The 72,089-nt window shown below is 35.4% G+C and overlaps 5 protein-coding genes and 1 long non-coding RNA gene across 6 annotated transcripts; 4 read left to right on the top strand and 2 right to left on the bottom strand.

The window, feature by feature from the left end:
- Positions 1-30,282: 30,282 nt before the first annotated feature.
- On the bottom strand, positions 30,283-34,640 carry LOC110896228 (probable sulfate transporter 3.5). The gene is made up of 12 exons (XM_035981042.1): positions 34,319-34,640; positions 33,242-33,449; positions 32,959-33,130; positions 32,690-32,755; positions 32,226-32,339; positions 31,867-31,983; positions 31,646-31,772; positions 31,272-31,558; positions 30,992-31,182; positions 30,811-30,893; positions 30,627-30,703; positions 30,283-30,536 (listed from the first exon to the last, which is right to left on the bottom strand). Exons 1-12 carry the CDS (start codon positions 34,638-34,640, stop codon positions 30,399-30,401), a joined length of 1,902 nt encoding a protein of 633 aa, XP_035836935.1. The 3' UTR covers positions 30,283-30,398.
- Positions 34,641-39,142: 4,502 nt separating this feature from the next.
- LOC110893782 (bifunctional UDP-glucose 4-epimerase and UDP-xylose 4-epimerase 3) lies at positions 39,143-42,335 on the top strand. Its single transcript, XM_022140912.2, has 9 exons — positions 39,143-39,443; positions 40,587-40,636; positions 40,791-40,926; positions 41,027-41,128; positions 41,214-41,441; positions 41,534-41,615; positions 41,705-41,787; positions 41,873-41,964; positions 42,054-42,335. The coding sequence occupies exons 1-9, from the start codon at positions 39,258-39,260 to the stop codon at positions 42,142-42,144; spliced, it is 1,050 nt and encodes a 349-aa protein (XP_021996604.1). The 5' UTR covers positions 39,143-39,257; the 3' UTR covers positions 42,145-42,335.
- A 1,784-nt stretch (positions 42,336-44,119) lies between these two features.
- LOC110893783 (probable sulfate transporter 3.5) lies at positions 44,120-51,207 on the bottom strand. Its single transcript, XM_022140913.2, has 12 exons — positions 50,844-51,207; positions 49,957-50,164; positions 49,579-49,750; positions 48,872-48,937; positions 47,899-48,012; positions 46,337-46,453; positions 45,655-45,781; positions 45,295-45,581; positions 44,959-45,149; positions 44,785-44,867; positions 44,495-44,571; positions 44,120-44,407 (listed from the first exon to the last, which is right to left on the bottom strand). Exons 1-12 carry the CDS (start codon positions 51,169-51,171, stop codon positions 44,243-44,245), a joined length of 1,935 nt encoding a protein of 644 aa, XP_021996605.1. The 5' UTR covers positions 51,172-51,207; the 3' UTR covers positions 44,120-44,242.
- Positions 51,208-57,383: 6,176 nt separating this feature from the next.
- On the top strand, positions 57,384-57,852 carry LOC110896278 (long chain acyl-CoA synthetase 6, peroxisomal-like). The gene is made up of 3 exons (XM_022143727.2): positions 57,384-57,453; positions 57,533-57,621; positions 57,693-57,852. Exons 1-3 carry the CDS (start codon positions 57,389-57,391, stop codon positions 57,824-57,826), a joined length of 288 nt encoding a protein of 95 aa, XP_021999419.1. The 5' UTR covers positions 57,384-57,388; the 3' UTR covers positions 57,827-57,852.
- Positions 57,853-60,467: 2,615 nt separating this feature from the next.
- On the top strand, positions 60,468-64,337 carry LOC110896229. The gene is made up of 2 exons (XM_022143693.1): positions 60,468-60,810; positions 61,153-64,337. The coding sequence occupies exons 1-2, from the start codon at positions 60,468-60,470 to the stop codon at positions 64,335-64,337; spliced, it is 3,528 nt and encodes a 1,175-aa protein (XP_021999385.1).
- Positions 64,338-67,360: 3,023 nt separating this feature from the next.
- Positions 67,361-68,334, top strand: LOC118484756. The gene is made up of 3 exons (XR_004874352.1): positions 67,361-67,416; positions 67,739-67,950; positions 68,165-68,334. It is a non-coding gene; the product is annotated as an uncharacterized LOC118484756 (long non-coding RNA).
- Positions 68,335-72,089: the final 3,755 nt, after the last annotated feature.

Raw genomic sequence — 72,089 nt, 5'->3', positions numbered from 1 at the left:
TCCTAAATTTATTAAACATGGTTTGCTCAAACTCTAACATATATGTTTCTAAAAACTGGGAAATAAGAAGATAAATAAAGGATAACAACACGAGATAAGCCAGAAAGATTAGAGTTATATTATTAACAAAAGGATCTTAAACCCTTTCAAAAAGTTGTCAAAATTGCCAACCCACATTTCTACCAGCAAAACGTGGCCCGTCCACATGGGTTGGCAAAGGGTGTCCATTGTCTATGCGGTCTTAGCAGGTGCAGGAAATTAAAAGCGGCAGGATCACAAAGGCTTCATCCCCCAAACAGAGGATCCCTCCACCTTTTGTAATCCTACCTATTGTCCAAAGGATCCATGATCCTTAACCCTAAAAACTATTGTTCAAGTTACAAACCATAATTGTTTCAAACATCACAACCACTACCAAACTCAAAAAATTGGGCTCCGGCCTAGTCTCGAAATATCCATCATCGCCCAATCCAGCAGCTCACACCTTTGCTGCTCCATCACCACCAGCTTCTCCACCCTGATCCTTGTCAGCATCACCGCCCTCCAGCATTGGGATCTCCTCTGCTTCGTCCTCATCCTCCAGCTCTGCCAATCTTGCTTTCCAACCCTCCACGTCCCATGAGCTCTTGTCAAAGGCAGGATCCTGAGCCTCCGCAGCCATTTGTAGTTGTATCTTGTACATAGCAGTTGCAGCAGAGACCTTGGCATCCTGGATGATCTCCTGCTTCTCGCCATCCATGTCAATTAGCCTTTGAGCAGCCTCATCCTTTGTAGCCCGGAGTTCCTTCTCAAGATCGGCTATCTTGAGATCCTTTAACACGCCCATTTGTTGGAGGTCGGCGATTTGGCTTTCCTGATCCTCGACATGGCCAAGGTAGGTCTCAATCTCAGCAAGTTTCTGCAAAAGAGAAAAAAAGGGTAAGTTCAGGATCAGGTGATCCTCAAAGAAACAGGATATACAAGCAGAATACACAAGCAGGATACTCGTGAAGGATAACCAACAGGGGCAATGATCCTTACCTCATTGACATAGTCGAGAAACTGTTGGCGGATCAGGGGAAATCCTTGGAGATCCTCAGAAGTCTTTCTCTTCTTCCCCTTACCCCTAACAGGTGCTTTAGAGGCCGAAGCAGAGGGACTGGCAACATAAGTCTTCTTTCTTGAAGACTTGACATTGGCAAGTTCATCAATCCCGAACTTGGAGGCAGATTTGGCAGACTTAGCAGATTTCCCAGCGCCTACACAATCAAAACAAGATAAGTTCCCTTACTAACTAAACAGTCTTACATATAACTTACTTTTTAATAAGGATACTTACTTGACATAGTGGCAGATGCGGAGGATACTTCTTGTGAATCTTGGACGGTGACTTGAAAACTTCTGATTTCAGGATCAAGCTTCTTGAAAGCTAAGACCCTCTCTCTGGCAGCAGGGGTTAACTTGAGATAAGCAATGGAGATAGCTGCACAATAAACAAAAAACAAAGAAAGACATTAGTGATCCTCATCATAAGAGACAAGTCTGATGGTGATCCTTCCAGGATCCTATATCCTACCATGGGTGGCCCACTCCTTGGGCAGATCCTTCCCATTAGGGAGGGTATCCCTCCTCACAAAGAAGAAACGACGCTTCCAGTTTGTATCATTTTTGGTAACCTTTAGAACAGGGTGATCCTCCCCGGCCTTCCGTTTCAGCAAGTATCGATGAGAACCAAACGTGGTAAGATCATAAAGCTCGGCCAGCTCTGCCATCCCTAAATCAATCCCCTCATGCTCGATGATCCTCTCGATGGTATACAAGACCCTCCAGATCATCGGCATAGCTTGGATATAAGATATGCCGGTCAAAGAAAAGAAAGATTGGGTGAAGGCCGGAAAAGGATACGAATATCCTATGGTAAACGGAGTTGCAGGAAAGACCACCTAGGCGTCTGAAACAAAGTCACTCAAAGCAGTGGATGTGAAGGATTTGAAAACAGCATTCGCCGGAAAGCAATGACGAATCCTATCTACATGAGCATCGGTAAAGCAGCATCTCTCCGTAGGAGAGTCCTTAATGATCCCTTGGCTTTTCAGGGGACTACTCTTCTCGTGATCCTTATGGGTAGAATTTCGGAGAAACATACTTGTGGCGAAACAAAAACAGAGCAAGAGCAAAAAAAAACAGGGCAGGAAAAGGAAGAAAGAAAGAGAATACCTGATCAATCTTCGGTGGAGATTATAAAGGGAGTATATTCTGAATTTAAATGCAAAACGATCCTTACCCTATCTCCTATTTATAATCATGATTTGCAGGGATGTCACTTCAGTGACGTAATGATCGCAACGGCTAGTCCGGTTATAACGGCTAGTTACCCGAGTTGTCCGTTGAAGATAAGATCAGAACAAAATATAACTCGTTAATTTACAATGAACTCCTTATATTTTGGGGGCAATTGTTAGGGCTGGATTTTTACAATACATGATCCTCACATGTGATCCTAACCAGTGATCCTTGTTTCTTTGGCAGATAGTGATCCTCAGCAGAGTTCCAGGATCAGGATCACGGACCATCATAGGATCCTCATGCTAACAGTTGCTTTCGTTGAATTTAATGTTGTTTTGCAGGACATCTAGCAGGATCCGCTCTTAAGCATCACAATTAAAGGACACGTCTTTACAACTATGGCATGTGCTTAATCGGAGATGGACGTTGTAAAGGATATGGAAACATGGCATGATTTAAGGGCGATAATTTAGGCTAGATTTACTTTTATTTCTAAAGGGGTAATGAGCTGATTATTAGTCTTTTTACCTAAAATAGGTCACCTACACTTGTATATATAACACTCTTCCTCATTCGGAAGAACACACAACACAACTCTCACACGCTTAGACACTCGAAACTATAGTGATCCTTGTACTCAGCTCATTATCATCCAAAGTTGTAACCATTTTTCCTATATTGAAGTTTGGTGATCGGTAGTTGCCATCACCCGAGGTTTTTTATGCCGGAGATCATACATTGATCAAGGGCTTTTTCCTCGTATAAATCATCGTGTCTTTGCATATTGCACATTGAAGTGATCCTTTACTTTTTCTACAAACCAAGCATCATACCCCATTTACATAAAGTTTGGTTGCATTATCCTTGTGTGATTTTTGACCAAAACACCATGGAAGGATGACCCATCAGAGATCTCGATAGGGTGGTTGGGAGTACCTCTTGCAGGTTCTATGGGATCCGTGTCCTCATCCATATCTACCGCATTATCTTCGGAGAAATGGTCTTCAGGTCCTAAAGGGTTATAACCTATTGGTTCTTGGACGTAATCAGTCGGGTTAAATCGGCCTTGAAAGAAAGGAGTAGGATCGCCATAGGAACGGTGCGAAGCAGATCGCTGGAGTGGTATAAACGAAGGTTGGGGGTTACTGGGATCGTTCTCCCACTTTGGTCCAAAAGAGTGACGGTATGAAGGTGTCGAACTGTGCGAGGTAGAACGTCTTGCAGGCTCAAAGAGGTTTCTTCTACGTCTCTGAGGTTCTTCACTCCTTGTACTGGAAGGAGCTCGCATGTTCGAAGGTCCGGCCTCGTGATCATTATGAGTAGTGATCGGCCCTTTGCCTCTTCCTCCTCTTCTAATTGCTCGTGGCATAATTCCTGCTTAAAAATCTTTAAATCACAATAAACAATAAAAGACAAACTGGAATAACAAATTCGAATTTGCCCTATGTTCTTATCTAGACTCAAGTATGTGCAATTGTGTAATTCAGATTAAACACATAAGGATAGTGTTTAATTCACTCAACGTTGGCTCTGATACCAACCTGTCACACCCCGATTTCCACGTGTATCACCGGTGGGCCCGGTGGGGGATTACGTGACGTAGTTGGCAACAATATAGTCAAACCACACAATATATGAATGCACAGCGGAAGCATAAAGATAAATATATTTCAACCATCGTTTGTAATATCAATGTATTACGAATAGTTGAAAGTATCCACAGGGGATCAAATAAAAATATAAGTATTCTCGTTTTTAAGTAAAAAGGGCGTTACGGTCAACTTTTAAGCATTTAACGGAAATGTGCTAAAGATTCGGACAAACAACGAACCGGTCACAGAGGGTTATACCATCATGTAACCTGGTCCTAAGAGAGTCCTAAGGCATATCTAAATCATACCATAACGGGTCAGAACTGAAGTCAAAGCAAAAGTCAAAGTTTTGCGACTTTCAGTTCCGAACCGGGTCAAAACAGAAAATGGTCGGATCAAACAAGCTTAGACTAGTTAGTATACTTATTATCATGTTTCATGAGTGTTAAAACAGGTTACACACCATCTACATTACTGATTATGCATAAGATCGCGAAATAGCATTTTGTTGACTTTTTCTAAGCAAGTTTGACTCAACATTCGGACTAGTTAGAGTGGGAATCAGAGGGTGCCCTTTTAGGGGGTTTAAAGCCCACATGATTACCAACATATAACAACCTTTGATTCGACAAACCACTGGACCATTTGTGATTTATCGTAAAGTCAATCGTTAATTACGACGGATTGACTTTTAAGCTAAACTATGCAAAAACTAAACCACAAAGGGTTAAGCAAACTTACAGAAGCTTGGTGCATGACCAGAGATGTTAGAAGAATGCTTTAGAGCTCCAGAAATGAGCAGATGAGTTGTTTGAAGGTGTAATGAACAATGGTGCACTACATTGCCTTTTATAGTGAAATTTTGGGCATAAGATCATTACAACTCAACCTATAATTGCTCATGGATGATCAGAAGCTGTCCCTGAGTGTTAGGGGACATGTACGGGGTGCCCATGCTTCAATTAATGCATCCAAGGTCGGTTACAAGCTCAAACATTGAATCTGTGTGAGTTTTCTGCTTCTGGGGGCTTGACGCGACCCGTATTAAGGTTCAGGCTAGGCTCACGCAGGCCGCCTGAATCCTTATGTCAGGAACCGTATCTTCATATGGCTCGCGGCCCGCCTGAACTTCCTTGTTTCTCTAATGCGGGCCGCCTGAGGCCTGTAAATCAAGATTTTCAAATCTTTTGCCATTATTAGCCTGACCTTTCGGTTTCGAAAGGGTAACTTTGCGATTTGGGCCTCGATTATTTACGAATAAGGGCCTCGTGACTTTTACCAGCGCCGTTAAGTCCCCGGTTAGTTTAATTACTATCCGAAAAGCCTTATCTTTCATTGTCGACGCTTCTAACCCCTTGCATACGGAATTGATCATAACTTTCTCGTTTTAACACGGAACTTCGTGAAATTTATAACATATATTCTAGTGAGCGTAATTTACTGTTACAAAGCCTCGGGTATGTTAAAGGGTCACTCAGAGGTATAACTTAAACATGTTGACACAATTAACCCCTGTAGTTTGTAATCCCTCAGTTTCTTCCGTATTTCGTTCCGTACGATCCATGATTTATCCGTTTGAAGGTACGAGCATCATTTCGGGTTACTGTACAATGTATTTATCCCTCGTTGACATTTTTAACCCTCGAATTTACATACTTTCCATGTTTGTCAACTTTAGTCCTTTATTCTGTATTTAATACCACGTGTAAACTCAAGACACGTGTCAATACATTATTGGACGCAAAATTTCGAGGTGTTACAGATGGCGGAATCATCGGGGCGCAACACTAGGCGAACCAGATTGCTCAAGAGAAACCATAACAACTATTAAATGCCAATATTTAAAAGGTTAACTGTCCCATACCAATCAACAAACATTCCACAAGTTTGCATAGCATATAGTAGAGTAAAGCGTTTACGCATAACCAACATGTATCACGTAACGGGCGAAGCAAGTAACTATCACACAATATAACAACCCTCGGTAAAACCGACACCCTAATATATCTTTAAATGTATTAATATGTCTTATATGCACCCCGTATGTGAAAACCGAGCCCCAAAATAGATTATGATATATAAAATAAATAAAAACAATAAAAATTAAGTTGAGGCGGGCCGCATGGGACCTCACCTCGACTTAACGCGGGCCGTGCGAGGATGAAACCAGACTTCGCTTAAATCATTAGTTGACGCGGGTCGCGTACAAGATTGCTTAAGTTCATGCGGGCCGCGAGTGTCCTGAATTGTGGCACGACCCTGAGCTGACACGTGTCAACACCGTGTCAAGTCTAGAGGGTGACCCAGCTAAGCTACGCCGTTGACCCAGGTTGACGCGGGCCGCGTAAGGGTTGGCCTGTTCTTTACGCGGGCCGCGTGGAGACGCGATTACAGCCCTATATAAGAAGGCAACGGGCTTTCAGTTTCCGTCGCTCACAACTTTCTTTCTTTCTTAATTTCTATAGTGGCGTTACTATACCCGGGCATTACACCCCCTAAAATAGCGAGGTTCTGCTACGATGTAAGTATTCTAACCCATGGAGACGTATTAGATACGCTGCCCGATTGATCTAGGGTTCCGTAACGGCTGTCGTGGTTCTGCCCGACGTAGTCGTTGGAATGCCGTCTCGGGGAGGGTATTACTAATGTTAAAATGGGTTATTATACTAACACACGTGCATTTGTGTAAATTATAGATTATTCCCAGGAAATCACTACTGAAAACCCTAAAAAAAGCAATGTGAGTAATCTCCTTTTTGTGTCAACTGTTTTATAAAACCTCAAATTGTTTATATCATATTACCAGTATGTGAGTCGTGTAATTCTTCAATTATCGCCGGTATTATGGGGTTTTGTATACATTACTTGATAACCTTCACAATTGGACGACGAGTAGCCAATGTGTGATATGACCATAGCCATAGATACGTCGAGTGGCAAGTACTGAATGGGTAATTGTGTAGATATAAACATTGTAATCGCCCTCAATACTGTGGTAATTGATAAAACTTGTTTTGATTAAATTAGGATTCACTCACCAGTATTTCCCGCTGATAAAATATTTTTAAAACATGTTTGAGGTAACGCAATGTGAAAGCCAACTGGGAAAAAGCCAGCTCGAGAGCACTGACGGCTTGGAAAATAAGTGGCTATAAAAGTTATCTAAAACAAGATGTTTTAAATTCAATAAAATAAGGTTTTGTCCTTATAAGTATATTGTAATAATAAACTTGGGTTTTGCCCATGTGTTAAATATCAAATATGGTGGTTTTACTCTGATAAAATATTTCCTAACTACGGTCCTGATGAAATTTCCGCTGCCAAATTGGATAAATAAACATGATACCACCGAAACTGGCTCACGGCCGCCCGTTCCCGGGAATTAGGGATCGGGGGTTGTGACAGAAGGGGAAAGAAGGTGGTATCAGAGCCTAGCCACTGGTTCAAGCCAAAGAAGTGTTCTGCTGACACTTAAAGTTATATTTTGTGTTAGGAAATAAATTATGGAAATACATGCATGATTATTATGATATGTTATTTGACTCTTTGTTAGTTTACAGTATGAGTAAGAGAAGAATTTCGGACATCTATTATAAATTAGATAGTTCACCCAAAGAAAAGGGAAGTTCATCCCAAACCAATTTCTCAGGATATTCAGCAGATATTGAGGAAGGAATATTTGTCCGTAAAGCACAGTATGAAAATCCACTTACCCCTAGTAAAAGAAGCCGGATCCTTAGAAAAAGCCAAAAGAACATGAAAAAGCTTCAGGAAACCCAGAAAATAGGCAGTAACCCACCTTTGAAAGATAAATTAGATGAAAAATGGGCAAATCTCTACATGTTAGCTACTGTAGCAGTAAATGCTAACTTATCACAAAACCAGTTTTAGCACCTACGACACCTACAAGCCAGAAACGTTAAACTATAAAATAAACTGTTAGTATAATTCGAAAGTTCAGTTGTAATCTAGCAATAGTGGTTTTAAAAAAAAAATTTAGAAAATTTTCAAATTTCTATTTTTGCGATTTTGTGATTTACAAAATTTTAATTTAGAATATTATGTGTTTCACCATAAATACAAGAACTTAGGACTTTTGGGGAGGAAATTTTCGAAAACAGTGAGAGAATGAAAAAAAAAATGAAAGAACGAATCATATGAAAATACGATGAGCATAATATGAAATTCTAAATAAATCTATATCTGTAAATGTGATGACAGAAACGATAATAGTAATAATAAAATAAAATAAATATGTGTACTGATGTCTATTATTATTTATTTCAGTCAGTATTGTAAATATTAATTTCAGTACTGGTATGTAATAAATGAATAGAGTAAAATCGCAATGATTGACGCTTTTGACTAAAATTTCGTACTATGTGATTTACTATATTATTCTATGATATTAATATTTGATAGATGTTTAAAATTTAGATGGCCGACCAAGAAAATCAAGTCAATTTGGATAATAACCCGGAAATCCAGAATGATAATATTCAGAATGATGATAATCTGAATAATGAGAACCCAAACAACAATAACAATGGAAACCAAGTGGATAATAGTGCTATCCAACACATAGTAGCACAGGGAATTATAAATGCTATGCCATTTATACTTCAAACTGTTAAGGATGCTGAGAATAAAAGTAAGCATAGCAGTAAGCGACCAAGTGAACCAGAAAACAGTGTAAACAATGGACCGGTACTTCAAATGCCTATTCCCAAAAGAAGAAGAACCATGCCTTATGGTTGTTCTTATAAAGAATTCTGGTCCTGCAAACCAACGGAATTCTCGGGCAACGAAGAGGCCATTGCAACCCTACGCTGGATAGAGAAAACTGAGGCAGTCTTAAGAATAAGCAAATGCGCAGAAGAAGATAAAATACTGTTTGCTTCTAATCTGTTTAAGGACTCAGCCTTAGAATGGTGGAACACTATCCTCCAAACTAAGGGAATTGATAAAACTTACAATATGGAATGGGAGGAGTTTAAGGACAAGGTGGAAAGGAAATTCTGCCCACCCAATGAAAAGGAACAGATTGCAAACAAATTCTTAAACCTTAGGATGACTGGTGTGGATAGCAAAGGGTACACTAAGTTATTCTTCGAATATGCTAGAATAGTACCAACTCTTGCTTCACCAGAACCAGTGTTAATCTCTCGTTATATTTGGGGTTTAATTGGAGAGATAAGACATGTAGTCAAGGCAGCTAGACCTCATACCATAGAAGAAATTGTAGAACTAACAAATACCTTGACTGATGAATTAGTCCGTACCCGAGAGGAGGATCAGAGAAGGAACCTAACCCAGAAACTTATACAAGAATTTCACTCTGGAAATTCTAATCATGAGAAAAATATAGGTTCTACCTCTACACCCTACTGTAGGTATTGCAAGAGAAAGCATTCTGGAAAATGCCCTATATACTGTAACTTCTGTAAAATATCGGGACATCAGGAGGAAGAATGCAGGAAGAAAAACAACAGGATATGCTATAACTGCGGAGAACAAGGTCATATCAAGCCAAATTGTCCAAAATTAGCTCCAGCCACAGACAACAAGAATACTAGAAATGCTAGAGCATTTGTTCTGACTACAGAAGAAGTCAAGATGATCCCAGACGTTATAGCTGGTATGTTTTAGTTAATGATATTTTGCTACAGTATTATTTAACTCCGGTGCAAACTAAAGTTTTATTAATACTTCGTTTTGCAAATCAGTCATTAACTAAACTACCACAAGTATGTCTAGTAGAGACAGCCAATGGAGAAACCATTAAGATTTCTGAAATCTTGCAGGGAGCAAGAATAGAAATTCTAAACCATAAGTTTATTACAATTCTTTACCCAATAAATCTAGTAGGATTTGATATTGTTTATAAGAATGGATTGGTTAATAACCAATAAAGCCAGTATATTATGTAATCAAAAGGCAATCCAAGTAAATTCACCAAAAAGTCAAAACGATCATTTACCTTTCATAAGAATTTTCTTAGTTATCACACAAGTAACAATGCTGCACCATTCGAAGCACTTTATGGACAAAAGTGCCAAACCCCAGTCTATTGGGTAGAAATTGAGGAAAAACAACTATCTGGACCTGAGATAGTGCAGGAAATAACTGACAATGTCATTCAAATCAAGAATCTCAAGCACAAGAAATTAGTTCTAGTCAAAATAATATGAGACTCCAAAAGAGGACCTGAATACACAAAAGAGCTTGAATTTGAAATGAAAAAGAAATATCTATAGTCATTTTAGTAGATCTCGAGGACGAGCTCTAAAATAAGGTGGGGAGGATATAACAACCCTCGGTAAAACCGACACCCTAATATACCTTTAAATGTATTAATATGTCTTATATGCACCCCGTATGTGAAAACCGAGCCCCAAAATAGATTATGATATATAAAATAAATAAAAACAATAAAAATTAAGTTGAGGCGGGCCGCATGGGACCTCACCTCGACTTAACGCGGGCCGCGCGAGGATGAAACCAGACTTCGCTTAAATCATTAGTTGACGCGGGTCGCGTACAAGATTGCTTAAGTTCATGCGGGCCGCGAGTGTCCTGAATTGTGGCACGACCCTGAGCTGACACGTGTCAACACCGTGTCAAGTCTAGAGGGTGACCCAGCTAAGCTACGCCGTTGACCCAGGTTGACGCGGGCCGCGTAAGGGTTGGCCTGTTCTTTACGCGGGCCGCGTGGAGACGCGATTACAGCCCTATATAAGAAGGCAACGGGCTTTCAGTTTCCGTCGCTCACAACTTTCTTTCTTTCTTAATTTCTATAGTGGCGTTACTATACCCGGGCATTAAACCCCCTAAAATAGCGAGGTTCTGCTACGATGTAAGTATTATAACCCCTGGAGACGTATTAGATACGCTGCCCGATTGATCTAGGGTTCCGTAACGGCTGTCGTGGTTCTGCCCGACGTAGTCGTTGGAATGCCGTCTCGGGGAGGGTATTACTAATGTTAAAATGGGTTATTATACTAACACACGTGCATTTGTGTAAATTATAGATTATTCCCAGGAAATCACTACTGAAAACCCTAAAAAAAAAAAGCAATGTGAGTAATCTCCTTTTTGTGTCAACTGTTTTATAAAACCTCAAATTGTTTATATCATATTACCAGTATGTGAGTCGTGTAATTCTTCAATTATCGCCGGTATTATGGGGTTTTGTATACATTACTTGATAACCTTCACAATTGGACGACGAGTAGCCAATGTGTGATATGACCATAGCCATAGATACGTCGAGTGGCAAGTACTGAATGGGTAATTGTGTAGATATAAACATTGTAATCGCCCTCAATACTGTGGTAATTGATAAAACTTGTTTTGATTAAATTAGGATTCACTCACCAGTATTTCCCGCTGATAAAATATTTTAAAACATGTTTCAGGTAACGCAATGTGAAAGCCAACTGGGAAAAAGCCAGCTCGAGAGCACTGACGGCTTGGAAAATAAGTGGCTATAAAAGTTATCTAAAACAAGATGTTTTAAATTCAATAAAATAAGGTTTTGTCCTTATAAGTATATTGTAATAATAAACTTGGGTTTTGCCCATGTGTTAAATATCAAATATGGTGGTTTTACTCTGATAAAATATTTCCTAACTACGGTCCTGATGAAATTTCCGCTGCCAAATTGGATAAATAAACGTGATACCACCGAAACTGGCTCACGGCCGCCCGTTCCCAGGAATTAGGGATCGGGGGTTGTGACACACAATGATTACAACTTAACCACGAGACTGTCTTGTAGAGTATGCGCGACACATGTTCAGCGAACACGTGAAGTAAAGTGATGTGATCCCTAGCAACCCCTGTCTACGACAGGTGCTGAGTCCAAACTATAGTACTATCGTTGCTAAAGGCGGTATAGTGTAACAGTGTATAAGCATAGTACAAGCATTCATAGATCACGTATAACATGCGGGGGCGGTTAGCGTTGTAAAGTATTTGCGTTGTGTGTTTTGATATAGAACGTATGTAACACCCAAAGTGCGTTAAATGAAAATGAGTTCAAGTATACTCACTGTGTGTGTTTAAACAAGTAAACACAGACTTGATTGGATTGAAGGGAGCGCGTTGAATTAGCCTGTAAACAGTAGTATAAGTCGTTGAGCAGAGTGTCGAACAATACGTAAACAAATTGTCGAATGGATGAGTATTCGAATGGTGATTCGAACGGATGGGTCTTCATTCGAGCGGATGGTCATCTGGACGGATGGTCATCCGGGCGGATGACCATTTGAACGGATGGCCATTCGAATAAGATGTGTTTGTTTGGAAAATTGTTAAAGTTTGAAGTTTAGTCAAATCGTTTAAACATTGGAAATTATAAAGGGGCGGGTCACCTGGTCGGATGGTCATTCGGACGGATGGTCATCCGGTCGGATGGGCATTCGAGTGAGTGATCTGTTATTTGAAAATTTTACAAGTTTTCCAATAAAAATTTGAAGTTTTAACAGAGACGGCGTGACGACGTGTCAAACAACGGAAAACACACCAAGTCCAGCTCATTCGATCGGATGGTCTTAGCCCATCCGATCAGACTCACTGTTCTTGATGAAGTTTCATGTCTGACCCGTTAATCGGTCATCTCTCAGGTGGAAATCCGTCTTCAAGCCGGCTCTCAACTAGGAAACGAGTAGAGAGTCTGAATAAGCTCCAGTTCCATCGGTTTTTTGTAGAGAAGTGAAGAAAAGTTGAAAACGATTGAAAAGTGTTGAAATCTTGTTGAGATTCAAGTTAAAAGTGTGGAAATCCTTCAGATTAGAACCATTCTCTATCAAATGGTGTTCCTTAACCGTTTGCCGGAGCAAAACAGGTGGAAACCACCTTCAAGAGGTCCAAATCAGTGATTTTAGAGAAAAGTAAGTGTTTGTGTGTGATTTTATTGAAGAAGATGATGTAGAAGTGATTAGTGATGAAGATTGTACAAGATTTGAGGGGAAATACTTACAAAATAGCCTTGAATCGCGATTAAAAGTGACTGAGAGCGACTTGAGTGCGTGTGGTCGGATGGAGGTGTCAAATCAGTGAAAGGGAGGTGTACGGGTAGTATTTATAGGGTGAGAGAAGGAGTTAAGTCGGTGCGCAATGTGGCGTTCGGTCGGATGGCCGTACGGTCGGATGGTCATCCGGACGGATGTCCATTCGATCGGATGTCCATTAGGACAGCCGCGTTGTGCGAGTTAGTTTTCCAACTTTCGTTTCGTGTGTTAAGCGTTGCGTTTAATCGAGTTGCGAGTGAGCATTCGAGCGTATAAGCGTTGCGTTGATAACCACATCACATTCAACAAATAATCACACAATTAACACACATAATAAAAATGCATAAAAGTAAATCCGCGTTTCGAGTTTGCGTTGAGTTTGCATTGTGATAGTGTTTAGTCTAAACAAACGATGCGATAAAATGCGTGTAAATAATATGCGTTGTAAGTAGTGTTAAATGCGATAATTACGTTTTGAATAAGCGTTGTAATATTCGTTTAAAATGTGTTTAAAATTGTTAACCCATAGCGATTATCGAAATCTCGGGAGTACAAGCGTTGTGAGAGGAAATGATGGTGTTAAGTAACGATCTGAAGAGTCGGGTTGTTACATTGTAGCTGTTTCCCAGGCGAGTTTCTAAACCCCTTTTTAGACTGTTGGGGGGGGGGGTGCATACTCGACAAATGCTTTGAAAGTAAAACACATGTTAAAGAAAGAAATGGATTTTACAAAGAAATAGTTTTTGGGCTTTTATCCGAAGCATGGTCATGGAGATTATCAGATGGACATCTAAAGTTAATGTTTCACATCTGAAGTTAAAGTTTTACTAAAGTGTAAACCTGACATGTGCAATGAATGTTAGAACTAAAGTTTAAAGGAAAATTCAATGTGTTACGTTTTTCTAAGTCAAGACATTGTCGAAATCTACTATATCCTGATCATGATGATGAATGGAAAATACGCTTTATGGGATCACATCATAAGTATGTTAAGGGGGCAGTGACTTTGTGGCTTTCTAAGTAATCGGTTGTAACTAGGTAAATGGATCCGGTAGTGTGACGCCTACCGATAAATGTTTGCAGATATTAGACACATGGGTGTTTGAGTTAATGCATGTTTATGTAAGAAAAGCTATACTGAAAATACTATGTTTCACGTTATGTTTATTCTTAAGCGACTTACATAACTAGATCTCACTCAGCGTAATTAACTTTTAGTATTCATATTAGGCAAATGATTAGTATTGCTCGTAGAGATGGATAACATGGACTTGAGGACGACCATATCCCGTGATTGACATCACGTTTGATTATATTTTGTTTCGAACCGTGATTTTTGTTTATTGGTGTTGTAATAGACTGGAACTTATATCTGAATATTTCCGTTGCATTTGAATAATTTCTAAGTTTACGAACTATATGCCAATGAGTAAATTCAACAAACAAGGACCTGAATTTAGGGCATTTCATTTTTTGTGTAGATTTAACACTTATTTAAATTAATGAAATATTGGAGAAAGATATAAAGTAACAATATGTTATTAAAAAGGTTAAAATATAGCCTAGTAACATTTTAGGGGGAGGGGGTGGGATAAGACTTAGGGACCATTAAGTCCTGGGCTCAATTCTCATAAGGGAGTTTTCCCAGATTTATTGGGTTTTATTCCTGAATTGGTGTATATGCGTTATAGCATAGTGTAGATGGATATGATCAGGTGGTTCCGCTGGTGGCATGATAATACTTTAGTGATCCGTTAATAATCCAAAGTTGTCGTTCAAAAAATACTTTCAGAAATTTTGATGTAGTGAAGTGTTCAATCACCGCTAGTTACAGCTTCGTTAAGTTGTTCAGGTAAGTAAGTATAAGAACTCGTTATCGTAAAACTCAATCCATCATCTTAATATGTGCTAACTAATGAAGCTAATTAGATAAAACGAAACTTTAACTTTAAGGAATTTGATACGTTTTTTGTGGTTTGGAAGAGTAGGATGATATAAAGATTGACGCGTCAATGAGGTGTCTTGTATATATTATCTAGAAGAAGAAATGCCATTTTTGATGATGAAATCTCTCTACACATCCTTTTTCTTGCCAGCTGCTTTGGACCACTCTAACCTCCTTTTTTTACCTCTTTATTTATTCTTATATATTACTTGCTCTTTAAAAAAATCCTTAATTTGTCATATATGCCTATTTAATAAATATATGTAAATTTACAAAAAAACAAAAACATTAAATACATAAACAGGACCTTGATACTATTTTTAAATATGTAAACTATATTAAAGATGCATTTCCCAAATCATTTATGCCCGACATTTATGTGCACACTAATATTGGTTATATGACTTAAATAAGAAACCCAACAAAAGTCAAGTAAATTGGTTGAGTTTTTATAAAAGCATCCCAATAGTTGATTTAAAGTGTATTTTTAGAAAATAGGGGATGGTGTGGAGAAGAGTGCATCGTGGGTGTTTTTGTGAAAAAAAAATGCTTAATAACGGGTTTTGTGACTTGTGAGTGAAGGTAGGAGAGGGAGAGGTGCGGTTTTTATAGTGTTTTTGGCTATTAAAGAGGAAATCCCGAGCAGGATAGACTGTTATGTGGAGCCGGTTTTTGAGCCTCATATTGTGGATGGTCTAGAAATAAGTGTTCGACTATACAAAAAGCATTTGTTTTAGGGATGTTCAGTCATTACATTATGTAATAACTAAAAGTCAAATCTACATATAAAAGCACACCGTTAATTACAAATTTGTAATTAACGTAGTTTAATTATTAAGGATGGAGGTAAAACATAGAAATTATTTTTTAACGGTAAACTAAACATACGTCTAAATTCAACATCACTTGTCTATGATAAGACTTAATTTAACATGTATACTTGAAGCCTCTTGCCAAAAGTTTTTGTTTTTGTTGTAAAGTCCTTAAAAAGGGGGCGCTTGTGAGAAAGTGACATTGTTGTTTTGTATCTTCATATAACACGAGTTAACGCAAACCCGCGCGTTGCGGCGGGACATTGATAATAGACTTCTTTGGTTTCAATATATCAGATGAAAAAATCGTTAGGTTTATTCAAAATCCTTATTGGAATTCACCGTGCATTGTGACGGGAATTCACTGTATGCAGAAATCAACAAATTTGTGTATCCTTACGACACCGAAAACTTAATCGTATCAATTCTTTAAAGGTATGGAATAATACTAAGATTCAAAACGATACAGAAGTTAGTAAAAATAATATCTAAGTTTTTTTTTATAACACCAAGTAACTAAATAAAAAAAAAACTTGATTTTTTCTTATTTTTAAAACACCAAATAACCAATTAAATATTTTGATGATGATATCAATTCACATTATCTTTTCCAAAAAGTGAATTAATTAAAAATTTAAATGGTATTACATTGTTCTACAAATCCATTTAACTGGTATTAAATGGTATTTCATCTGTTTTTTTTTTCTATTTTTCAAAAATCCACAAATTCTTACAAATCAAATTTGAAGAAAATGCAGTAACAACATCCATATCGTCTAACCAACCCGTGCATTCTGTGCAGACCATTGCCCACATCTCTCTCTTCTCTCTAAACCTGAAATCCTAAAGTTGGTCATGCAGTAACCGTTTCAAACGTTGGCGTTGTTCTCCGGCGAAACGGTTGGCGATGTTTGAGGAGGCGTCGGTGGTTCGTGGCTGCCGGAGATGTTTCTCGGATCCCATTTAGATTCCATTCAGATCTGGTAATGTGTGTAGGCAAAGTATGCGATGAATACATCTTTTTATTTCATCTTTGTGCGATTAGGTAGGCGTGTAAATTGTGTTTCGACAGTTTCCTTCCATGAAGATGATACCGATTCAGATGATGACTTTTGAAGGAGTATTAACGGAATTCGTCGAATTTTAATGATTCAAAATTTTTAATGAATCAAAATTTCGATTATATCTATTTTCCCACTTTCGAATTTTAATGATTCCAAATTACAGTCGCCGACTTCCATCGATTGCGATATGCATATGACAATTTTCAGAGGCCAATTTGATGTCGATTCACAGAGACCAATTGAAGGCGATTCGCTGACAAAAAATAATAGAAAACAAAACAGATTGCAAATGACAAATTATCGCTTGTATAACATAATATGAATATCAAACTGTTATTGCGTTCAAGCAAAAGACGGAAGAATATCTGCCCCATCATTATTTTTGGTAACCAATCTGATCTTTGCATAAACACAGGGGATCCAAAATCCGAAATGTACAAACCCTTGTTTATATTTTATTTTGCATTCAATCAAATTGTACATACCCCTGTTTATGTTCGCAAGTATTCATCACATTCAAATCCAAAACTCATGATTGAAATCAAGCAATAATTAATCTATACACATGGTTTAATCAAATCTGAAACGAAAATTAAACAATCATTATAGATCATTAAATTAAACAAAGTCATCGGATCCAAAATACCAATTTTACAATAAAAAAACAGAGGGACGAAGTTAGAAATTGTGGCTAAATCAAAATCGTAAATCTACATTCGTTAATCCAGAACGCATCAAAAGGAAAGATCTCGGTTTCATATTTTGTTGGAATCAAGGGTGTGAAGAGATCGAGTCGGCGTTTGTAAAAGAGGACGATATTGTAACAGACGGAAAATATGGATGGTGGAAATGGGCGGTAATGTGAAAGTTAAGTTGGTATTGACGACGTTAATGTTAAGTTAAGTTGCTTTTTGTATTAGTATATAATATAATTTATTTTTGTATACTTAAACTTTTCATATTAGGTGGAGCTATATATTTTTGTTAACCATGAGATTTCGTTATAGAAAACTCAAAAGATCCTACCAATAAGTTGTTAATCACCGAGACTTATGTATAATATTAGTTATTTTGAGTAGTTGAACTTTAAATAAACATTAGATCATTAAATTATGATATATGGTGTAAAGTTCAAATACAAATGAGTCTTAACATACAAAATATCCTTAACGTGAAAAGTGAAGAAGATTTTTTTTTATAATTTTTTTCCTATCTTATTAATCACGTATTTTAGTCCCAAAATAAAAAAAATCACGATTTTACACTAGTAGAGTAATTATGTAATTTTGTAAAGTAATTTAAATTACTCTAATTTTGTAGAGTAATTATACAATAATTACTCTACTACGATAAAACCATGAATTTTTTTTTTTTTATATTTTGCAATTAAACATTATTCTTAACTAGATGGGAAAAAAATTTCCTTCTTCACTTCTCACGTTAACGATTTTTTGTATGTTAAATACCATTTGTAGAGTAACTTAACTCATGATAGATCAACATTATGTGTTGAGTTGTATATGCATTTAAATTTAAAAGTAAATTGTCCATTGACCACATGCATAGCACCGTATGTATGTATATGCTTGTATATATGTGGGGTATAGTTGACTGGTACAAATAAAATAAAATAAAGGAAAGTAAAGACATAATAATGGAATCGAAGCATATCCGTGTATATGTAAGATAAAAATAAGGGCAGTTGCAACAAATCCATACGTTAAGTATATGCATTTCATTATAAATCCAGCCTGTCAATCATGGGCTTCTTAAACAAATTGGATTGGCTTTCCACCAAAAATCAATAATTTTATTATTATTTATTTCATAAAATATTACTTGTTAATTTCAAATGTGGAAAACCAACCCTAAAATCCTTAACGTAAAAATAAAAGCCCCACAAAACCAAAATTCTATAAGAACCTTCTTGTGATTATGAATTCTCAAATTCTTTAAGAACCTTCTTGTTTATGAATTCTCAAAGAAAAGAATATAAGAACCTTATTGTGATTATGAATTCTCAAAGAAAACAAACCAACTTTATGTATTATAACCGAATTGAACCGCTTCGGGTGAAACGAGCAGCTCCAAAACTACTAGATGAATCCAAATCAATCAACCAATCATTAAGTGACACCTCAACGCAACCCAAAAGTAGTCGAATGAACCCAATTCAGTTTTGGCTGATGAACCCGGACCCAATTTTCAACCCTTTTTAACTCCATGCTTTGGTACCACTCTTGGGTTCACGAGCCAAAAATATTGATCCCGAAAGCCAACCTGCAATGACTATGGTTGTATACCCGATGAACCCGATTCACTATCCAAAAGGCTCCCCTCACACCCTATTACCCTAATAGACTATGTCGTTTAGGATTTAACATTCAATTAAAATAAGTGAATGATTGTTAATGAATCAACTTTATGAGAGTAAAATAATTGTTAATGAATTATGTTTGCTTTCTAAAATATTTTGAAAATAATTATACCTTTTTAAAGAAAGCATAAACTAGAGAAATGAAAAATGTTAATAATCATCAATGTCTATTAAACCATTATCATACATAAATCTCCAATGTTTTACCAATGATAGCCCAAGTCTCTAATACGGCTTGGCCAACCGAACGTGGGAGGCAAGCATTGGGAATTTTTCACCAGTTTTATTTCGGTTTTAACTGGACCGCTAATTCGTTAAATAACGAGCACTTCATTTTCTCCCTAGTCCATTAGCTTGTAACCGGACTAACTGCAATCATGTGGGAGCACAAATTGGTCCGAAACCAAATGCATAAAAACTGGAAAAAAAAAACCAAACCGGCTAAAAAAAAAACTAAAACACACTACTTTACAAAAATGAAAATTTGAGAAACCAATCCTAGATCGCTTCTAACAACCAATTAGAAAAAAAAAATAATAAAAACTATACAAGATTTTACAAGTTCAGTTCATGTGTGATTTATTTGTTTAAGTAATATTTTGTTGCAAAAGGTGTTCATACTATACAACCAATAATATAATATAAGAACTGGAAACATAATATAAATTATGTAAATCAGTAACTGCATTGTATTAAATAATTCTTTTGACTCGTATAAATTATGTGGAAAAAAATGTAAACGGTGCAAGTGAGTAGAAAATACATAACGGACGAGTCAACTATAGAAAATATGCATGCCACCGAGTTGATGCTATTAAACACCAAATACTTCGAGAATTATACTGGCACTTAGATGGACGCCAAATTTGAACATTATATATTTATTATTTACGTAATTGTTGACGTTTGTTTTGTTGCTTCAAATATATTTTTAGTTTTCATAAAAACAAATAGAGGTATTTTATGTGAAACGATAAAAATATGACATGGATAACAATACAAATTACAATAAGTATAAAATCCGTGTTACATAAACATAAAAGAATTTAAGCTCGTATAGTGGCGAAGCTTGACAATGAAGACGAGGGGGTCGAAAACATATATACCAAAAAATTTCTATACGAAAACTACATATATAACACTACTGAGCGAAAAGTTCAGGCGGTCGGGCACCCCCCAGCCCCTCTTAAGCTACGCCCCTGAGCTAGTATATGCAATTGCACTAAACATATAATAGCCGTCTTCATAGACAACACGTTTGTTTTCTAGAACATAATAGCCGAAGCAGTAGTTGTACAACTAACGAGTCCGAGATATCATCAGATTTTCGGTTTTTGATTAGTTTTGAAAAGAATAAAGTGGTGAAGGATTATGTTTATGGACAAGAGATCTTGGTCTTTTAGGTTTGTTCAATCACAAGTAAATTCACCTCTCCGATTTTTTTCTGAACTATTTTTGTGTCGCAAAAATAATGAACGAGTTTATTTTTATAACTATTCTCGTAAAAAAACATATGATTTATCACCATTTATTTTGCTTCTATACATCCAAAGTATAAATATTTTCTATTTATAAATAAATCTCGTAACCAAAATACAATATTATTTTTTTTCATTATTTATTGTATATAGTGGTGGATGCAGTATTTTATTCTAATAAGTTCTTTTTGGTAAATTCTCTCTAATTCTCACTAATTTTTTCTAAATTCTACAAAGTGCTCACTAATTTTTTCCGTTTTTTTTTTCAAACGCACTGAGTTCCTGGGAACCCACAAATGTGGGTTGGATCCGCCCTGATTGTATAGAAAATAATACATATCTACTCAAAAAAGAAAAAAAAGAAAGAATACATATCTACTCAAAAAATGTTCGAAACTACATATATATTATAATACAATTTGGCTTATCGTTTACGTATACGCGGACAAATGATCACAAATCATTGTTCCAAATCCAACAAACTAAAAAAGTAATTGACATAAATAAACAAATAATAATAATAACTATGTTAAAAAACAAAAAACAAGAATCGCCAGCCTAAAAAGAAAACAACAAGAGAGAATACAAGTTTTTTTTATATATTTTTTCTAGTTAGTATTATTAAGGTTTGATTTCTCCGACCAACTTTTGTTGATTAATACAATTAATAAATGGTTTATTCCAATCATTGCTACAATATTCCTATTTTCAATTGGTTGTTTTTTTAACAAAAAGAAAAAGAGGTTTTACCAACCAAATAAGATTCTATATTTATAATACTAAAGCTAGAATATTTGTTAACTGTTAAGAATAGAGGGCATCTTTCTTTTTGGCCGTATGATCAAAGAATCGTTATCAAAGGGATGTGAACGCGGTAAAGTTTGGTTGTGGATTATCAAAACTATAAACCTATAATTATTGATTTAATTATCGATTTTTTGTTTCTATATTTTTATAACTATCGGTTTTGATTATAAACAGTTTGATTGATTTGATTATTTGGAAAAATAGTTCTAATTTAATAAATATTTTCAGTTATATATGAATTAGGTTATATAAAAGATTAGCAATCTTTCTAGGGTAAATTACACTTTCGTGGTTTATGTTTATACCAAATTTCATTAGATGCTAATCACCGTTAACGTATTAAAAACCTTGTGCCGTATGTCTTTTGACACTAACCCTGTTAAAATTTTAGTTAAATATGGTTAGATAAGGGTAATTTAGTCATTATAACATTATAACAAAAAATCGTTTTATAAATAAACAAAAACAAAATTAAAAAAACTTAGTATATAATATTTATTTCTCTTTCTCTCATCCACCACCACCGACAACTCACCACCAGATTTGAAGTATGTCACAACGAAATCTGGCCTGGAAACCACTGACGTGCTTGTCGTGGAACACGCAAATTTAATCCCAATAACAACTATATAGATAGCGGTAAGTGGGTATCGAACACAGGGAGTTTGTGGAAAATGTGTTATTTGAGAATTTATCTAGATTAACTAAATTAGACTAATTGCAAGAAAAGAAAAATTCAAAAGTTGGTTTGATTTAATTGGTTTTAAAAACTAAGAATACTAATTAATTTTTTGCAAAATGAGAATTGAGTTTGTAAATGATGTAAAGACAAATGACCATCCTAGGTTTCCGGTTTGCTTCAACAAATGTGCTATCATTTACTAGAAAGAACTACATAGACATAGTTCATGTGAAATTATTTGTTGTGATAAAAGGGAACTAAGTACTCAGATTCCGAGAACGTGAGGTTGTTACCCGATGACCAATTGACCCTTACCCAATCCTAATTTTACCCATGATATCTCGATTGCCAACAGCACCAAGAACGTATGGTTTCAAAGAAGAACAATTGTAAACATCAACAATTTACAACCAAACAAGAACACACCATGATAAACAAAACATAAGTTAATTCATCATTCTAGAAATAGAAAATGAGCACAATAGTTTCACAAACCTTTCACCTAGGATGACCATAAAGTTTTTAGCCACACATGGCTTCAACAAACATAATGCAAGAAGTAGAAGTAAATACTGTTCACAATAATCACCAACAAAAACTAGATAAAGATTTAGTGAAAAGATAGTTCAAAGATATGTTTCTTCACTCCCAAATGCTCCTCATATACTCTCCAACTCGTTCCCTCCAAGTAGTAACCGAAATTATATGATTAAGAGCCATAATGTTCCATCAAAAGCCCCTTAAATGCGCAGGTTACAAAGTTGGATCAGGCAGCGCCGTAAGCTACGCCGCCTGCCGTAGCTTACGGCGGTCAGCGAACAAAACAAGTCAACATAGCACCGTAAGGTACGGCCAGCCGCCGTAGCTTACGGTGATCATTATTCTTTTACGGCACTTTCTTCCTGTCTTACGGCGGCATCTTTTGGCATTGGGTAGGGGCCGTAAGCTACGGCCTGGTGGCGTAGCTTACGGCGCTGAGCTTGCTTCTTTTCCATGACTTCTCCATCTCTCCATTCTTTCGCTCTTTTAAGTCCCGCAACTTCTAGTATTTCATCATACCTCTTAAAACCCGCCTTTTGATCACTTTAACACCTGCATAACCCAACACAAAGTGGTTATCTAGTTCAAGCAATTAACCGAATAAAGTGTAGAATGTGCGTTGTATTAAACCTTTTAAGGGTTGTCCTACGGACTACCCGTCAACCACCACTTAAGGTTTCAAATCGGTGCCCTTGTCTTGTCTTTACTAAATCCTAAATAAAAACCAAACGAAATTAAAACCCATTTTCTATTTTCTATAACAATTATATACGTCAATGGCCGCAACAAACATAATAAATCGAAGGCCCCAACAAACAACACAAATCAACCCATTACTCACACCCAAAACCTTAAACCGATTAGACTGCTGCTCCTCAAAACTAGACAAAAACAACACACAAAACTTCTTTGAATTGTAAACCTCGGGTCGAAACTGGTCAAGAACACCTTTAAACTTCAAATCATAGATATACATGTATTACTGTTTTCAATTGTCACCAACCTCCCATTGTTTTTGGTGCACGAATAGAGGGTGTTGAGAATTAGGTTAAGATTGAAGTTAAACCGGAATTGCAGACTGGAAATGATGAAGGTAAAAGATGGCAGTAGTGGTGCCAGAGACGAGAACGACTGGTTATTTGAAATCATATTACTTGGTCGTGGATCCTCTAAGGACAAGTGCATCATTAAATCAATAAGCATAGCAGTTTTAGGTGGTGATAGGCTTCAGATCTGGTGGTGGATTTTTTTTTTTTGAACGGCTAATTTTTCCCATTAAATACTTACACCTCCCAAGGATTGAACCTTGGTCTCCCAACAAGAGATAATTCCTCTTGACTACTAGTCTATAATCTAAGTGGCAGGTGATAATTCCTCTTGACCACTAGCCTATAACCTAAGTGGCAGGTGGTGGATTATATTGTTGATGTACTCCTTTCCAGAAGATCGATTTAATAGTAATATTTTTTAGGATTCCATAGTTTAAGTGTTTGTAAAAAAGGCCAAGTCTTTTAAATTTGTCCTCGCATTTATGGTGAATTAGTTATCTACATGGAAGCGAAACAACTATGCCATCTCTCATCGTGTAGTCAATGATATAACATGTTCATAGTTGCAACGATCTGCCAAGTCTGTCCAAATTTGTCAAGTTGGGTAGGTCCTTGTCGTTCCGGACATTGGATCATGCTACAACGTCATCATAAAAACTATTAGAAATGCTCTCGAGTCCAAGTCTTAAGACCATCACTAGACGATTTAAGTTATGTTTCTTTAACAACAATCCCTAGATCTTTTAGGATATATACACCATACATACATTCTGCAGCATTTGAATTTCCAACTTTTTGATTGTGAATTGGAAGATAGACAATTAAGTTATGTGTATTCAATAGCATTCGTGTGTATGTGAGCACGTGTTTATAAATGAAGTAAAGGAGAGATCGAGAGATTGAGCATGAGGTGGAGGTAAATCCAACAACTCAAAAGTCTGTGGATCTAAGACTAATACCAGGCCCAAAATTAAGGTTGCACCGTTGCACTAAATTGTTGCATATAATATTCTTATGGTCACATGCTTTTTCTTTAAACATCATAAATTACATTTTCAAGAATTTTTAACCATCCAATACTACTTTATAAACTAAACTACACTCTATCACATTACCAAAACATAGGTTGATTTGGATAAAAAAACATGCCTATGAGTTCATTGGTTTATACTAAATAAATATATAGTGGCGGATCTAGAAATCCGCATAGGGGTAACGTTTCAATAAAAAATGGTAACGAAATCGAAAAAAAGTCATTTTTTTTTCAAAATTTACACTACCGTCGGAGCGTCACCGGATCGAGCGTCAAGTGGCAACGGAGGTTACCCTTCCATCACTCTAGGTCCGCCACTGTAAATATATATGTCAATTAAAATTTACTCACATTATACGATGAGTCTATTTTAGTAACTATTATAAAGCTTGTCAACTGATTTCCAATCGGTAAGCAACACCCAACACCAATGTATCACGTTAGTAGACGCTGCCAGTACCATCACCTTACCACCACTTCCACCGACGTTACGAAAATTAAATCGATACACTTTTATGTTTCAACCATGACCCGTTGGGCAATACTAACCAAACTACAATGACAAAGAGAAAGCAAATATTAAGTGCTCTCTATATTTAGGATTGAAATGATGAGATTTTTTCCCATCAAATCAAGGCAAGTGAAAGTAAAATAAAATAATGTATTATGTAACACAATATTTCATGAATGATGAATGTTTTTTTTATCTGGTCTTCTTTAATAATATAATACTCAAAAGTATGTTAAATATAATATATTAATTGTACAAATCATTTTAACCACCCCCTAAGCAAAGCCCAAAGATATTAAAATCCACAATCATGAATCATGTGAATTGTGAGGTCAAGACTAAAACTAATTTTTGGTGGGCCAAAATTCTTTTGCCTCTTAATTACGTTGTGTTATTAACTTATTAATAATAATAATTAGAAAAATAGGAAAATTATAAAAATAAATGGTTATTACAATAAAAAAAATTGTGTATTTAAATAGGGTCACAAGTGAGAAGTAGAAATTGAATGAAAGGTGACAATCGGCCCCTGTGAAACCAATAATGGTGTCTACTGTCCACAATATCTGGGTTGCTTTTTTCGGTCCTTGTGTCACGAGAATTACTATTAATCCACCGACGCATATAATAACATATCTCCACCATGGTTTAGTGTTAATTCCGCCATTTGTTTTGATTTGGTTCGGTTTTAAAAACTAGCGTAAGTGATTAACGCGATGCTTGTTTATCAAATAAAAATGTTTGATTAGTTTTGGCTAATCGATTATGAAATAAGATTATACTGATAAGGCAAATTGGATTTAAATAATGTAATATGGTTGGTTTTGGCCAATAAGAATCCCAATTGAGTTTATTATCGCCAGTGGTCCAACCTTTTTCATTTTGTTTGTGTAATGGTCCGCTGTTAAAAAAACATAACAGAATGAAGTTTTCTTTTTTCCCAAATTACAAACTGATATTTTAGAGCTTTTGGTCAGAAAGAGGATACAAGTTGATTGGTGTAAATTAACCTCGAAACAATGCTCCAAAAGACGAAAACAATGCTTCAATTCAGGTGTTTGACGTCCAATAAACAAAAATCAAGCTGTTTGAAGCGCCATTTCGAGGTAAGTTATACATCAATCGACTTGTATCCTTATTTGATAAAAAACCCTAAAACATTTGGTTTGTAGTTCAGAAAAAAACTTAACTCCGCTAAGTTATTTTTAACGACGGACCATTATACAAACAAAATGAAAAAGGTTAGATCACTGACGGGAATAAACTCAGTTGAGATTATTATTAGCCAAAAACACCCATATTAAATTATTTAAATCCAACTTACCTATTAAGAATGTTTGATTTGTTTAATGCATTTGTGAGTGATAATACATAAATATTTAAGCTCATATATATACATATGATATTAGTTGAGTTTGAATCTGAAAAACTTTATATACAACTATCTATACGACTATACTATACGGTACAATAACGTATTTCCACGACTTCTGTACTTGTGTAGTTTCATTTTAAACTTTAATCGAAACAAACTAAGATTTGAATGACACTAAATGTATGATAATCACATGTGAGAAGATTGCACGATTTATCAAATGCAAGAAGTACAGGTAGATAGAACATTCATGATGTGGAGCCCAAATTTCTTTTCGTTGAACAAGTGGTGAATCCATGTTATAAACCAGGTGAATCGATTTCCTTCTCACAAATAATATATATATTTAGCTTCTTTATCATGATTGTAAAAATATATGAAACACAACTTATCTCAACTTATATTATCTGTCACACTTAAAACAATATATACGTTTATTTGCAATAATTTAAAAACCGGTTTATACCGGCTGGTTGAACCGGTTAAACTGGATGCTAGAAGCTTGGCTGACACAAATCATACCGATAAACTGAAGGAACGACAAAGAAGTTGTACTACCGGTAAATTGGGTTCTACCGGTTTAAACCGGTATACCGGTACCGGGCGAAAGATTAAATTTTATACTTTTTATCTTTTATGTGCAAAAAAGCTGACGATATACCTTTTTTTTGTAAAATCTAGCACTAAAAAAGGTACTGATAGTGAATTTTTATATTATGGATTAACTTTTGAAATATTTTTTTTTTATTATGGATTAATGTAGTTTTGGATTATTTTTTGAGTTGAAATTGTATTTTATAGATTTATATGGTTAATTAGAGTATTCACAATGAGTTCTTTATCCGTATCCTTATTTCACAATGAGCAGTCACACGGGTCCTACAACTAGTTTTACATTAAAAACAACTATCTTTTCTCTACTTTTCAATTAAATAATATATTTTATACTTTTATCATTACCTTTCTCTCTCCTCCACTCATAACCATTTCTAAAAATATTAAAAAATTTATAAGTTTTTCTCTCTAAATTTGTTTCCTATATATTTACTGATGAACAGTAACATTCCCATATATTTTCTCTCTTCTCCACTCAAAAACACTAACAACCATTCCTTATAATATACTAAACTCTCTCACATATTTTTAAGGTCTTCATTGTGAATGCTCTTGGTCCAACTTGATTGAACCGCTCAGTACAACCCGGTTCAACCGGTTGAACAAATTTTGAGCCTCACCAGTACGATTTAAAACCAGTTTTTAAAAATTATTTATTTGGTTCTTGCAAGTTCTTTAAATATAATCGGTTTCACAATAAACACAATATATATTATAGCATATAGATATAGGAAGGTAGTTTGGTTAGTTTATAGGTTTGGTGGAGGGAAAGAGACATTGACATTGGTGTGGGTCGGAGGGTCACATCACATTAAGTTATAGGAGGGTTAAACCTTATTTGTACCGACACAAGGTACAACTGTAGAAGCAGTTGGTACATATTTGAACATGTATATAGTGAATAAACCAAGTGCAAATTTTGGCCCAATGCAATGCATTTATTGGGTATATACAACGAATTGTCATATGTTAATGGTTGTGGTTATTGATAAAGATATGATATTGTGATTTGTGAGGATAATGAGATCACAAATCATGGACTACATTATTCTTGTTGTCTGTTGGATGCCCAACAAGCTTGTTTAGTGAAATAATGTTGGGCCATAAGAGATCGAGGCTAGCGAATCTTAAAATCGAATGTGATTGGTTATTTACGCGTAACAAGTAAAATAACATGAAGATATTTTGGTTGTGTAATAGGGAATAGTCGATAAAAATTAAGGTCGGTTGAAGAAACTACAACTCAAACTTGTTTATAAAACTATCTTTGGTTAAGGTCGGAAAATAACTCAAATTTGTTTTAGCTTACCTCAGTATAAATGTCAGACTGAGGGGTATAGTCCCCTTTCCCTCACCTCCACCTCACCACCCTTCCTCCCCCCCATCAAGAAGAAATGGTTTCCCAATCCATCATTTCCAATAATATTAAGAGAGAGAGAGAGAGAGAGAGAGAGAGAGAGAGAGAGAGAGAGAGAGAGAGAGAGAGAGAGAGAGAGAGAGAGAGAGAGAGAGAGAGAGAGAGAGAGAGAGAGAGAGAGAGAGAGAGAGAGAGAGAGAGAGAGAGAGAGAGAGAGAGAGAGAGGGGTTGATCGGGGCAGAGGGGGTAAGTCCCCGAGCTCACCGAATACTCGACTCTGGGGGGGGGGTGTTCTTCTAACGGCTCTCGTCAGGGGAAACCCTCCACGTCGGCTCCCCGACCCCCTCCCCGAAACCACACCCACCGGTCTCAGTAAACTAAGCCTAGATTATAAGTACTTGACTTATTTACTTACACCTCTTGATGTTGATGAAAGAGCCTCATGATTCTTTTAAGTATGTAAAATAACTTAATGTGCTCTAGTGATTTTGTTTACTCATTGTAACAATTATCGTCGTACTAATCAATTTGCTCATAAGTTTTTATTTTAAAAGACCCATTTTTACTTGTCGCACGTGGTTTTCGAGATTTCAACGACTGCCCGACTGTACTAATTTCAAACTAAAGTTATAAATTTGTATCATATAATTAGTATATGCGTGTTCATATTTGGTGTTCGCTAGACAGAAAAAAAGTATTAGTTTATTAATTGCCATCTATGTTCATAAATTTTCAGGAAGTGTATTTTTTAACATTAGTCTTGGAATAATTGTTCGTAGCCCATGAGCTTCCTGGACAGAACTGTATGTACTTGTATTTGGGCTTTGGCCCAAAACTTATATCCTGAGTCCTGAACTTCTGACTATGAATGAGTTCTACTAGATGTGTGTGCGTGTGTGCGTGGCGTGTGCGTATGTTTGTTTCATTTTTAGTTAACTAGTATAGTATAACACTAAAAATATTACAAAAATTACAATCCCTATAAAAACTATTATAGGAGCTAAACATATTAGTTTTCATTAACATTTTTAGGATGAGTATGACGCGCAAAAAGCGCCTCAAAGGCAACACGCTCTGTTAGTGCGTTTAACTTTTCCGTAACCAAACGATCGGACTCATTCACATCTTCAAGAAGATATACAAGGCGCTTAAGAACATGTATCTGGTCTTTGGAGTTTGATATTTTTTTTTTCACCTATCAATTTAGAAACAAATTAGCCTATAGTTTTATTAATTAAAAAACAAAGGATAAAATAGTTTATGTGAATTTGCTTTGTATTTTAAAGATGTAATTCGTCATCGCCCATATTTCATTCAACATGATCATACCCGAAAAGCAAAACCAAATTAAGAAATACAAAAAACAATTCAAACAATTGACTATAATCAAAATTTGACTTATTAAAAATATTTTTTCAATAGGCTCAGAAAGTGGTATTAACAGTTGATTTTGTGTAGCCGTCACATTTTTACATTTTCAGCCAATAAAAACGTCAAGCCACAATCACAATCTTATTAAATATACGTATTTACATATTATCACTTTGCAACACGGAATGCTCGGTAACAAAATACGGCTGCAAGACATATCGTCACGCCAAATATTAACTATCATCATAGCTATTATAACAATACATTATACAGAAATAAGACTTTATTATGAAGCCAACCCGCAAACAAACCAAGCCTTAAATACTCACAAAATGAAAATAAATTCCAAAGCCAAATGTACAAACATACCATGCACATTAAAACAATATTGCATGAGGTACAAACAACAATAGCAAAAGTCTATTGCAAATTGATAGTATATAAATGGTCATTATACAAATGACCCAAATGCTTTCTTATATAATCAATGTCATTCACTACCACAATCTTTTTACTGTTCAAGTGAAAATTTACACCCCTCAATCGCATCTTGGATAGAAAGAAAAATGCGATCTCTCCCAATTTTATCTACAAAATTCGTAACAATCAACTTCTCCATGACCTCGAGTCTAGGATTTACTATGACAACCTGTATGCAAATTGAATACAATTTTAGTTAATCACATAATAACCTTTGTTTTAGTATTAAAAGTGTCGTGAATTGAGATTCGTCAAGTACCTTGATTTCTTGGACTTCTAAACTCCTACGAATTTCAAATAGGGTTTCGACGCCGGTGATATCAATAGATGTAACACCTAGATAAATCAACATAGAAGGTATTTTTGTGTTATACATGATAGACTTCAAACTAGGGACAAGTTAATAACATTTAACTAAACTACTAAAGGCCTTTGAAACTTACCTCCTAAATCTAATAGAACATACTCCACATCATCTCCTTGAGAATCTTTACTAGCTTGTTCATCTCTAACCCATCTCAAAATCCTTTAAGCGATCCCAGAATCATAGAAAAAAGTCGGTTTATAGTGATAAATTTGAAAAAACTTATATTATGCATCAAAATAGTAATCATGATCTTATACCTTTCCCTAATGTAACTAGAATTTGCAAAGTAAATTGGAGAACCAAGTTGCAAAACAAGAGTCTTGGGAATGCTTATGGCCCCGGGATATTGTTCTACATCGCGATACAAACCAGTATCAGGTATATTGCCAAGCTTCGAACTTGCTGGTCTAGATACATACAAAAGGGCTCTAACCAAAGCTAACCCCACCTTTACCAAAGAAAAAAACTTTTCATTAATAAGTTGATATCAAACATAAAAATTAGATAGCTTTAGAATTTTCAATAGTAACAACATACCGATAACATGAGACCAACGTCCATGCTAATGAACGCAACACCAAGAAAAGCAGCCATGCATATCAAGAAATCAAATTTGTCGGTTTTGAAAAGATGGTAAGCCTTTTCATACTCGATGAGACCAAGCATTGCTGACATAATAATGGCCGAAAGCGCAACAAGAGGAGTGTAACTAAAAAGGGGTGCCAAGAAGAATAATGTTAGCATCATGCATATTGCCATCACTACATTAGTCATTTGTGTTTTACACCCCGCGTTGTAATTCACTGCCGTTTTTGAAAATGGCCCTGCAAAGTATACGAAAAGATGTTTAAAAAAATTTAACGAATATATTTTGAATTTATAAAAAATGTATAGAATATAAGTAAAAAAACCTGTAGTTAAGTAGCAAGAGGTTAAAGATCCAACAATGTTCATGAGACCAAAAGCTATCATCTCCTTGTTACCATCAATTTGTTGATTTGCCATTAATGCAAAGCTTCTTCCTATTGCTATTCCTTCCTGAAAATCCACACATCCAATTTTTAATATTTTTATTTTTATTTAGATAATTAATAAACTTCCTTACAAATGTAGTTTAAAAAAATGTACTTACAGCAAGAGCAACAAAGGCTGTTATGACTCCTGCTTCAATAGGTGCTGATATATATTTGGGATTAAAATCCAAATTTTTTAGAGATGAAGGATTAATTCCTTTTTTCAAGGGACCCACCTGTATAATTAATCCAAATTAATTTGATAAAATGTAAATAACTACATAAGCAACACTTAAAAGTTTCAATAGTTAATCAACCAGTAATTGTAATGCACTTTCTTGTAATAATTCTGAATTTACAAGTAGTGTTTTATTATTTTATATACTTGTGTAGTCTCTTAAACAAAATAATCTATAATGGTTAGTTTTCTAGTTCTCATAAATTTTAAACTTGTACAAAATGTGGATACAATACTTACAATCGCGATGCCATATTTCTTCGCGTCTGCTGCATAAGCAAAGATGCATCCAATTGCCACAACCGCCATTGGAGCTATCGCAGCCACCCAAAATAGCTTCGGTTTCTTTTGTTTCTGCAAAAACATTTTTTATTCATACGTGTGTTAACAAAATTACACGTTAAACAAATAACAAGGATAACAATGACGCCTTTTTATGATGTCAAAATGTTAAGCTCAGTGGTGGACCCATAAATTATTTGCTGGGGGTGCGGATGAGGTGTTCAGCCATATTTTCAAGGGGTGCGGTCGGGTTTTTTGCCTAAAATATACACTAATTTTTTTTCAAGGGGTGCGGCTGCCCACCCTGGCCAAAGGCTAGGTCCGCCCATGGTTAAGCTACAAGTTAAATTTATCACTATATATTAGTAAGACTAGATATATTGCAACAAAGTGTAATGCCATGATATTTGAGTGTCACTTACCACCATTTTTGCAAGGTGAAGAAAGATTAGAAAGATTACGCCCACAAGCGTGCATTCCCATCTTATCTGTAAAACCGAATAAACCAAATAAACGCAAACTTCCTAGCTAAAACTCTAAAAGTGTGTTTTGGAATCAAGCATAAAGAAAGAAACTAAGTGTGAGACACTTAAATTTCACGAGTCAAGAAAATAAACAAGATAGTTGACGGGCCCTTGTGGGCCCGTCTCTGTAATGTTTATTTTTTTGGCTACTGAAAGAAAATATATACCTCATGTTTATACTTAAAGATGGCCTTTATAACAGAAACAACATCAGTATGGGTAGTAAAATGCTTCAAACCAAAAATGCCTTTAAGTTGTTGAAGGCATATTATTGTTGCTGTCCCACCCATGAATCCAGTAATTGTAGAATGTGACAAGAAATCCACTAATATTCCTAGCCTGTTTACATTATAAAACATATAGTTTAAACTTTAAACTTTAATTAGTTAAATAGTCGTATATAAACGAAAAAGATAAAGAAAAATGAACAATGTGTGTCAATGAGTTCACCTGAAAACACCAAGAATAAGCTGAATCACACCGGATATGAGTGTCGCGGTGAAGATTAGATTAAGATAGAGTTGTGGATCATCGGCTTCGTGCACTCTTTTTTCAATGGCTCCAGCGATGATCAATGAGCTTGAAGCTACAGTTCCAACTGCTAGATATTTTGAGTTCCCAAAAACTGCGTATATCAAAGGGGGGACGAAGCTTGAATCTGCACGTAAAACAAACAATTTGTGTTACAAAACAGGTCAGGCCTATTTAATAAATTAACTAGGGTTAGGGACTCAATAAGTCGTTTGTCCCGACAAAAAATAGGTAGAATATCTTTCCTTGCTAGAAAACTGGTCGTTTCCTATGGCGTCAGAAATGCGTAGGAAATAACCTTTAATGTACCACAGTTTTCCGACAGAATTGTATTTAGAAGAAAAACAAAATTGTATTTGTAAGAAAAATTGTCATAGAAAAACTTTTATTTTGTCAAAATATTTAAATATACAAGACTTTCAAACAACGTATTCTATTTTTGTTAAAAAGAAAGTCACCGTTCATAAAAAAAAAACAACGTATTTTATTTTTGTTGTTATAGTGTCGCTGACGTAGGGTTTTAGCCTTTTTTGGCCATGTGGTATTGGGTTCAAAAAAATGGTTCAAGAATATTTAAATATATAAAAAATATTTAAAAGACGCATTTGAGGTTAGAGCCTAAGGTGTAAGAAAAACGGTTTGGGCCCGAAGAACTGTTTTTTAACCAGGCCTGATCCCAAAAAAAACTGATTTGGGCCTAACAAAAAAAATGGTTTTAATGCTCCAAACCGGTTTAAACCCGATCCAAATCGATTTGAGTAGGTTACGTTTTTCAACCCTAAAATCGATTTATAGCCCGAACCGGTTTGACCAATACAATAAAACCGGCTGGGTTTGGCCCCAAACCAGTTACTGTACACCTCTAATTGAGGTTTTCTGTCGGCATTTTGTCGTTATATTGTCGCTCAATTAGGGTTTTTGACATATTTGTCGGAAATGCGTAGGAAAATTATCGTTTCTGCTAGTGTGTTCAAGGAACTGAATTCAGAAACTTACATAAACCGATGACGGGCGGAATGTTAGCGAGTTTAGCATAACTAATCCCTTGCGGAATCGCGAGGCTAGCAATGGTGACTCCAGCCAAAAGATCATACATAAACAACTTCCTGGTGTAACTCGGTAGCCATTGAAAAACCGGAACAAAATACTTAATGGATTTCTTAGCCTTTTCGGGCAATGTCTTCCCATTAAAGTCATGAAATGGATCGTCGGGAAATAAAGTTTCCTTCAAATCGGACTTAAATGTTGTCGCGAAAGTCCTCGGCGTTGCAAAACTCACTTTCGCGACACCCCCGTCGTCGCTATTCACCGTCCCCATAGGAATCATATATCAACAAGTGTAAACAAGTGTGTGTGTGTGTGGATGTATATGTGTGTGCATGTGTGTGTTTGTGTATTTATAAGTGGTTGGTGAATGATGGTGATATTGGATAAAGATGTAATTATAGGAGTAAGTTAGAGATTAATGGGTGATTTTGACAGATTCACAAGGAATGTAAATATTTATCCATGTAAATTCGGGTCGTGGATAGATGTGAATATTAATATTGTTGACATATTCAAAATGTTGATAGAAAACGTAAAAAATATGAGTTCATGTTTTGAGAAGAGGGTGGGTTTGAGCTAGGGAAACCGCTCGTTGGTTGAAAATTGCTTGGAAAATGTTTGTTCAATTTGAGGCTTCGTTGTAATTGAGCAGCTCTGCTTGGTTCGGTCTGCTCTGTTCGGCTTGACTCGTGAACAACCCTAGTTTTAGCTTTTTTTTTTCTACATCTTATCGTTTAAGACTTTAATCCATGAGAATCATTACTATGTATGAAAAGGATAATATAAGATCAAACATTAATATTTGTTTGTTATAGATATATGGAATGGGTTTTTTTACTAATCAAATAAAATCTCTAAGAAAATGGTAAATATTTATGAGAAGATTTCCATAAATATATGAGCTTTTAAGGTTGGTGATCCATAGGCAATCACAGATATATGTCTAAATATTATGAGAAGATTTCCATAAATATACTTTGTTATAAATTAAGAGTTTAATAGCATTGTACTTATCCTTATCATTATAACTTAACTAAAAATCATCATTCCATAAAAAAAAATATTCATTTTCTAACAGCGTTCCACATTTCATTTCTTAACCTTAATAAAAATGATTAAAGAATTAGTATTTATTTTCATATAATTTGAAGGATATGAATAATGTTGAAGGAATCCAATGTAAGACTCTTTTAAGTTTAACTCAAACTTTTTTTTTCTTGTGATTTTAGAGGCATGACATATATATCATTACCAATCGTGATATAATCATATGACTCATACCCCACCGAAGATTTGTGAGATGTTGTTGAGAGTATTATGAAGCTGGGATTTCCCTATGAAATGTTAATGTATTTTTTAGTCTTGAAAAGGGTAATTTAGTCATTGTAATTAACAAGAGGAAATATATAATTTCAATTTAATTTTAGGTAAATATGCAATTGAGAGTGTTTTTAAGGGGAAATATGCAATTTTCCCTAAATAAAATTACTACATGAGCCCAGGAAGAGTGAATTGTAATTAGTGGCGCACAAAAAATCCAAGTATGGACCCGTACCCATTCAGAAAACCCGAAATTGATTTTTTAATACTGATTCTATACCTGACCCGACCCCTGTAAGGTATTAATCAGTTTCATACCCTATGATGTATAACCAGTTCCAAACCTGGTTATACCCGACTTGACAAAACCGTAAAATACTCGAAATCGGAACCTGAAAACCCAGTCACTTTTTTTAAAACCCGATTTTTAGCCCTCCTACTTTACAAGGAACTAGTTTTGAAGAAAACCCGGTTTACAGGTTGAACAACTACCAAAATGTGGGCCTAGCCTATATATTATGGGAAGCCCAAAAGTTTCATCCATTTTGAGTGGCGACCGGAGTCGCACCTGGAGCGTAGTTTTTTTGAAAGGCTTATTAAACCCAAAAAAACACATACAAAGTCAACAGACCAAAACGGTCAATCTATATTTACATCTAATTACAGAAAATTAAGGCACACCATTTATCCCAGTCGAGTTGTTCTATCTTTGAATAGTTTTTCACCCATAAGAACCCAAGCATTTTAAGTTCCCCCAAGATATCTCCAGCCTTTAATTGTTTAGATTTGAAGTGACCTCATTTCTCCCGCGCCAAATCAACCAGCATGCCAAGAGAATTACCGATTGTACCACATTTTGTTTGAGTTGCGACCTGAACATTCCCGAATGTATGCTGAAAAGATCTTTCACTGAGAAGGAAAATATTTGTGGAATATTGCACCTCCTCGAACCCCGCCTGCAAAACTACCGCAACCACGTAACAAGAAGTCATAGGGTGTTCCACAGTTTCATCCACTTCGCCACGTAAGGAGCACGCCAAGCCAGACATGTTGATACCTCTCTAGAAGGTGTCTAAGGTTTTTAATTGAGAAAAAGACCATCAACATTAGCCGACCAAAACCACGAATCCATGTTGTTTTCCAGCTTTATCGAACCCACCAAACTACAACATGCTTGTAGCTCATTTATCTCGACTTGACTTGTTGGAGACCTACACCACTCCCACTTAACATCAGCTGTAGAAACCTCTGTCCCCAACCTATATCTAACTGAACCAGGTTTGCTTTGTTCCAATTTAAATAGGTTAGAAAATTGAATTTTTAGACACGTATCTCCCACCCAACGGTCCACTCAAAATTTAATGGTATCATCCTTCCCTGGAACTCCTTTAATCATGTTGCAAAGTACAATATTCCTTGATATAATTTCGTTTTCCACTCTATTTATATTGCACCAGACCCCTGTTCTACTAGATTTTAGTGGCAAAAATTCTCATCTTCTATTCGAGAAGTGCATCCCTTGAACCACCAACCTCCACAACCTATTTTGTTCCGTTTTAAAGCGCCATCCCTATTTTGCCAATAGACTCAGGTTAAAGCCCAACAATAATCCCAATCACCCGATTTGCATGGGGCGATGACATCTTACCACTTCACTCATGCCATTTTGGACTTTTTGCTAGATCCTCCCCAGAAAAAGTTCCCACTCAACTGCTCCAGTTTTTCTATCATCGAATTGTACAGTTGTACTTTACTCAAATAATAATTTGTTAAAGAGCAAAACTTTAATAAATTATACCTAAAAGTTGGAAAAAACTTTTAACATCAAAACGTATGTATATATATAGGGATAAGTTCAAATAAAAAGTTCATTTTGCCTAAGTAGGATGAGAAAAAATCTTAACCATTTATTTTTCAACTCAAAGGTTAAGATAAAAATGTAGGAAAAAGAGGAGTGTAAGGGTATCTTGAGAAATTACTATTTATTGATTTTCTCTCTTCACATGCAAGACACATGCATATTCAACTTCAATTTTTTAAACGTTCATAACTTTTTTATACGACATTATTTTCTCATAAAAAATTCACAAATCGAGCGTCTTTTTATCTTTAATTTGAGTACCATATAGCTATATAAAATATGACGGCTTAAAAAACCCACAAAAACGTGTTGTATTTCTATGTTGTAGAACATTTTTTTGTGCTGGATTTTTTTTACTATATTTTTGTGCTGAATTGTTTTGTCTTAAAAAAAATTTTCTCAATTTTTTGTGCTGGATTTTTTGTACTATACATTTTTGCTGAATTTTTTCGTGCTATATTTTTTTGTACTAGATTTTTTTGTGCTATATTTTTTGTATTGGATTTTTTGTGTTAGATTTTTTGTATTGTATTTTTTAGAAAATAAAAGGGGCACCACATGTCATTTTCACACTCCTATTTATAAGGACCAAAATGTTCTTCCTTCCTACTTATAAGGAGTGTCACATGTCATCATCACAATCCTTCTTAGGCTACTTAGGCAAAATCAACTTTTTAGTGAATCCTTCCCCCCCCCCCACTCATACACCCATGTTTTAGGATTGACCGACGGTGTTTTAAGTCCAATGAGATCATACCACGTGTCGGAAACACCCATTTTTTGTGGCGTCGGCACCTCCGGTGATGTTTATGTCGTCGATCCCCTCAAAAACGGGTGATGACACCCGTGTTTTAGGATCGACCGACGGTGTTTTAAGTCCAATGAGATCATACCACGTGTCGGGAACACCCATTTTTTGTGGTGTCGGCACCTTCGATAACGTTTATGTCGTCGATCCCCTAAAAAAACAGGCGACGACACCCATGTTTTACGATCAACAGATGGTGTTTTAAGTTCAATGAGATCATGCCACGTTTCGTAAATACCCATATTTATTGTAGCGTCGGCACCTCCGATAACGTTTATGTCGTCGATGTCATGGTCTTACAATTTTGTCACAAGCGTCCCACCAATGTTTGGGCCTAATAAACCATCATTTTGGACACGTGGATTGACTAAAAAATACCGCCATTTTAGACAAGTAACTCGATTAAACACTGTCATCCAACGCCAAAACACCAGCGTCACAGCTCGTGTTCGATAGACAAATAGCTCGATTAAACATTGTCATCCAACGCTAAAACACCAGCATCACAACTCGTGTTCGAAAGGATATTTATGGCAATGAAAAGTCAAATAAACATTCTCTACAGACGTAAGTAAAAACAGACATTTCGAGATTCTCATAATTTTGTAAAAAGTATTTTTTGCATTATTAAAAAGTAATTAAAAAATACATTTAAAATACTGTACATACAACGGTCCAAATGGTTATTCTCTAACAGTCTAACAGACTAACGGTCCAACTTAAATCAGTTAAGTTTGTTACTCCCCCGCGCATATACATATCACTATATATACACACACACCTTCTTCATTTGCTCAACCGTTTCTCTCATCTTCATTCTCACACTCAATCACACAAACACACTTCTTCTTTCTCTCTGGAACTCTCGTTCTGCAAACCCTAGTTTTTCCATAACTGCCATGACGAAATCGATTTTAGTCACCGGAGGTGCCGGATTCATCGGCACACACACTGTTGTGCAACTTCTGATTCAAGGATTCAAGGTTACGATCATCGATAACCTTGATAATTCGGTCGAAGAAGCTGTTCATCGAGTCAGAGAACTAGTCGGTCCTCAGCTCTCGCTCAATCTGCAATTTCATTTGGTATAGTTGCTTCACTTGCTTTGTTTTAACTGATTTTGTACTCGATGTGTGTGTTGTTGATGATTAATGTGAGAATTGTGTTATTGTAGAGGTTTTAGAACTGGAAGTTTGTTTACTAGTGTTGTGCAGTTGTATATTTGTGAGACTTATAGAAGTTTTGGTAAAAAAGTGTATGAAGATGAGTTATGTGAAACTTGTGTGGTTTTGGAAGTTTGAAGACCTAATTTGCATTGTTCACTGTGTGTTTGTGTGTTTAGGTTTAACTATACTTGATTCTGTATGTGTTATTGCTAATCGGATGTGTGTGTTCTTGACGAGTAATGCGAGAATTGTAGAGGTTTTAGAACCGGAAATTTACTTTGAGATAGTGTTATGAAGTTGTATATGAAGATGAATTTCTGGAATATTTGTGAGAATTATGGAAGTTTTTGTAAAAAATGTGAATGAAGAAGAGATATCTGAAATTGTGTAGTTTTAGATATTTGAAGATCTAATTTGCGTTGTTTACTGTGTGTTTGTGTTGTTAGGATTAACTATATATGATTCTGTGTGTTTTATTGGTAACCTGGAAGGATTAGTGTCCTAATTCGTTTGAATTAATATGTTATTTCAGAGGTTTTTATCTGAATTTATACTGGATGTGTGTGTTCTTGACGAATAATGTGAGAATTGTAGAGATTTAGAACCTGAAATTCACTTTGAGATGTGCAAATTCTGTTTATTAGTGTTATGAATTTATATTTGGAGACATATTCTGGAATATTGTAAGGATTATGGAAGTTCCAAGCAAATAAGTGAATGAAGAAGAGTTATATGAAACTCGTGTGATTTTAGAAATTTGAAGCCCTGATTTGTGTTGTTTATTGTGTGTTCATGTGTTTAGGTTTAACTATATTTGATTCTGTGTGTTAGCCCTAATTCGTTTGAATTGTTATGTTACTTAAGAGGTTTCTTTTAGTTTCTGAAGTATATGATTTGAACTCTTACTGTACTTGTGTGCTCTATTAGTTATACATATTGTCTTATTAATCTGTTCTATTTAGTTTACACCATCAATTATGTTTCTGAGACTTGCCATTCAAGAGTGTTAGTAGTAGTACTTTAATGATATGAATTGAATTTGGTGGTACTTGTTTGTTGCAGGGTGATATCAGGAATAAGGAGGATTTGGAGAAGTTGTTTTCTCAGTCTAAGTATGTTAATTTCCATGTTATTGTGTTTAGTCTTGATTTAGGTTAATTTTGACACAAATGGTTCTTGGAATGATCTATTATGACATAGATTCTATAATCCCTAAAACTGATGTTATATCTGTATGGCATTTTGTCTTGGTTTAACTATATGTAGGTTTGATGCTGTCATACACTTTGCGGGGCTCAAAGCTGTGGGTGAAAGCATGTCTCATCCGTTTCGTTACTTTGATAATAATCTGATTGGATCAATCACCCTGTATCAAGTCATGGCCAAATACAACTGCAAGAAGGTCCGTCTTGAATCTATAAGTGGACTCAAAACCCTATTCTTGATTTTTCTTATTCAACCGTTTCGTTACTTTGATAGTAATCTGATTGTCGGGTGTGCAGTTGGTGTTCTCATCTTCTTCAACTGTTTACGGACAGCCCAAGATAATTCCATGTGTTGAGGACTTTGAATTGAAAGCGATGAATCCATATGGACGCACTAAGGTATTAACCTTACTGCGCGTGACCTTCATTATTTACTTAATTGTAGCTTGAATTTTAATCTAGACTATCTTGTTGGCATGATTAGCTGTTCCTTGAAGAAATTGCTCGAGATATTCATGCTGCAGATCCAGAGTGGAAAATAATTTTGCTGAGGTACTTTAACCCTGTTGGTGCTCATGAGAGCGGGAAACTTGGTGAAGATCCACTTGGCATCCCGAATAATCTCATGCCTTACATACAACAAGTGGCTGTCGGTAGATTACCAGAGTTGAATGTTTACGGTCACGATTATCCCACTAAAGATGGCTCTGCGGTATGTAAAATTGAATTGAAATATCCCAGTTGGAATCTTAGTTATATTCATATTATCAATAACGTGATATGATTCGTTACGATCGATAACAGGTTCGAGACTACATCCATGTGATGGATTTAGCTGATGGTCATGTTACCGCACTTCAAAAGCTGTTCACGAAAGAGGATATAGGTCAGCAACAACTGTTTTTAATTTTTATTAACATGGTTATCATTCATCATCCAAACTTTCTTAATGCTGACATATTTCATGTTATTTAGGTTGTTTTGCTTGCAACCTTGGGACCGGTCGTGGGACGTCAGTTCTTGAAATGGTCACTGCTTTTGAGAAAGCATCTGGAAAGGTACTCACACTTTTAACCATCTCTATCTCACATTCCATCACATAACTTGTACAATCTGTATCGCTAACGACGTTACTATTTTCAGAAAATCCCCGTTAAGCTGTGCCCAAGAAGGCCTGGAGATGCAACAGAAGTTTATGCATCAACTGATAAAGCTGCACGTGAGCTTAACTGGAAGTAAGTTACTAGATGCCTTTTTTATTTTATATTATTCCATTTTTGGGGGTAAATAAAATATTAGAGTCTAATTTTATTGTGTGTTTCAGGGCAAAATATGGAATTGATGAGATGTGTAGGGATCAATGGAATTGGGCAAGACAGAACCCATGGGGATACAAGAAGCCACCTACCAAATGAGACTCGCCCAAGGGTATATAGTATCTCCTAGTTGCAACTGTTACTTTTACTCGGCTCTTCTAGTAAAATACTAGAAAGTGAATTCGATTGTTTGGAAGACATACTTTCGTACAGTTTCTTAGTTGCGTTACATTCGAATATTTTCTAAGTGTCCATATAATTGTTGATGAATGTTGATGGCGCTAATAATATCCATGTAATTGTTGCAAGTCATAAATACCTCACTTGTTGAATTACTCTAAAAATATTTCTAAAAATATCAGATTAGAATTCATAGGGGTAAAAGAGACCCCCCCCCCCCCTCTCTTCAGAAACAGTACCATCCTGCAATACACCCAATGTCCACCGAACAACGAGTGTCATTGTCGGATTCTTTCTCTGAAGCCCAAACCGCCATCCAGTCCCACTCCACCATCATCTCCTCCGTCCCACCGTACGTCTCCTTCTCTGACTCCCCGGCATTCGCCCTCCTCACTGACCCGGAACTCGCAGCCCAAATCTCCAACCACCTCCTTCAACCCGACTCTGGAGCAGGAGACAACCAGCTTTGCCGCTGGCTCTACGATACCTTCAACACCTCCAACTTGTCGTCCTCCGCTTCCTCCCCATTATCGCTGGAGTCTACCTCTCTTGGATACCGCTCAGAAAATTGCTAGCCGGTTTCGAGGCGGTTTTGCTGGCTATATATTCTTTGACACAACAACGCCATCATTTGTGAAAACAAGCTGCCCATAAATGTTTACTGAATACAGATAAGAGGATACGATACCAGACCCAATCCAAGCTTTAAGAGGGCAAACAAGAGTATTTAAAGTCCATCTCGGCAACCCGTCATATGCAAATTCTACGCAATTAGTCATCAGCCGAGTCTGGGCACAACAGATACTGAAAATGAAGACACACCAGCGCCAAATAGACCTGGCAAATGGGTCGGGTCAGGTCATGGGTCAAAACGGGTTTGGGTCAAAAGGGGTCAATTAAAAAAGGGGTTGTTTTGGTTCGGGTCGAAACGGGTTTCGGGTCGGGTTGGAAATAACTAAAAAAGAAGGCTTGCAAACTGCACAAAATTTGAACATTGAACAGAATATAAGATCTGAGGTATCTCAAATGTAATCGATAAACTGTAAGATTTGGAAATAACTAACTGTAACTCAACTGCTTAACAATACAATATACAGACACTACTGGTTATCAAAAGTACCTGGTATGTAGCTGTTGCTCTGATGCAAACGCGGATAACACCAAGGCATCCCATTCTTGTTGTCAAGTATAAAGAACAACAGAACAAAAAAGAGCTACATTTATAACCAGTTAATTACAAGATTCGTAATGCAAATGCGGGTTCGAGTAGGAATGGGTTCGCGTCGAAATGGTTTGGGTTGAAACGGTACGGGTAGAAACGGTACTCGTCGAAACGGCTCGGGTCGAAACGGCTCGCGTCGAAACCCATCTCGGCTCGAAACTCAATTCGAACTAAACCCTTTCCGATCCAAAACCCGTTTCATGCCGTAACCCGTCTCGTGCGGATACTTGTGCCGGCTCGAAACCCATTCCGATCCGAAACCTGCCCCGTTTCTTTAAGACACTAACCCACATCGACCCATTTCTTTAATGTTGTCAACCCGCTTTGACCCGAAAATAACAAGATGGAATTTCAAGTGACCCATTGTGACCCATTTAATAAAAACATCTTACCCAAACCAACCCATATAATTTTAAAAGCAACCCAAACTGACCCACTTGGAAGGCTTTGGGTCAAGATTGCCCCCTCTAGCGCCAAACTTGCCAGTAGCTGCAACAGAACATAGTTAGTATGTCACCGAACTCACTTTGCCCACTCTATTTTAACCAACTGTTTCCTCACACAAATCTAACTTTCGTTATTTATTATATAATAATTTAATATTGTTGTACGATGATACCGAAAGTTGTATCATGACTAGAAAAACTTGAACTCAAAACTTTTTCAGCATTATATTTCCAAATGATAATTTAGATTTACATTTATTGGTTATTTGATTTAACACAAACTATTATATTGCAAGAAGGATTAATGCATCTACAATTAACCACACAAACTATAAATACAAGCATGTTCTTAACATTGTGCGCTACCATAATCCTTCGAACGACTGAGTGAAAACTTGCACCCCTCAATTGCTTCTTCGATAGAAAGAAACACGCGTTCTTTTCCAATTTTGTCTATGAAGTGTGTAAGAGTTAGCTTCTCCATAACTTCGAGTCTTGGATTTACTATGACAGCCTGCATTCGGATGTAATCGGTCACAAAATGGTCCTTAAATACTTGTTACAAACTAAAGAACATTATGAATTGGCGTTAACTAGTTACCTTGATTTCTTTTACTTCTAAACTTCTGAAAATTTCAACTAGTGTTTCGACACCGGTGATATCAATAGATGTAACCCCTGATAAAAGAACATACTGAGTATAACCATATGAAGCAAGATAGAGTTAAGAGCCACTTCATGGTCACAACTTTCTTAAAACTTTTTTTTAGACTTGTGTGAAAAATGATATGTAATTATAAATTATATTCATATGATATAATAACAAATCGATATCAAAACCGATTATAATAATATGTTTGTTAGAACTTGATGAAACCTATTGGATCTTACCTCCTAAGTCTAATAAAACATACTCAACATCATCTCCTTGAGATTCTTTACTGGCCTTTTCATCTCTAACCCATCTCAAAATCCTTCAAAATACCAAAATTATGATTAAAAATGTCAATTTCAATGTCACATTTCTAAATTTTTTAGAAATTAAGATTTTAGGTAGTAACTAACCTTTCTCTCAAGTAACCAGAATTTGCAAAGTAGATCGGAGAACCAAGTTGCAAAATTAGAGTCTTGGGAACGTCGATGGCACCCGGATATTGTTCTACGTCACGATAGACAGAGGTATCTGGTATTTTACCAAGTTTCGAACTTGGTGGCCTAGCTACATACAAAAGGGCTCTCAACAACGCTAACCCCACCTACATAAGAAAAAAAAAAGATTTCAATTATGTGAATTTTTTTTGTCCGAACCGCTTATTCTATTCTTAAATATAGCTAGATAGGTGGTTTTAATAAGAAATCCCAAAAAATCCTCAAAACTAATATTGGATTGAAATGATATACCGACAACATGAGGCCGACATCCATACTAATGAAAGCAACACCAAAGAAAGCAACCATGCAAATGCTGAAATCAAACTTGTCGGTTTTGTAGAGATGGTAAGCTTTTTCATATTCAATGAGACCAAGCATTGCCGACATGATAATGGCCGAGAGAGCAACAAGAGGAGTGTAACTGAAGAGGGGTGCTAAGAAGAGTAATGTTAACATCATACACATCGACATCACTACGTTAGTCATTTGTGTTTTACACCCTGCGTTGTAATTCACCGCGGATTTTGAAAACGGCCCTGAAATAAACAAATGGAGAGGTGAACAAAATATTCGACCGTAGTAAGATTTTTGAAATTTAAGAGTCCAAACCTGTAGTTAAGTAGCAAGATGTGAAAGATCCAACTATGTTCATGAGACCAAATGCTATCATTTCCTTGTTACCATCAATTTGTTCATTTTCCATTATGGCAAAGCTTCTTCCAATTGCTATCCCTTCCTGCAAAATCCCAAAGTTTATTCTAGATAATTTTTAACGAAATAATAATAATAATAATAATAATAATAATAATAATAATATTAACAATAATAATAATAATAATAATGACTTGACCATCGAAGAATGATCCAAGACGAAGCATTAACCCGACCCATTCAGCTAGACGTACTTTCTAAAGGGTTTTCTATTTTTCTACATTTTAATTCTTTATTTTATGATTATTTATCTTCGTTTCCAATTTTGTCAAAAAGATCACCAACTTTTTTGGTTTTATTCTATCTTATGCTTTATATAATACAACAAGAATATTTTCTTTAGATATAAAATTATGTACACTAATTATAAATATCCAAGAATATGGACACCATAAGCTATGCATATTTCGAATTTGAATAATAACAAAAGTTTATACTCAAATGAATTTGTTCTTAAGATAAAAGAAGTTATAGGGTATCACACTAACAATAACAATAATAATAATAATAATAATAATAATAAATTATTAATGTAACTATTAAATGTTATTAAATGATAAAAAAGAATATTTATACTTACAGCAAGAGCAATCACGGCTGTTATGAGTCCTGCTTGAATTGGTGCTGATATATATTTGGGATCAAAATTCAAATTTTTCAGAGAGGAAGGATTAATTCCTTTTTTCAAGTCACCCACCTGTAATTTTCCAAATATATTATGTCTGATATTTACAATAATCCAAACTAAATAAACTGATGTTTCGTGGGTGCCATTGAAGGTCAGGATTTTCGTTTGGCGTCTTGAGTTGAACCGGCTACCTACTAAAGATGAGTTACAAAAGAGACAGGTGCAGCTGCCTAGTAATCTTTGCGTGCTCTGCGATGTTTCAGCAGAATCCACCCTTCATCTGTTCACAGGATGTGGATGCTCGTTTGGAGTTTGGATAGCGATCGGTGCGTGGTGTAAGTTGGATCCGATATATGCTTTTGATGTTTCGGATCTGCTTCAGTTGGGTTCGGGTAGTCGGAATAAAAAGGCTTCGAAGATTATTCAAGGTATAGTTATGGTCACGATGTGGGTTTTGTGGAACGCCCGCAACGAAAAGATTTTCCAAGGCAAAGAGGCTCAAGTGGTAGAAGTTAAGTCCTTATCTTTTCTTTGGCTTCGGTCTAGGTCCAAGTTTAATAGTTTGGCTTGGAAAGATTGGAAGTTGTTCCCTTTGTATATGGTGTAATCGTTTGCTTCGGTCCTTGTTTTGAGGGCCGTTTGCGGTGTTTTAATGAAGTTCACTTTTCAAAAAAAAAAAATAAATAAATAAATAAACTAATGTTTAATACATAATTAATTTTTTATTTTCTTTTAAAGTATGTTCAAAGGTCTAGCTTAAGCAAAATTTACGGCTTGATTAGTTTAACATGAGGTGTTTTAAAAGTTTTGAATGATTTGACTTGTTTGAAAGATGGTCTGATTATTTAGAGTCGAACAAGCAAAATTTAAATTATCTTCTTAATATCATTCGTTCTTCAATAACTGTTTTTAGTGATTCATTGTTGACAATTAACAAAATGGTATGCTAATTAAGAAAATAATATTTTAGGGGAAACAATTAATAGTGGCATTAAACTTAATTAATTTCAAGCAAAAGTGTCCAACTTGGACCCAGGAATAGAGCAATTAAAATGTGACACTTCAATAAGAGGCTTTTTTTTTTTTTTTTTTTTTTTTTTTCTAAAGTGGTGTTGGAGAAAAAATATTTACCAATTCAGATGCTTCATAAAATAACACACCGTTACTATTTTATTACTTTACATTAAATGACTAAAAAGATTTTTTAATTATTTTATAAGTAAACAAAATATTGCAAATTTGGGAAAAAGAATATAATTCAGTTTTAATAAAATACCATAAATTATAAAGCTCAACTTACGTAAATTAATTTGATTATTTTTTGGAGATATTTAATTAACATAAATGTCAAATTTAGGAAATTTGATTATTTTTTTTCTTAAATTAATTTGCTTATTTTTGGAGTTATTTAATTAACATAAATGTCAAATTTAGGAGATTTAGTTTGCTTATTTTTTAGAGATATTTAATTATAAATAATGTTAGATTTAGGAGATTAAGAATATGGAACTTACTATTGCAATGCCATGTTTTTCTGCATGGGCAAGATAGGCAAATATGCATCCACTTGTAACGACTACCATGGGACCTATTGCCGACACCCAAAACAATTTCGGTTTCTTTTGCTTCTGAGAATCCATATACATTCACATATTAACAACATTATTATACATTAAAACAAAACATAAATGGATAACAATGATATATCATATATGGTTTCTTATGAAGTCAATATATTTGGTTCCTTGTTGACAAGGGTTCAAAGTGAAGTATGTTGGTTCGTTCGTCTAGTTTGAAATTTATACGATTCAGTTTTCACGTTTTACGCTCTGAATGATGGTTTGGACTTTGGAACCAGTCGCGTAATAAACTGAATCAACCGTTTTAACATTATTTTTTTGCATTTTCTAGATAAGTAGTTTTATATGTATATTACATAATGAACCATATTTAATTACCATTTTCAGTTTTTTTATAACAAAGTAAAACACAACTTCAAACTGTTAAAACCGGCCAATTTAACTGACTCAACCAATCCAACCAGTTTGATTTATCATTTTCCGAAACCATAATTGACAATTATGTGGATCGAATAGTAAACAAGTTAATAGGACACAAGGGTTGTTGTAAATTCGAATTATTGGAAAAAGTAATCCACCTAATTCGTTTTGAACCGTGTCGTCAACAATGCCAGCACCAACTTGTCACTAAAAATGAACTTTTTATCTTAATTTTCTTGTTTAATATGATTATATGCGTTTGAAAATTTAGTGACACAATCTAGCGACCACAGTTGACATACCTTCCACCGTATTTATTCTATAATTACATTAAAAAATACTCTATTTTCTTTCTCTTTCATTTCAATTATTATCCTGTAATTACATTAAAAAACACTCTATTTTCTTTCTCTTTCATTTCAATTATATAATATTTTTATACTTTCATAATAGTAATAGTAATAGTAATAGTAATAGTGTCACTTACCACAAATCTTGTAAACTGAAGAAAGACCAAGAAAATAACACCTACAACCGCACTTTCCCATCTTATCTGAAAAAACAATTAAACAAAATTAGAAACATATTTTATAATAATTTCAAATTGTATTTAATTAGTCCGAACTGTCTGTTTTTAGCCAATGATGATATCAACTGAGTTTATTCCCAACAGTGGTCCCGACTTTTTCATTTTGTTTGTATAATGGTGCGTAATTAAAAAAACATAACGGAGTTAAGTATTTTTTCCAAATTACAAACCGTTGTTTTCGAACTTTTGATCAGAACAATAATACGAAGTTTCTATATGGACAAAGCTTGTTATCATTGTCACATCATAATTGTTATAACAATTATTGTCGTATAATGAAGTTTTCATTTTAAGGGGCAGAATATTACGTATCATACAGGGCTTTCGAATTCTCAGTGACGTTCTTGCTCTTAACAACATGATTACAAATGTGTCGTAGCTCTTTTAGAAAACTTGATCGATGTTGACATAAAGCATGTTAGTCAAGAACATCACCAATCTTTATAAAGGTGACAAAGTTGACAGGATTTGGTATTAAACATGCGTGTAGATGATCGAAAAGACAGCGTAGTAGATCGATCGAAAAACAAACGAAACAGATCGATCACGCGACTTGTGGGACCTGTTTTTCGATTAATTTTTTCAATCTAAAGAAGAAAATATACCTCTCTTTTGTTTTTGAAGATGGCACGTATAACAGATACCATATCAGTATGTGTAGTAAAATGCTTCAAACCCAAAATTCCTTTAAGTTGTTGAAGACAAATTAGTGTTGCTGTCCCTCCCATGAAGCCAATAATAGTAGAATGTGACAAGAAATCTACCAAGATTCCAAGCCTATATGCATACAATTAAAACTTAAAACATATAATAAATAATTAGTCATATAGATACAAAAAAGTGAATTTAATTACTGTCCGTAACAACTTTTGTTACTTGTGTAATTTTACTGTGTACGTTTGTGTTTGTTTTTGTTTTTTTTGTTTTTTTTTTTTGGATGTAAAGCATGTAATTAAGGTTGGTGTGTTTATGAATGAACTCACCGGAAAACACCAAGTATGAGCTGAGTTACACCAGAAACGAGCGTAGCCGTGAAGACTAGATTAAGATAAAGGTCTGGCTGTTCGATCGGGTTAACTTTTGTTTCAATGGTATCGGCTATGATTAAAGAACAAGCGGCTACGGTTCCAACGGCTATATGTTTTGAGCTCCCGAAAACCGCGTAGATTAGAGGTGGAACAAAACTCGAATCTGCAATAAATGCAATTTTAATTAGTTAAAATATTGGTTATGTTAAATGTGCCTCACCCATATTTTTTATTAAATGCACCCTCTCTCTTAATACATGGGGTATGTTTAGCAAATATATTATTTATAGAGTTAACTGTTATTTTCGTTATTTTCGTCCCTGTAGTTTGTTCATTTTTGTCATTTCAGGGCAATTTTCAAAAACGCACCAGTTTCCTCCTTGACATACTGGAAACGTGTCATTTCAGTCCAAAAATTAAAACCCAGTTAAGTTAGAAGGGTTAAATGAAGGGTATTATTGTCAATTCATATATCTTTTATTTTCACCTTATTTTATGAATTGACAATAATACCCTTCATTTAACCTGTCTGACTTAACTGAGTTTTAATTTTTGGATTGAAGTGGCACGTTTCAAGTATGTCAGGGAGGAAACTGGTGTATTTTTGAAAATTGATATGAAATGGCAAAAGTAAACAAATAACAAGAACGAAAATGACTGTTAACTCTTATTTATATAAGTTTTGGTTAAAAACATGCTAGAATAATCAACATGACATTAATTTTTTTTAGAAAGAACTAAAAAGGTGACGCGATGTTAAATTCGTTAAAAAGTTTAACGAATTTATTTTAATGGGTCATAAAGGGGTGACGCAGTGGTAAGCGTATTAAAAACAGACTTACATAAACCGATGATGGGAGGAATGTTAGCGAGTTTAGCATAGCTAATGCCTTGAGGAATGGCGAGGCTAGCGATAGTAATCCCGGCTAAAAGATCACGCATAAACAATTTCCAGGTGTATTTCGGAAGCCATTCGAAGACTGGAACGAAATATTGTACCGCTTTTTTAGCCTTGATTGGCAATGGCTTCCCTTTAAAGTCATGAAACGGATCATCTGGGAACAAGGTTTCCTTCAAGTCGGACTTTAACGCGGTCGCAAAGCTTCTCGGGGCAGCGAAGTTCACCTTGTTAAGTGTTTCTCCGGTAGCACCTACTCTCACCGGGGCCATTAAAATGGTGTAAACGAGAGATAGAGATAAGAAAAGGGGTATTGAAAAAGATGGTATAAATGGGGTATATATAGAAGATTTTGATAGTGGAATAAACCAAGATTTTGGATAATGATGTAATTATTTTATTTAATTATAATATTAATCAACTATTAGAAAGATTTTAGCAACAAGTTGAAAAAATGAGGTTACCTTTTGACTTTAATTTGACCTTTTGTCTATTTCTTTGACTTTATATACATTATTTACTACAATAATTTAGAGCGTTACACTTAAAAATTAAGGGTTAAACATAAAATAAGATTAGTATTGAGGTAATTATAATTAGACAAATGCTAATGAGAATCATTACTTCGTGCTTTTCAATTATTCGGAACCACTCAGAGTTAAATTGGTAGTTTTATTATTATTATTATTATTATTATTATTATTATTATTATCTTTTTATTTTAATTTCAAGATTAAAAAGAATTTTTATCAAAAAAAAATTGATTAATTTATTTATTTACTTCTATTGTGATCAGATTTGATTAGATTACAATCATATTGGATTTAATTCATTCATTTACTTCCATAAGTTTATAGTTTTCTTGACCGTTTCTAAATATATTATGATTATATTTGTACCTTTAAATGCTTAAAATGTACCTTAAAATGCCACATCTATCATAAGTACTCTAATTCTTTTTGTTGAATGTTTTATTTTATTTTATTTGACGGTTGTGTAATGTTAACAAGTTATAATAAAAACTTGAAAAAACAAAGAAAATAGATTTTAGTGTTGATGAGAGATATTTTGAGTGGCACAAGCATACCTAAGTAAAATATTTTTGACAAAAAATTTTAATTGCACCACTATTTGCATTTAACCATAATAAATGTTTACAGGTTAAAAAAGAGGAAAAAATTTAACCATAATAAATGTTTACAGGTTAAAAAAGCAACATGCAAACATAGATATCATATATGCACACTTTACCTGAAATTTACTATTTCTCAAAATGTTCTAAATTATAATATAATATAATATAATATAATATAATATAATATAATATAATATAATATAATATAATATAATATAATATAATATAATATAATATAATATAATATAATATAATATAATATAATATAATATAATATAATATAATATAATATAATATAATATAATATAATATAAATATAATATAATATAATAAATATAATATAATATAATATAATATAATAATATAATATAATATAATATAATATAATATAATATAATATAATATAATATAAATATAATATAATATAATATAATATAATATAATATAATATAATATAATATAATATAATATAATATAATATAATATAATATAATATAATATAATATAATATAATATAATATAATATAATATAATATAATATAATATAATATAATATAATATAATATAATATAATATAATATAATATAATATAATATAATATAATATAATATAATATAATATAATATAATATAATATAATATAATATAATATAATAAAGTAGTAATAATAATAATAATAATAATAATAATAATAATAATAATAATAATATATAAATGTTAAAAAGATGGTGTTAATATTCAGATATTCCTTCCTTCTATCTTTATACATATAGATATATAAAGAGAAGTACCAAAAAATTATGGGAGTAAAATATAATGACATGTGAATAAAATGATACTAAAAAATCCACTTTACATCCATCCTGTTTATCACATTTCCATTAAACTTGTTACGAATAGAGATGATCACTATTTATTAATTACCTCAACATATCATTAACATAGCGGTGATGTAGATGTGATGTAGCCTCCTTGATTGATGCAGTTGTCTCTTAGATATTGCGTAGTTGAGTGCGACCGGGGTTTCATCTCCGTCATAACGCCTCATATATAACTGGGGAACACCGCCTTCTTGGCGCTATGGGCTGGTTTTTCGTGCCCACGCGCGATGAGCATAACGGGTGAAAAGGTAGAGGGTTGTTGGCTTTTTAACCGTTCGAGGGTCAAAATTTAATTCTTCTTTTTAATATTTTCAAACTTGTATAAACCCATTCACTTTATATTTTTATACAACAATCTCACCCCTCATTCTCTTCACTCTCATATACTTAAAAAAAAAGCCAACACTCTTCAAAAAATGCAACCCTCGTTTCGGTCATCCTCGTCCAAGCAGCGGTTTGGAGTAAGACCCGGATAAAAGGCCGGTTCCCAACCAACCCTTTGTTACGGTTCCCACCCGACCAACCCCCTATGGAACCAGGTTTGCCGACTTTCTAGACAACCAAACCGGTTTCATGAACCTCTTGAACCAACCCCTCTCGTTGGACCAAAATCAATTCGGTTTTAATCTGAACCTCAACTTGGGAGGTTATGGGTCCGTCACAAGGTTACAGGCTCGTCACAAGCTTACGGGTCGTCAAAAGGCGAGCCCGAGTATGTCCCGGAAACACAACTGGAGCAAACCGAACGAGGCAAACGTGTGTCACATAAGAAGAAAGACCCAACCGCGAGTCGAAAAGCAAAAAACGTGCAAGTGTGGTCGTCGGACAAGAAGTACGCGTTAGCCCGGGTTTGACTCGACGTATCGGAGGATCCCCAAATTGGTAAGGTTTTTTTATAGACTTTTGATTTTATATTTTTTCTTGTAGCTAACAATCAAAATAAGGTTTTATTTCGGAAACGAATCCGAGAACTATTTTTTAGGCTCATCGGCAAAGAGGAGAGTTATCGGTCAAATGATTCCATATCGGGCAACTGGAGCGATATGAACTCTAAATGAACAAGATTTCAATAGATTTATCAACGTTTTAGAAACGCTTGGAAAGCGGCGAGAGCGATGAGGATATAATTTTGGCGGCTATCATATAATATCAAGCCGAACGAGGGCAATTCTCGTACTTAAGGGTTTAGAAGCTTCTTCGTGCTAGCCCACAGTGGGCCAATGTCACTCCGTTGGGAGGAACGTCTTCAGCAAGGTCGGGAAATAAAAGGCCTTCAAAGAAGTCCAAAACCTCCTATTTCGTTGACCCTGAAACACCAACATCTGACGCGTGAAACATCAACTTAAATGATATTAGCCCGTTGTTTGCGAGGAAGTCTACAGTGAGGCCCATGTGCATAAGCCAATTAGATTTCCTTTGTTCTTTTTTTTATGAATAATTAAAAATATTTTATTCCACGTCGTTCATACTAAAAAAACCCTCTCCGCTTACATGTCACGTACGTGACGTAATAAAGCCCAACAGGTTTTGTTCCACAACATGCAGCCTTAGAAGTAGGATGAAAATACAATCCATTGATTGGTTGAATTAGAGGTGCATGAAAATACTCTTCGACACCCTCTTTACTCCATTTTATTTTACAATTTTCTAAGCTTAAAGACGCTCACGTTTCCTTAATTTTATTTCATAATCTATACTATCTATACTATCTATTAAAGGAGCTTAGGTGATTACATAGAAATGCCTACGTGTCAAGCTCTTAGTTATGCCACATAGTCCAAGATGATGTCATAAATCACAATTTAAAATGTTAATATAATCTTAACTCTAATATAATAAAAGGGAGTTGAAAAAAAAAACGCGGGTGTTTTAAACTTCAAATTCAAAAAACCTAATATAATCTCTCTCAATAAATGTCTCCAAAACCTAAAAAGCATCTTTTTCCCAGAATCCATAATTCAAAATTTAAAACATCTCTCTCACTCACACCTTCTCTTGTGATGAACAATAAACTCAGATCTGGATTCTTTTCCTCAATCCATGACTACACCATGTGTGTGCTTATCAGCAGCACCATGAGAGAGATCAAGACCCATAGTGGATTTGAAATGGGTGAATTACCTGACTAGCGCCGATGATGGCGGCCTCAGATGGATAACAATGGTGAACAGACAAGAATCAGAAGCTGATGTCCGTGGTTTTGCATAATGCGGGAGATGCAATCGCTACAGTGAATTGTTTTACAGAATGGGGGAGATGTCAAAATCAATCAACGGTGGTGGTCGGCCGAATTCGTTTTTGTTCCTCTTGCTATGTTTTAAGAACCGAACTCCGGTATTGATTTTTGAACAACTTTGATTATTGTTTATCTATGAACAATGGTGGGTGAAAAAAAAACTTTGATTATAGTTAGGTTATCTGTCTCGAATTCTGCAACCAATTTCTAGGGTTCTTAGTTTGAATTTGGGGATTTCTGAATATTTGTTTATCTATGAACAATGGTGGGTGAAAAAAAACTTTGATTATAGTTAGGTTATCTGTCTCGAATTCTGCAACCAATTTCTAGGGTTCTTAGTTTGAATTTGGGGATTTCTGAATATTTGTTGATATCATCACGAGTAAAAAACTTTGTTTATATGGATTACATTGTTTATATGTTATTGGTTGTCGTTTTTTGTGATAACATCGCCTATTGCTTTAAGTCAAAGAACTAGACTTGCCTTTGAGAAAACTCGGTGAATACTCTTCAAAAGGTAAAAGGTAAGAGTTCATTCATTTATACGTTATTTCCGAATCTGACCATGTAGATTATAGATATGAATATATGATTGATTATATGAGCTGATATTAACTGGTCGTTGCATTGCTATGTGCATAGGAACTGTGTGCAGTTTTTGTGACAGCTGGCTCAACTGCTCTGCAATGGTATTCACCTTCTGGATTCTTTTTTGGGGTGTCAGCAATTGCTTTAGCAATCAATATGCTCTTCATTTGCGGAATGGTCTTTAATGGTAGGTTCTTACTTCTTATCGAGTTTGATTTTTGTATATTAGTTTTTGTGCCTATCTATATTATTATTAATTATATTTCTGAGTGTGAACTTCTACATGTAACGGTTTGGATGCTGATGAATATGTTCGAATTGCATACAAATTTGCTAATTTTGACTGTATTGAAGTGGGCCCCATTGCTTGCTTACGTGAACCACCAAATCTAAATGATTTGTATCCTAGACAGTCTAGAAGGCAAGTACCAATAGCCTGTTCATTGTAAATATAACATTTTCACAAATAACGTCCAAACGAAATAAAAAGTTTCAGTATTTATGTAGATTTGTGGTGAGATAACAAACAAATTTAGAAGGTCGGAGGTGGTGAAATTTGACACATCAAGCAGTGGCGGAACTAGAAGAAATATTCAGGGGTATCCCAAATTTTTTTACGATACATTTATAGAACATAATATTTTTACCTGTATTACGGGGCGGGGCCGATCCTGAAAATTCAAGTGCCCTGGGTGAGCCAAAAAAGGCCCTTGGGCCTTATCGAATTAAATTTTATAAACTAGTTTTTTTTAAGTTATTAGTATTTAGGTTAACGAATCAATATTGAGCATATCACATTTGAGCTAGGTTTTATGAATTAATATTGGCAATAAGTTTTTAGAAGGAATTAATTAGAATAAAACAAGAAAACTAGAAAATAAAAGAAACCGAATAGTAACACCCGGTAGTTCCTTGATCTCCAGGTTTCTCGCTCGATCTCCATGATTCCGTAGCCTTATCCTATTTAAATTGCCTTCAAAAATCGTGCCAAGCAAGTATCTACGTCTGACTTTAGATTGGGCTAGGTTTATTTTTAATTTTTAGATCGAAATTAAACAATTCAAGAACTCAAGAAGAAAAGAAATAAAGAATGCTCACAACTCACAATCACAATTAGCACAACAATCTAATACACTATTGGATTATTATTTGGTTATTTGGGCTAATTACTATTGGGCTATCATTTGTTTTTTTGGGCTAATATAATCAGTATTATTTGGGCTTGATTTCAGTTTGTAAATTTTTTTTTCAGGGGTGTCCTAGTACTTGTTGAGGGGTGTCCTTAGTATAAAAATCGAAAAAAAAAAATAAAATTTTACACTACCGGAAAAAAGTTGAGCCGTAGCCCGGGCTACGCCCCAATCTACATTAGGTCCGCCCCTGACATCAAGTAACCTAAGAAATAAAAATATTTTGTAAAAAATATGTATATTTAGTTCAGTGGTACATATTTTCATTAGTAATATATTTTTAACACTAGAATAACATGTAAACGAACAAAAAGTTGCGTAACAATTCTCTTTTAAATAATATTTTTATTTTTAAACTCACTTGCCTCTAATATTATTTCGGTTAATCACACAATGACAAATTTGTTAGATTTATGTTGTATTTTCATTTATGTAGGACAACTTGAAATTATTGGATGACATGGCTTTATTAAAACCGACGATTTTCTGCAGTGTTCCTCGGTTATATAACAGAGTATATGATGGGTATGATCAGATGAACAGAATGATTTATTCTGCAATCACCAGTTTATTTAATGCTGACTCAGCCATGTGGTTTTTGCAGCGTTATGAATGCAGTGAAATCATCTGGTGGTTTGAGGGAAAAGTTGTTTAATGCTGCATATAATGCAAAGAGGCAAGCATTACTTAAAGGTAATGTATGGTATTTATCAGTTAAGTTTATATTTTAAGATTTCGGATTGTTATTTTTTATTTTTTTATAGGCAAGAACGCATCTCCAATGTGGGACCGATTAGTATTTGACAAAATAAAAGCCAAACGCGGCGGGCGGGTTCGTTTTATGGTTTCAGGGGCGTCTCCATTGTCTGCTAATGTCATTGATTTTCTTAAAGTGTAAGTTAGTTTTCAATACTTTTTTATCACAAAGGTTATATATTCCTGTTATTAATTCTTTTAACAGAAAAGTAACATGTTTTCATGTGCTTTGGTTGTCCTGTATCATTGTTATTTTTACAATATCCTTTTCTGTTAAGTTATTTTGTTTACCTGTGAGTGTCTAAAACAAAGGATGCCTAACTACGTTTAAAGTGCTCTTCTTGAGTTATATTTTATAACTTTAATTTAATTCTGTTACATGTTATTTTCAGTTTGTTGATTGTATTTTGATGGGATTCTAAGGTAGCCATTGGTTTGTTAGGATTTCATTTACTTTTTTCATATGCATATATTAGGCTTCCCTTAATGCTACTCAGTCCTCTGTTAAAGAGTTTAATTAAGAAGTTGGGTCAATACATTCAAATTACTCGATCTATTTGTGCTCGGTTGTATATTTTGTATGATATGTATTATCTGTAGAAATTGATTAACAGTTTTATATAACTATAGTTTTATACGAATTGTTTCGACGGAGAGTTTGATAAGTTTTACAAATATTTTGAACTGTTTTACACAAGTTTTAGTTTGGTCAATTAAATGTTTGATCATGTTAGTCAATTTCCATTGATTTCGAATCAATTTTCAGTCTAATTTGATCGAGTTTCAGTGTGATTTTTTGTTTTCTGACATGTGCCGAGAAAGATTGTGACTCAGATGATACTTCAGAGGACGATGAGAGGAAAAAAAGAGGTATGTTGTCATTTTGTAAACTCTCTTGATTTGTGTTATATATTGTTGTATAGGTCGGACCAATGTGATATTTTATAGTTTTTAATACAAATGAGAAGTCGGCTTGTCTAAAATTCATCTGGATAATGAAAACCATAATCAGGACAAAACCAAAATTGTGCATTGAAAACAAAACCAAAAAAAATTGAAAAGATGAAAACCATACCTAAAATCAGGATAATGAAACAGAAGTAGGAGGGTCGTAGACAAAGTCAACGACTGAAGAAAATCAAGATACATACAACAAGAATTTAAGAAATTAAATCTTGATATATATGTGGATGACTCACAACAACCATGTGTAAGATACTATGATCACCATCAAATGTAACTTACAAAGAATCAATAAAATGCTAATAAAACATTAGAATCAATTGATCAAACAACTACACTTGAGTCTGTAAGACTACCATATTGAGTGTTGTTGCCCCTAATGTAGCTTTCGACTTTAGCCCTAGAATATCTACAAGTACCAAACAATCTTAATTTAATTAAAATTAAGGAAAAAGTTACCCGTGTTTGTTGAAACTGTTTCGCTTCCAAAATTGTTAAAATCAACACGTAAATGAACATTAAACAGATCATCCATGGTACCAAACAACAATCTTAAGAAAAAAATTTAGATGAAATATTTTCTAATTTATCGAAAATGGAACACCGTCTCTTTATCTTCAAACTCATGAAAAGATGTAAAAGTAAACTGTGATAAAAAAATTAATACTTATAAAATATGAAGTATTAAGAAAGTAGCAATTACATATAAAAAAGAAAACTAAACAGACACATCTAACTCTAATTGCAAGAATCAAGGAACTTTAACTTCAACTCCATGGAGCACTGAACCTCTCGGTGTATCTCATTGATCTTTCTCATGAACTCCAGGTCTCTTTCTCCACATTCTATATTACTCGCAACACACAGGTCACGAACGGAAGTAGTCGGCATCGCCCTCAAGTCCCTCGAAACCTGGTCTCTTGTCAGCAGACCAACTTCCAGTCCGTTAAAACACCTCTTCAACTCTTGAAGAGTAGACCTATCAGCCAAAACTTGGTCTTCGATTTGTTTAATAAAGCGTTGCTTGAAATCGTCAGATTTTGCAGAAGTATATGACTCCATTTTAATATATTTATAAAAACTAAGGCAAAACAATAATAGTTGCTCTTCTGTTTCACTGAATGAATCTGTTTTGATGAAAAAACTTTTTATTGGCAATGCTATTAGACCATAGGTAATGGTTAATGCCCACTAAGGGGCATTTTCACCACATCATCATCATAATGCCCTTTTAAAAAAGGTTTAATGGTTAATGCCCATTTCATTTATTACTTTCCATTATTTTTCTTCTCTTTGGGCATTATTATAGAAATGTCCCTCACTCTTCATGCCCTTATAATGCCCATGAGTAATGGTGTAAGGGCATTATCAAAATCTTTCATGCCCTTATAAAGCCCCATTACATATGGTCTTATATAGTATATGTAACAGGTCAAAGGTCAACTTTAAAGGCAAACATTAAATAAACATTTATACTTAAAAACCATGTACATTTAATGATTTAAGAGTCAAAAACGTGTATATGGGAAATGCCTGTTCAGTTATCCTATTAACTATTTTAATGTAAAACCTTTGAAAAATGAGTTTTCATGGGAAAACAAGTAAAATTAAATATGTAGAAAACCAAGGAACAAAATTGAAACCTTCAAAAAAAGGTTATCATAATTAGGAGATGTCTCTTCATTTACCCTATCAAACATTTTAAACACTATAAAGCATCATTATTAGTTTACTTGAAAACATCAACACTTCAATTTCAAAAAAAAAAAAAAACGTTCATCCTAAAACAAATCGTCCAAAAACACTTACATTCTTCCTAAATGGCGAGGAAAACCTTCTATCACTGGTCCGATACTACTGATCTTAAAATCGAATTTTCAACCTGGTCACTCCAAGAACAGAGAAATGCTGAAGAACTCAACCAAAAAGTTGCTATGGTTAGTGATAAATATTATAAGCAAACCTGGAATAGCATTGCACTGCTGGATGAAGTTGCCTCTTCTACTCCAACAGAGTTTAAAGAAAAAGCAGAAGAGTTTATTACAAATTTGCTGAAACAGGATCAGAAGACCTGTGATATGCTAGCTGATCTACAAAGTAAAACAAAAAACGAAATTGCATGGAAGAAGGCGAGAGAACGAGATATTCTATTAAGTGTTAATTGTAATGTTTAATTTTTAATTTTTATTATTTTTCAAAATCATAATTTTATAATACTATGGTTCAATATTGAATATTCAAAGTTTCGAAATCAGAATTTTGCAATTTCAGTTTTACCAGTTTTTTTTATCCAAGATTGCTACTGGTTGGTACAATGGTCTTGATGCGGACCAGTCTCGTGATAACCAAACAAGAGGCTAGGACCGGCCCGGGATCGTTTTAAGTTCCGACCAAGTCTCGTTCCTTTTATTTATTTCCGTTTGTTTTTTTTAATAATTTCCGGATGTTTTTTTTATTTGGTTAATTGTTAGGTTTGAATTTTAGTTTATATTTATCTTGGTTTAGTTTGTTTAAAACCTGGAGATTTGGTTGGAATAGATTTGGTGAATTTTGAAAACTTGTTTTTTCTCTCTTTGGAACGAACAATCGTTCTTGTGAATTCCGGTTGGCCGGATCACGGTTTACCGTCATCATCGTCTTGGTTGGCCAAGGGTGGTGCCGCTAGGGTTAAGCCTAGGTTATTTTGTATCGAATCCTATCAAGTGGTATTCAGAGACCAGGGATTTCTCAGCATGTCAGGCCAGGGTCCGGTTTTCCGTCCGCAGCCTCATCGCCGGCCACCTGCCGACGATCATGAAATCTATCCACGTGATGCTGAGATTGAAAGATTGCGCCAGAGGATTCGGGATTTGGAAGCTCATCCGTTCGATCGTCTCGGTGATCCGGACGAGACTACCGTCACCGATTCCGACTATGACGACCACGAGCATAATGTTTTTGCCGATGGTCGTTATCGCCGTTCACCGCCTCGCCGTCGTCACAGATCACCGCCGCCGCCACCACAGGCACAACAACCTGATCCGCTTCGGGCTCTCGGGTTTAGACTGGAGGTTCCGGAATTTGAGGGGAAAGTTCAAGCCGATGACTTTCTCGAATGGCTTCAAACGGTCGAGCGTGTTTTTGACATACGAGAGGTTCCCGAGGACTTGAAGGTAAAATTAGTTGCTCTTAAATTTCGTAAACATGCGTCTATATGGTGGGAACACGTGCAAGCAAAACGTAGACGGGAGGGTAAAAGGAAAGTACGTACGTGGGAAAAATTACGTTCTTTGATGAAAAAGAAATTTTTGCCAGTGACTCACAAGCAGGATACGTACTTGGACTACCATAACTTGTGTCAGGGTTCATTATCGGTTGAGGATTTCATTGGGGAATTTGAACGCCTGCGTTTATGTTGTGACATGGAAGAAGACGAAAAACAAATAATTGCGCGGTTCTTGGGTGGGTTACGAACCGATCTTTCAGATGTTGTCTACTTACAGCAGTATTTCACGTTTGACGACGTATGTCGGCTTGCTTTACGCGTCGAAAAACAGCTTCTCGCCAAGCCCACACCTGCAAGCCGATTTGCACCCACAACCAGGCCCACTGTTGTTTCGCAGCCCACTGTTTCGGCCCAAAATGCCGCTGCCAAGCCCAATGCTAAAGCCGATACTCGACAGCAGCCCACTGCATCGGTTCCAGCATCCAGTACGGCCCATTTACGTTGTTACAAGTGTCAGGGCTTCGGTCACCTCAAGCGTGATTGTCCGAATATGCAGGTTTTGGCACTCATTGCTGATCCGGATAACCAGTCGGACCATGAGGAGGGCCAACCCGAGCTTCTTCTTCCGGATCGAGGGGAGTTACTCGTCACTAGGCGTTTGTTACACATCACCGTGAACGACCCTGATGACATGGCATGGCTTCGCCACAACATTTTTAAAACCCAATGTACTGCAAAAGGGAAGGTGTGTTCCGTTATCATAGATGGGGGTAGCTGCGAAAACATGGTTTCAACGACGATGGTAGAAAAACTTAACTTGCCCACTCAGGATCACCCGGATCCTTATCAGTTGTCTTGGCTCCGAAAAGGTAGTGTTGTTCGCGTTACAAAAAAATGTTTGGTTGCTTTAACGATTGGTAATAAGTATGCGGATGAAATATGGTGCGAAGTGATTCCCATGGATGCTTGTCATGTTTTGTTGGGTCGACCATGGTTATACGATAGGCGGGTTAAACACGACGGTTTCCGCAATACTTACACTTTTAAAAAAGACGGCCTATATGTCACACTTGCTCCACTTAACCCAAAAGACGAACCGCCACCGCCGATTGCGTCCAAATCGGAATTTGTGGGTCTCACTCGGGTTTTGCCCACGTCGGTCGTTTTCGGGCTTGTGGTCACGGAGGTCAACCCCGCCGTGCATGAGCCACCCGAAGCCGTTTCCCCGTTGATTACCGAGTTCGCGGATATCTTTCCCAAGGATATCCCTCACGGGTTACCTCTCATGCGGGATATTCAACATTGTATCGACTTCTTTCCGGGTTCCACTATCCCTAATAAACCGGCGTATAGGATGAACCCAAAAGAATTCGAAGAACTACACAAACAGGTCAAAGAACTCTTGGACAAAGGGTTGATCCGGGAAAGCATGAGCCCTTGTGCGGTCCCGGCTTTATTGGTTCCTAAACCTGGAGGTGCTTTTCGGATGTGTGTGGATAGCCGAGCGGTTAACAAAATCATGATTAAATATCGGTTCCCAATCCCCCGTTTTGACGATATGTTGGACCAACTGCATGGATCCACTATTTTTTCTAAACTTGATTTGCGGAGTGGCTATCATCAAATACGTATGAGACCGGGGGATGAGTGGAAGACGGCATTCAAAACTAGAGATGGTTTGTACAAGTGGCTTGTTATGCCTTTCGGGCTTTCGAATGCACCAAGCACGTTCATGCGGCTTATGAATCACATCTTCAAACACCTTATCGGTAAGTTCGTTGTGGTTTATTTCGATGATATATTGGTCTTTAGTCGTTCGTCGGACCAACATTTGACTCACTTACGGGCGGTTTTCACAATCCTACGCGAACAAAAGCTTTACGCCAATTCAAAAAAATGTCAATTTTTCGCCGAAGAAGTGAAGTTTTTGGGCTATTTGGTGTCAAAAGACGGTATTCGGATGGACCCCATTAAAACCGAGTCCATAACATCTTGGCCAATTCCAACGCCTTTCCACGAGGTGCGTAGTTTTCATGGGTTGGCGTCGTTTTACCGCCGCTTTATTAAAGATTTTAGTACTATTGTCGCGCCTATCACCGAATGTTTGAAGAAATCAAAGTTTATTTGGACCGACGAAGCTCAAAAATCTTTTGAGAGTTTAAAAAAGGCGGTCACGAAAACCCCAGTTTTAGCTTTACCGAGTTTTGACCAAGTTTTTCAAGTGGAATGTGATGCTTCCGGGTTGGGAATTGGAGCCGTTTTAAGCCAAGGATCGAGACCGATTGCGTTTTTTAGTGAAAAATTTAACGAAACTCGCCGTCGGTATAGCACTTATGATAAAGAATTTTATGCTATTGTGCGAAGCCTTGAGTATTGGCGCCACTATTTGTTGCCAAACGACTTTATTTTATACTCCGACCACCAGGCACTAAAATACATTCAAGGGCAAGCAAATTTAAACCCGAGACATGCTAAATGGGTCTAAATGCTCCAAGACTTCTTTTTTGTTATTCGTCACAAGCCGGGCACTTCAAATTCTGTCGCCGATGCGTTAAGTCGGAGACCGAACAATCTTTTGACCACCGTCGCTACTTCCACCGACCTACCGGCATTCGAACATTTATACCCGGAGGACCCCGATTTTCGTTCGATATGGGCAGCGTGTGCCATCGGCCCTTTCCGGGATTTTTTTGTTCGCGAGGGGCGTTTATACAAAGCCGGACGTTTATGCTTGCCTTTTTCTTCGATCCGGGAAGCTGTTATTAGCGAGTGCCATAGGGGGGCATTAGCGGGACATTTTGGAAGAAACAAAACTATGATGGCTGTCCAAGAACGTTTTTTTTTGCCAAGATTGGTGCGGGATGTGGCGAAAGTTGTCGCTCGTTGCCGGGTTTGTCACATAGCCAAAACGCACCATACCAATCAGGGCTTGTACACCCCACTACCTACTCCCAATGCTCTGTGGGAGGATGTTTCTCTTGATTTCGTACTTGGTTTACCGCTAACGCAAAGAAAAAAAGACTCTATTTTGGTTGTGGTTGACAGGTTTTCGAAGATGGCTCATTTCATTCCGTGTGCCAAGACGTTCGATGCTTCACAAGTGGCGCGCTTATATTTTTCCGAGGTTGTTCGTTTACATGGTGTCCCAAAAATGATAACTTCGGACCGGGATGTCAAGTTCATAAGTCATTTCTGGCGGACGCTTTGGAAACGTTTGGGGGCTAAATTACAATTCAGCACTTCACACCACCCCCAAACTGACGGTCAGACGGAAGTTACGAATAGGAGCCTTGGAAATTTACTTCGTTCGTTGGTGGGTGATAGCCCGAAACAGTGGGATCTTATTTTACCTCAGGCCGAGTTTGCTTATAACAGGTCTTCGCATTCTGCTACGGGTCGAAGCCCATTTTTTGTGGTGTATGGTCGTAATCCTTTTACGCCTTTGGACTTAGCCGCTCAGTTGGATGGTCATCCTATTAGCGCCGAAGGTGATGCGAGGGCCAAGTATATTAAAAGTGTTCATGCGGAGGTGAAAGAAAAGATTGTGGAGCATAATCTCAAGTATCAAGCGGCAGCGAACAAACATCGGAAAAAGGTGCTTTTTGACGTGGGGGATCTCGTTTGGGTTTACTTAAGGCCGGAGAGGTTTCCTTCGGGCCGGTTTGGCAAGCTTCGGCCCAGAGCCGATGGTCCATTTCGTGTCATTCAACGGGTTAATGATAATGCTTACAAGCTTGATTTGCCGGGTCATTATAACGTATCTGCCACGTTTAATGTTGCTGATTTGTCTCCATACACTCCGGAGGATGAAGTTGGTGTTGACTCGGGGACGAGTCAAATTTTAGAGGGGGAGGATGATGCGGACCAGTCTCGTGATAACCAAACAAGTGGCTAGGACCGGCCCGGGATCGTTTTAAGTTCCGACCAAGTCTCGTTCCTTTTATTTATTTCCGTTTGTTTTTTTTTAATAATTTCCGGATGTTTTTTTTATTTGGTTAATTGTTAGGTTTGAATTTTAGTTTATCTTTATCTTGGTTTAGTTTGTTTAAAACCTGGAGATTTGGTTGGAATAGATTTGGTGAATTTTGAAAACTTGTTTTTTCTCTCTTTGGAACGAACAATCGTTCTTGTGAATTCCGGTTGGCCGGATCACGGTTTACCGTCATCATCGTCTTGGTTGGCCAAGGGTGGTGCCGCTAGGGTTAAGCCTAGGTTATTTTGTATCGAATCCTATCAGGTCTTATTGTAAATTTCTTTTATCCAAGATTGCTACTGGTTGGTTTAATGAAGACGTCAATGGACCTAATTATAATTTTGGAACCCAAACATGCTACAGGTTTATTTAATAAAGATTGAGTTATCTGATATTAGTTTTGATGCAGTACAAGCAGTGGAAGTTGACCGGGAGGTGGGTACAAAGGAAAATTTTATGTTTGTTTCGTTAAGAATATTTCTACATAGTTGTTTTGGTTTTATATAAAATTTTCTACTTTCTATGACGTGTTGTTTCGTTAAAATTTTCTGTTTGTTTTGTTAAGAATATTTCTACTTTCGATGACAGTGACGTTGGGGCAAAGATGACATCAAGTTTATCCCTAAAGTCTAATTTATTTCTGCCAATGGGTAAAGAAGATGACAAGGAACGGTTTAGTCACATGGTATTGGTTAGAAATCTTGAACCGCTTATAAAAAATAATGAAGTAGAGACTGAAGTTAATGTTAAAGAACAGTGAAGTGTCTTGTGAGTTTTACATGAACCCGTTTTTTTCGAATCTTTTATATGATTTGGATATGTTCTTGCATAGTGCCTTCATGAAGTTTATTAATATATGTTTTTCGAAAACCACACTTGGGATTTCTTGCTTTGAGGTTTTATAATATTCTATTTACCGAACTGATTTACTTCCTTTATCTCTAATAACCGTCCCTTTTTTATTAAAGAATTTCATGATTAATTGTTGGTTAGGATTTACGTTCCTAGGTTTATGTTTGGAATATGATATTGGAATTGCTTTGGCTAGAAGTGACTCAAATGAGGGACTTATCGTTATTCTTCCTGATGTAGTAGCTTCTGCTCATTTATTTGGTTTAACCAATGTAAGTTTTTGTTGAGTTGTTGGATATTGGTTAACTTTAAGAACCATTTTTCTGTTTGACAAGAATGCTCAATTACATGCTTAAATTTTTCAAACTACTGATTGTATCATCGACATTATAAACTTGGGTTGACTTTCATAAGATAAAGTTCCTGTTGTAGGCTTACCTCAAGTGATTGTTGAAAGGGAACCGATGGTCCGAGCATTAAAGCCCATTGAGTATCCTCCGTTATGGTTGCTTCCACGTCAACTGGGACCTACATAGTAATTGGAGTACAAGCATTCTAACTTTGTTAATCTTATTGTTGAAGGGGAACCGATGGTCCGAGCATTAGGTTCAATTATCCTTCTTTATTCTGCCACTATTTCCGGTAATTGGAGTACAAGCATTCTAACTTTGTTAATCGTGAAGCAGGCCCCACGGCTGCTTAGATTCAAACAACTACGGCCAGAGTCCGTCTTTCTCAGGTACCAGTTCAATATTTCTCTTTTGTTCTCTAAATCATAAGTTTGGTACTTGATGAGGTTGTTGAAAATTCATGAATTTGATGAGTTATTTTATCTGATATCTAAAATAAGAGACTAAGTGCTTGTAACAAGAGAACAGTCAAAAAATGCTTTGGGTCAACTAAGGGGCAACTAAGATAATGTCACTATATTTCTTGTATACAAAATGCGCGCAGTTGATGGTTTTCATCAACTTATGTAGTTTTCATTATCTGCATATTATAAAGGGTTAGTGGGTTGCTCATTTTTTTTTGCTGAAAATGGAATTTGATGTATGAAACAGTGGGAAGCAGTGGTTCTTTCTCTTTGCTTGATTTCCCTAATGTATATTGGGTCGTTTATACTCAAAATTGTTTCAATTCAGAGCTTGTGGGCTAAACATGGGGACCGTCAGATAGATATATCATTTCATGGCTTAAAGAGTGGCTTTAAAACCTCATCAACTGGATGGTTTCAGGTGTTTACAATAATTCAGTTTGGAGAATGTATATTATGGTCAGTTTGCTATTTTAGTTATTTTTAAAGTTTCAATTACTTTTGATCAACTAAGCGGTTTCACATTATATGTGAAAAAAGGTATTTTTCTTTTTCTTTTTTAACATTGAGCAAGCATTTGTATATACTCATCGATGCCATTATGAGTAAATTTTAGCCCTAATCTTGCATATTGTTAATGTAGAATGACATCATTATTTGATTTACATTTCAGTTCTATATCTAAGAAAGTCACCGCAATTCCGCTTCTGGTCTACTGCCGAAATTTAAAGCAAGTAATAGCAGCCCGTCGTTTACTTCTATCGAGAAATCAGGACATATTGATTCAAGAGGGCATCATGGAGGATCATATCTTCTATTGACCATAAGAAAGAGAGCCGTGAGAATGAAGATCATGTCAAGCTAATTAAGGACTATAGGGCGAGAAACGAGACCGAACTAAGCAAAATTTATGACGGATCATTTGTTTAACATTGTTTTATAAAGATATATAACTAAACACAAAGAATTTAAATAATATATTATAATATGTTTTTTAGTATTTGATTCCGATTGTTATTAGAACAAATCCGTGTATTCACACGAGTATACACCTAGTTTGTTTTAAAGCATACACATGCTCTTGTATTATTAAATATCTTACATCATTATTACATTATATGGTTTCTCTACTCACTTTAATAATTTTGGCATTCTATATTTAGAGTTAATTTCACAATATTTTGTTTTTCTCATATCTTTAAAATATAATACTTTTTTAATTTGTTATTGGTTTCTTTACTCACTTTAGTAATTTTAGCATTCTAATATTTAGAGTTAATTTCACAATATTTTGTTTTCTCATATCTTTTAAAATATAATACTCTTTTAATCTGTTATGAGATTGTTTCATGCCTATTTGCATTTTGGTAAAAATTTATTCAGAACAAGTTATCCTACATTTCGACATAAATTTTCGTCAGGATCGAGTCCGGTTAGGTATGATGTGTTTTTGACTTTTTTTTTAATACGCTTTAGTATTTGTGAACTCTCAATTTTATTACGACTTAACTGTTTATTGATTTTATATTGATAATCGGACCGACGCAACTTCATACGCTTTGGCATTTCACCTACTAAAAACAAAAAAAGACCAAGGAATAGCTCTATCACAATGACTTATTCATATAAACTCTTCCAAATATGAAATTTAATATTGTTTTCAATAACGAATCACATTGCGACTTTATTTGGGTTTGGTCTTGGAGATAGACATTTCATTCTCGACATATCCTTTACCTTTTTCCCTTTGTTTTGATGGTTACCCTCCTTCGCCTAATATTCAGGACTCACGTTTTTAGGTTCTCAAACTACTTTACTTAGATTGTTATCGGAATATTCCCTTCAACGTGACTAGAATATTGTAAGTATTTAGATGTTCAATATTAAGGTATGAGACAATTGATTTGATATGAATGACATGATACCTAATTTGTAAAACGGTGTACGATGTTGTTTTACAAAATCATATTGTGTAAAATTCTACAAAATCATGTTTTATAAACGTTCCTCATGGTGTGACATGTATTCACTCAAAATGATCATGCATAACATGTTAAAAACGTATTCGGTATATTAGAGATGGTTTAGGTTCCTGTAAAAAAGGACATATTTCATGAGAAATATGAGAAGACATGGAAATTGATATGTGGGCATCCAGGGCCGGCTCCATAGGCTTGGCAACCTAGGCACGGGCCTAGGGTCACCAAAAAGTAAGGGCCTCCAAATTTTTAGAAAGTTTTTATATATACTATATGTATGTATTAGGCCCAAATAAATACGTTTATTTCAAAACTAAACTGATTTTTCATTCAAGGGGTTCAAAATAAATATTATTTAGCAAACAAAGGTCAAGTTTCAAAACTCATTTCGCCTTGATTTCAAACTATTACAACACAACGACCATCAACCTAATCATCAATATTTAGCGGTCTAATGCCCATAAATACAGCCGCAATCATCGCTCTCACTTCCCATCGCAACCTGCTTTCAATTTCTAGGCTATCGGCTATCACTAGACGAAAAAAGTAAGGGCCATCACTCATTGCGTTGGGATTGGAGGAGAGTTTATCGGCGAAATTAGGGCCCCTACTTCATAGTTCGCTTAGGATCTCCAAAAACGTAGGAACGGCCCTGTGGGCATCATATTTTGGACTTAGACATGATATTTTGAGTTGTTTTGTCAAGAAAAATACTAAACATAACAATTTAAAACACAATGCAATGAATTCTAAGCTTAAAACTTAAAACATCATTCCAAAAACGTTAAGTAGTGTGTTTTAAGTGTTAATAAATTTCATGCATATAACACATTGTATTGTGTTTTAAATTGTCATGTTTAGTGTTTTTCTTGCAAAAAGAACCCAAAACATCATGTCTAAGCCCAAAATATGATGTCCACATGTTAATTTTATGTCTTCCCACACTTCTTAGGAAAAAAGTCACTTTTATAGGAAACTCATTTATAGGTTTTATTGTTATATTATAATCATAATTAAAAATAATACGACTAGATTAGATTTTCTTTGTAATTATCATATTCTTATAAATAGTTGATAATAACACACAATATCTTAAGGGGTTTTAATTATTCTATATGGTATTAGAGGCTCAGATTCCTACCTTCCTCTTTTCAATCCCTTGTATCCTTCTCCGTACTACCAAATCTTAGTCGTTTTCAATCCTTGTACAACCAACTCGTTTTTCATGAATATGAAAATACGATTTGATATTTGCATAAATATTTAGTAACAAGTATATGTATAGTTGTAACTAAAGTGCACCTTCAAAGTTTATGTTAAAGCATGCACATTAGACGTTTGTTGTATTTTGGATTTACCAGTTGTTAACAAGGACAAAGATGACCAAAAAAGAGAATGAGTGCATAAAATTGAGCACACACTATTCATGAATTTTCACAACTGATGGTCGAAAATAGATCAGATAAAAATACACATTATAACGTGTAAAACTGAAACTTTAAAGTTAAATGGTGTCTCCCACTCACTTGATCTTAGGTCTCCTCGTGTGCATAGTCATGTCAAGGCTCAACTCGTTTTATATACTTCCACACACCTGAATACGACATGTGTTTCTGTTCGAGTTTAATTTTTAAAATTGACTTATCTTCGAGTTAAATTTTTTTTTTCGAGTATGATTAACTTATCTGAATTCAATGTATCTAAACCTTGATATAAACATGATTTATACATGGAATTATTAGTTTAAAGTTCTACTTGAATACATTGATAAACGTTGGTGGATGCTATAGAAAGAAAAAAAGTCATGATTGTCTTTTGATACCCATATAAACCTCCCTCGGTTAAACATACGTGGGATGTTTTGTCTTTTTTAAAAATGTGAATGAGATAAAACCTACCTTAGTACTTGTTGAGTTGTTTCCTACTTTTGATCATATTAAAATTGGAATTATTTTGATTTGGATTTGCATGTGGTAACTATTTCAACTACCTCCATTATTTCAAGTCAAATTTATATGTTATACACCCCCATAGTTATGATATCAGTTATTTATATATAACTTCTGTTTATTATTGTTAAAGTTCAAGATTCAAACTTCACACTTTTTTGTGCAAGTGTAAACTGTTATTTTACATAAAATGTGAAACTTTTGTACCAAATCTGTAATGACTTTATCTTGTGTTTTAGAGGTTGCAATTATGTATCTACTTTCATGGTTCCGTTCATCTCCTCGGAATTATCGATTTTCATTGTTCGCTTCTACTTAAGTTATCCATTTCATGGTTAGTTCGACTGGGTGGGGTCCTAGAGTGAACACTAGTGTATTTGTGAACCGAGTGAACAAATCCTGACTATTGATTTACATCATCAAATCGTAAAATACACTAGTGTATTTTCATCATCAAATCATGACCATTGATTTACACTTATGTATTGATAATCAAGGGCTATTATTAGTTCTCTAGTGTTCACAATCAAGAGGGTTGTTCACTAATGAACCTAACCTACTTCGACTAAAACTTTGAATCTAAACCTAGTATCGTAATTTTGTGGTTGATATTATTTCGTTAACCTTGATCACGTTTGGTTTAATCATATGTCAACAAAAGAAGATTCGT

This window comes from Helianthus annuus, chromosome 12, assembly GCF_002127325.2.
Source record: "Helianthus annuus cultivar XRQ/B chromosome 12, HanXRQr2.0-SUNRISE, whole genome shotgun sequence".
NCBI lineage: Eukaryota > Viridiplantae > Streptophyta > Magnoliopsida > Asterales > Asteraceae > Helianthus > Helianthus annuus.
This window is presented reverse-complemented; position numbering and strand designations above follow the sequence as displayed.

Coding starts and splice junctions, on each gene's coding strand:
- LOC110893782 (XM_022140912.2), top strand. CDS start 39,258: ATGACGAAATCGATTTTAGTCACCGGAGGTGCCGGATTCATCGGCACA. Junction 41,616..41,704: donor GTTCACGAAAGAGGATATAG/GTCAGCAACAAC, acceptor CATGTTATTTAG/GTTGTTTTGCTTGCAACCTT. Junction 41,965..42,053: donor GCACGTGAGCTTAACTGGAA/GTAAGTTACTAG, acceptor TGTGTGTTTCAG/GGCAAAATATGGAATTGATG.
- LOC110896228 (XM_035981042.1), bottom strand. CDS start 34,640: ATGGGGACGGTGAATAGCGACGACGGGGGTGTCGCGAAAGTGAGTTTT. Junction 31,773..31,866: donor CAGCCTTTGTTGCTCTTGCT/GTAAGTACATTT, acceptor GTGGATTTTCAG/GAAGGAATAGCAATAGGAAG. Junction 30,537..30,626: donor TAGAAGTCCAAGAAATCAAG/GTACTTGACGAA, acceptor ATTTGCATACAG/GTTGTCATAGTAAATCCTAG.
- LOC110896229 (XM_022143693.1), top strand. CDS start 60,468: ATGGCGAGGAAAACCTTCTATCACTGGTCCGATACTACTGATCTTAAA. Junction 60,811..61,152: donor TATTCTATTAAGTGTTAATT/GTAATGTTTAAT, acceptor ATCTTGGTTTAG/TTTGTTTAAAACCTGGAGAT.
- LOC110893783 (XM_022140913.2), bottom strand. CDS start 51,171: ATGGCCCCGGTGAGAGTAGGTGCTACCGGAGAAACACTTAACAAGGTG. Junction 48,938..49,578: donor TCTTCAAAAACAAAAGAGAG/GTATATTTTCTT, acceptor TTGTTTTTTCAG/ATAAGATGGGAAAGTGCGGT. Junction 48,013..48,871: donor TTCAGTTTACAAGATTTGTG/GTAAGTGACACT, acceptor ATGGATTCTCAG/AAGCAAAAGAAACCGAAATT.
- LOC110896278 (XM_022143727.2), top strand. CDS start 57,389: ATGGCTTTATTAAAACCGACGATTTTCTGCAGTGTTCCTCGGTTATAT. Junction 57,454..57,532: donor TATAACAGAGTATATGATGG/GTATGATCAGAT, acceptor TGGTTTTTGCAG/CGTTATGAATGCAGTGAAAT. Junction 57,622..57,692: donor GAGGCAAGCATTACTTAAAG/GTAATGTATGGT, acceptor ATTTTTTTATAG/GCAAGAACGCATCTCCAATG.